This window comes from Henckelia pumila, chromosome 2, assembly GCF_033568475.1.
Source record: "Henckelia pumila isolate YLH828 chromosome 2, ASM3356847v2, whole genome shotgun sequence".
Lineage (NCBI taxonomy): Eukaryota > Viridiplantae > Streptophyta > Magnoliopsida > Lamiales > Gesneriaceae > Henckelia > Henckelia pumila.
The window spans coordinates 138,122,559-138,194,153 of NC_133121.1; the positions used below are offsets into that span (position 1 = coordinate 138,122,559).

The following is a 71,595-nucleotide window of genomic DNA, read 5'->3' on the forward strand; positions in this document are numbered from 1 at the left end:
CGTAAGAACTGCTACCTAACTGAGAGTAGGAATGTCGTAAACTGGATTCTAGCTTGCCATAGGTCCCCTGAAGTTGCTCTCTGTGACCACTGGTGAAGTCCTGCATAACATAAAGATAACGTTCACCTCATTTTTTATCTTTAGATAACAACAAGGCCATTTGTATGTATAGTAACTTCCTTACGTTTACTACTTCAAGGCAATATTTAAACCAAATTGTTATCAAAATCATATCAACTTACTTTATCAGCCCCTGTTTTGGGATTTGAACTTTAAGGCCAAAGCACCAAAGTTTATGATCATGAATTCATGATCAGATTAGGAAAAAAGCCATTAAAAAACCGAAAAGACTTTAACCTGAATAAGTTGTTGGGCTAGTTGAACTTGTGAAGAGGTGTCTTTTATCTCCACGGTGATTTTATCAGGCAGGCCCCTACTCTCTTGCACAGTTAGAATGGCACCACTAGTGCGTCTAATGTAATCAATATTTGCTCCCTGAACTCCAATTATATCCTCTGCATAAGCAAGTGGTACTTGCATTGTCTGTGCAACCTGCCACAAGGAATCAACATGGCATATTTACAGGAAGAAATAGTGCAAGCAGTAACATCCAACTCCTAAATTCAATGAACAGAAGCAATATTCAAAGTACATGCCCAAACCTGAGTGACAATAGGCCCGCCAGAATGTCCTATTGCTGAAGGGCGACTTCCAAGTCCATGATCTGCTCCATACACTGAAATTCTGGACAAACTCAAACGGGATTCTAGCTCTCTTTCACTGTAGTAGCCCGTAACCAAAATCAGTAATTAAGGAATTAATCATAATTACTTGGGAAGAGTTCGGAAGCTCCGAAAGTGAGTTCTAAAGCTCCGAACAGGATCGGAAGCTCCGATGCAGGATCGGAAGCTCCGATGGTATTACGTCAGACATGACGTGTGGTTGGATCGGAAGCTCCGATCACCTCTATCCGAAGTCAACAAGTGATATTTTGACACGTGGCAGATCAGGATCTTCAGAAGCTCCTATGGCAGGATCGGACGTTCCGATCGAGGTTCGGACGTTTCGATCGAGGTTCGGAGGCTCCGATCGTTGTCTATAAATAGAAGGCCGAGAATTCATTTTCAATTGCCAATTCCGGATTTCCTCTCTACTCAAGTCGTATTCGAGTTGTTCTAGCCTTCTTAGGCTTGACCTTCAATCGACTAAAAAATTGTACCTACAACAAATAATACATCAATTGGTTTACTGCATATCATCAAATTTTGCTAGCAAATTATATATTGGAACATGGTGTATATAAAGTTTGATGCTTCCTCTATGTATATGAACATTTCTGGAAGTCTGAAATCTAAATTCCATTATAGTCTTGCGAAACGATACCTAGTGATGTGGAAATATTGAAAAACTTCAGCACCATCGCTTGATCCCATGTATAAAGCTGATATGGGTAAAGATAAGGCGTAATCCTTGAAGCCATCGTCCTGCATTATGGTTCCGGTAGTGTTTGCGCCTGCTGCTGGTTCCGAATCATTCAAAACATCGCAAAGGACGACAGTACCTTGCACTGCTTTGGGGTGCTAATGGGTACGGGCTGCCCTCGATGTCAAATGTGTTTACACTCACTCCCTTTACATGCATACATACATAAGAGAAGTTGTATATTAAAAATTGATTAATATTTTATATAGTATGGCAAATTTATAAATATTTTATACACAAAATCTACTTACCTCATAAGTTTTACCATTTCACAACTGAACCTTAGCCAAGAACTTCCTGTCTATGACATTTGCAGCAACTGAGAGTGACCAAGGGGAGAAGTTAACAATGGATTCAGGACCAGGTCAGGAATTGCCCGCAGAATTTGATGTGAACACTCCATTTTTCATTGCATGGTATGCCCCAATGGCGATGGGATCTTTGAAGTAATTAGAAGGGAATAACCCTCAGCTTTCTGCTGTAGTAGTTGAATCCAAAGGGCTCACCAACTCTTCTATCGACCTCGTTGAGTGCTCCAAAGACACATTGTCGGCATTGGAATCCCTGTTTCATCATATTCAAGAGGAAATACAACGCTTTAATAGGAGTCAAACAAGAGCCACTGCCCACAGGCCTAATCAAGAAATTGAAACACCATATATCAGTAAACTACAGAGGATGCAAGGAGGTTGGCATTCTCCAAGAGCCAGCCTTTCTTTCCGGTACCAAAATCAGATAAATCTTCGATGCGATGCACACAAGATCTAAAAATTGGGAAAATGGTGGGGCTCCACTGGAAGTTGTCTTATACTTCGAATACAGACTAAAGATGGTCTGAAACACCAAAATCAAAGCTGGAATCATCGAAAAATCGCAGGTGAAACAACGTGAAGGAAACAGCTCGCAAAAAGGCTCGGTGTCGGCACTAACAAGCATAAAAAAACAGTGATTCATACGAAGCTACTGATGTAAGGAAGAAAACCGATCAAACCGTTTGAAATTTCGTCGCCGGATGAAAGAGATACGAGCCGAATACGGTGGCTGCTCGGGTACTAGCGAGAAATACAGAAAATGAAAAACAAGAAATAGATCTCTCGCTATGGACATCAAACTTGGAGGAACCGGCCAGTGCTGCTAGGATTCAGACCTTGGGCTTTCCAATTACGGCATTGACGAGTAGTTCCCAGCATTGGTGGATGGCTGGAGATGCAAAGCGGCGGCCGCTAGGGTTGAAGAAGAAATAAGATCGATGGCGATGGGTTTTTTTTCACTGTACGTACGAGAGAAAATATATAAGAAAGTTAAAAGGTGAATGGGAGATTAAGGATCTGTTCATCTTTTTACTTCAGCAAATATTATTATATTTTTATTTTTTAACCTTTTTACTTCATCAAATATAATATGCCGAAGTAAAATATGACACAAAATTATTAGTGAAGCCCGGGTTTTTTAAAATTCGAAGTAAAATGTGTGTTTTTACTTCGGCAGTCTAATTACTGAAGTGTATTGTTACATATTACTTCGTAATTATTAATTGACGAAGTAAATGATGGCGAAGTAAAAGATGAAAATTCTACTAGTGACTCTCCAAAATGGAGAATGCTTTTGGAGATGGGTTGGAGAGACAACCTTCTTTTATATTAGAGGAATCCTCAATTATAAAAGAGGATTGGAGATGCCCTTGTTGTTGTTGTTGTTGTATAAAAACCTTGGATAGTTTCTTAATTGTTTTAAAAATTTGAAACGATGGTTAATTTTGTATTTTTTTTTAAAAAAACTATATTTTTCATTAAATTGCTCCACTCAGGTGAGTTATTAGATTGTTCAAATTTGATCAACTATTTGTCATTTTTTTAAAATTGAAACATGATTTTATTGTCCAGTTATGTATTGTGGTTGGTATATTTTTAATAATTGATTTGGTTTTTAGTCTCTCAGAGTCAAGAATCTTGTGACTGACTTACTCGAGATTCTTAGACTTATTTTTACTTCAATCCATTCACTTATAATTATTCCTTGTAGTTGTTAGTATTTAAATTATAATTTGTATATTTTTTTAGAATTGTTTTGACAAAAATAATTTATGCTTCCATAGTTTGATTAATTATTATTAATCTATTTGTATTATGCATTGATTCATCTATGAATGATGAGATAAGGATTTCATTGAGTTTTTTTCCTTCTTTTAAAACAATATTTTATGTCATTATTTTTAGTTGCAAGAATTTATAATTTTGATTATTATTTGAAGTAAACGTATTGATATTTAATTAAAAAAATCATATAGGACCTTCCCTGAAAAGTTGTATAAGGCCTCCAATTTTATGGAGATTGTCCCGCTGTTCATGAACTTGAGCTCGGTTCGTTTAACATTAGTTTATAGAGATACATTATATTGTACATGCAGACTCGATTATATTTTTTAATTAGCTCGAATTAAGCCCGAACTCGAGCTTTAATTTATTGTATGCTTAACGAGCTCAAAAGGAGCTTGTTTGACAAGCTCGAAAACGAGCCAAACCCGATTCAGGCTCGTTAAACCTAATAAACGACCTATTAACGAGACAAGGTTCGAGCTATTCGTAAGCCTAGTAATTTCAAAACGAACTAAGCTCGAACTTTGTTAGAAATTGACTTGGACCTAATTCACCTCAAAAGCTAGCTCATGAGGTGAGGATTGCCCTTGTCTATATAAAGAGCTCACATGTTATTTAATCAACTGATGTGGGACAAACTAAACATACCAACACACCCCTCGCACGTCCAGGAATGAAACAATTAAAACGTGGAGAAATTAATGGATGATTCAATTATGGGACGAGCGAGGCCAACTTATTCTTTACCGATATAGCAATCTTCATCGCCCGACTCCATGAGAAATTGTCACCAGTGAGCTGCTGCAAGACAAGAAGAAGCCCAGGACTATCAGAATGATGTAAATAATAAGGGCTCGAGGGATCGTCAATGACTGATCTGCCGATTGGCAAGTTCCATGCTGGTGGATTCGAAGTCGCCATGAATGCAATTGGATAGAACGCAAGAAACCTCGATCAATGCTGGAAATCAGAAACTCCGATCAACAAAAGAACGAAGAAGATTGCCGATGATCGGAGGAGTACGTGCGGAAACGGTTTTCTGATCTGATACCATGTTAAAAATTGACTTGAACCTAACTCACATCAAAAGCTAGCTCATGAGGTGAGGATTGCCCTTGTCTATATAAAAGGCTCTCAGGTTATTTAACCAACCGATGTGGACACAAACTAAGACACTTTAAGGTAAGTTAGATCCAATTTAATTTCTAACAAACTTTATGATAAAAGATTGAATCGAGCTCGGGGCTCATATTGTTTGGCTTGGCTTAGTTCGTTTACAATATCTATAGATAAATAAAAACTTCTATATCCCTAGCAATATTGAGCTCATGAACCTTCGTATATAATCCAAAGCTTCAGGATGAATTTAAAGTTATTATAAGATGAATACTCTATATACATAAATATCAAATTAGTTATTATATATAAGATGGATACCAAACGTACGATAACGATAATGGGTATACGTTCCATTAAAGTGCTAACAATTATTCCTCCTCTTGCAATTCATGTGTATACAACCTTGAATTGAAAATGAATGTTTGTTCTCAAATCTCATGAGAGTGAGCCGATAAGATCCTCTTGTAGTTTTTGGACCGCACCATCTCTTCGCATTTAATTCAATGCAATACCCAGAGGACAACTCAAAATGGTCCTAACTTGGCGTTTTCATCGGAAAATTGGCCCCCATCTGTTTTCATTTGTTGTTAGATTTATCACATTTTGTAATGTTTATGTTGTTATTCGGCTTGATACGTTTAATAATAGATTCGTGTTATATATACAATGAATGTTACGTATAAACGATTACACATTTTTTTTTAAATTACAAAAATATCTCACATGCACTAAATGGAAAGATTTTTTCATTGAGATAGTCATGTAATTTTAAAGATAAATGTAACTGTGTGTACATAAATCATTTTTCTTAATAAAATGCACAATATGTTTTTGACTTGAAATACGTTTGAATCTGATTAATTTCATATATATATTTTTTATTTATATTAAGTATCCAGACTGTTGAAATGAATGTTGACGAAGATGTATCTTGATTCAATCAAACATTATTATTAGAGTTGAAAATGAATGTTGATTTTTATATACACTTTATCGATCAAAGCATTATTGAGATGTCACACCAATTTTCCTTGTGACTTTTAGATTAATTCTTCCCAAATTCATAGCCACACAAACACACATATACATATATATATACATATATATATATATATAGATATAGATATAGGATAATTCCCAATTTGGTCCCTCGTTTTAGACCACATTCCTGATTTGGTCCTCCGTTCTTACATCGACCCAATTTAGTCCCTCGATTTTCGTCGTTTTTTCGCAATTGGTCTATCCGTTTAATTAAACGTCAAAACGAACGGAATGACCTGCTAAGACGAGGGACTAAATTGGGTCGATGTAAGAACGGAGGGCCAAATCAGGAATAAAGTCTAAAATGAGAGACCAAATTGAGAATTATCCCACATTCTAGCATTACTTTTGACTAAATGATTTTTTTATCAGTTATATTTATAAAAATATTGTTTACCTAAATAAAAATATTTTAAAAGAATTCAACACATACCATATTAATATTATTTTTTAAAATTTAAACACATAATAAAAAGTCTCGTTTATATATAATTAAAATGTGAAAGTTTAATTTTAAAAATTTAAAGTATACTTAGTAAAAATAAATAAATATTTGTTAACAAAAATCAAAATTAAATAAATATTAATGATGACAATATGTTTTAAATATACATTTTTTTTTCAAACATAAAATATTTTTCGAATGAACTCATCTAGGTTTGTTAATATAATTGAAAAACCTTCATAAATCCAAACAAATTAAAATAAGTCAACAAATGATATAAAAACTTTGTAATTAAAAAATAAAATTTATAATAAATAAAATAAAAAATAATAAAAATATATTTTTATTTATGTTAAGCAATATTTTTATAAATATTTATATAACTGATCAAAAAAATTTTATTTAATGACTCTACTTTTCTTATTTTCATCTCCTTAATAATTTTTAAAATGGACATCAAAATCGAAATTTAAAATTAAAATTTATCAATTTTGAGATAAAAAATCCACAAAAATATTTTTATAAACTTATAATTTATTTATTATAAATGTGGAACTTTGTTTCTCAAAATTGATAAATTTTAATTTTAAATTTCGTTTTTGATGTCCATCAAAAAAATTATTAAGTAGACGAAAATAAAAAGTAAAGTCATTAAATGAAATTTTTTTGATCGGTTATATTTATAAAAATATTGTTTTAACATAAATAAAAATATCTTTTTATTATTTTTTATGAAGGTTTTTTAATTATATTAACAAACTTAGATGAGTTCATTCCGAAAATATTTTATGTTTGAAAAAAATGTATATTTAAAACATATTGTCATCATTAATATTTATTTTGTAAAATTTTGATTTTTGTTAACAAATATTTATTTATTTTTACTAAGTATACTTTAAATTTTAAATTAAACTTTCGCATTTTAATTATATATAAACGAGAATTTTTATTATTTGTTTAAATTTTTAAAAATAATATTAATATGACATGTGTTGAATTTTTATAAAATATTTTTATTTAGGTAAACAATATTTTTATAAATATAACTGATAAAAAATCATTTAGTCAAAAGTAATGCTAGAATGGGGGGATAATTCCCAATTTGGTCCCTCATTTTAGACCTCATTCCTGATTTGGTCCTCCGTTCTTACATCGACCCAATTTAGTCCATCGGCTTAGCAGGTCATTCCGTTCGTTTGACGTTTAATTAAACGGATGGACCAATTGCGGAAAAACGACAAAAATCGAGGAACTAAATTGGGTCGATGTAAAAATGGAGGACCAAATTAGGAACGAGGTCTAAAATGAGGGACCAAATTGAAATTATCCCATATATATATATATATAGACAATATATGTAATGTATTATATATTAATGTTATTATTATGGAAAGTAACTCGATCAGTAATCGCATATATGTTTTATATAAATATTTTTTAATTGATATAGTTTTTTTTAACAAAAAAAAAAAAACTAAATTTTTTTGTTCCATAGAATATTGAAACATTATCTTTTCAATCAACACAATGGCAACCTGCTACCCCGGTTCAGACAGTAAACTTAGAAAACCTTAACGTTATAAAATAGTCATAGGAAATCATACTATAAAGTACACTACATTAGTAGTACCTCCCATTTCTTGTACTTTAACATATCCTCTCTCTCTCTCTCTCTCTCTCTCTCTCTCTCTCTCTCTCTCTCTCTCTCTCTCTCTCAGCATACACATATATAATATACATACATATTCATATTTGTGTGTGTGTGTTTATGTGCTTTTGTTTAAGCTCAAATATATATCTGTGGAGCAAAGAGTTCATCAATTGGAAATACATGTATTTGTGTGTGTGTGTTTATGTGCTTTTGTTTAATTCTTGCAGTTGGATCTCCATTGATAATTACAAGATATTAATGATTCTGGAGTCTGCATGTTAATTTGTTGATCCTTTTGCTTTTCGGATCCAAGAAATTCAAAACCTTAAACGGCGATTTAATATTGTTTGAGATCATATATTCAGGTCTTCAATCCCATCATATATATATAATATTTTTTCTCAAGAGTTTCAGAGAAACATTAATAAGAAAGAAGGAAACATGTTCGATCTCAATCTCAGCTTCGATAACAGCAATGTAAAGGCCAAACTTGCGAGGGGAACACGCTCGACCATTTCTTCAGACGGAGAAACGGCCAGCTCCAGCAACGGAGAAGCGTGCTCCTCACGTGCCTCCGCCGCCGCCGCCGCCTCCTCCTCCTTCACCTTCACTTTCGACATCCTAAACAACGTCGGGGCGGGCATCGGAAACAACGATCCAGCTGATGGTGATGATCGGGGGTTGACTTTTACCGGGTCAGGCTTGGTGACTCGTGAGCTTTTTCCGGTGGGTGGGATCGGAGAGTTGAGGTTGGAGGGGTGGAGCAACAGCGGCGACACGGCAGATCTCCGCCGTCATCTGCCCGCTGTACAAGAACAGAAGCTCCAGGTACAACAGGTGAAAGCTAGGAAGAGCCGGAGAGGGCCCAGGTCCCGAAGTTCACAGTATAGAGGGGTTACTTTTTATCGGAGAACTGGAAGATGGGAATCACATATTTGGTAATTTATTATTATTATTATTATTATTATTATTAAACTTTTTAAATTAAATAAATCCTTAATTTCTTGAATTACGATATTCATTTTTCCCATATAAAAATTTATTTTTTTGTTATTAATATTATGACGATGATTTTTGGGTGTAGGGACTGCGGGAAACAAGTTTACTTGGGTATGGAATATTTTATTTCCATATTTGCACACAGTACTATTTGGATTCTGTTATTTTGCCCTTTTTCCTATTTTGGTAAAAATAATTTGATGGGGTGTTTGGTCTTGATTTGTGTTAGGTGGATTTGACACCGCTCTATCTGCTGCTAGGTAAATCAATGTTATTTATTTTTCTTCATTAATGTATACGTATAACATTAATTAGGATTAACACTTTATTTGATTAAAAATTCTTGATAAATTTTGTTAATTCTTATTTCATCAGAGCATATGATCGAGCTGCGATTAAATTCCGCGGTGCCGATGCCGATATTAATTTTAACCTCGTTGATTATGAAGAGGATATGAATCAGGTGGGACTTGGGAGATCGAACTATATATTCCTTAATTTGATTTTTTGCAAACATATAAGTAATTAAATAGTAGGTTAATTGATTGATTTGTAAATCGAAATTAGATACAAATCCCTTTTTTAATTGAGTTTTGATTTTCCCTAAATTAACACATTCACAAGATCATCAGTTTAGACGCAACTTAAGAACTCTAAATTACTATAATTTATTTTTTAATGATGATGTAATTGTATAATATGGATATAGATGAAGAATTTGTCCAAGGAAGAATTTGTACATATTTTACGTCGACAAAGCACAGGATTTTCCCGAGGGAGTTCTAAATATCGAGGAGTGACGCTACACAAGTGTGGTCGATGGGAAGCTCGAATGGGCCAGTTGGTAGGCAAGAAGTAAGTGATTATATATATCTATATATATATATATATATGTTTACTTTTTTTTAAATATAATTCTTAACTAAAGTATGGTGTCATTGTGTCAAGAAAAATCGACTTTTAGATATTGCTTGGCGCAGATGATAGTCATTTTTTTTTATGGGGAAGAAGATTTGTGACCTCGTACCAAATTTGGATCTTGATGTCAGATGAGCTAGTTACACATTATCGGCATGCAAATGATACATATTGAAATATTAATTATCCTTATTTTATTAAGTGTATGACGGATCAAGTCATATAAATGATTATTGTCATACACCATTGTCATTTCTACGCATGTTAATATATCATGCATCGTGTATCATTCATCTATGAACCAATCTGTGTCTTAAGGAATATAGTGATACCGAAAGTTCATGAGTGATTTGAAAAATATATTCTTTGATTGTGGATCGAAAGGGTTTGTCTGGAGTCATTTGCAAGAATAGGCGTGTAACAAATGTAATTTTATTTTTATTATGGGAGTGATCATGGTATAAATGCAGGTATATATATCTTGGACTATACGACACTGAAGTAGAGGCTGCAAGGTCGTTTAGTGATCATCATAATCGCCAAAATTTCTTGATTGGTTTATTACATCGAAGCATCTTAAATTCACTCAACAAAGTTTTATTCAAATTCCATTCTCCCTTGCTAGGGCCTATGACAAGGCTGCCATAAAAAACAATGGAAGAGATGTAGTCACCAACTTTGAACCGAGCTCGTACGATATCGAATCGAAGCCCTGTCAAGAAGGTGATGAATTCGTGTTCTCCATTGCTTTATTTCTATACAGAACTAGGATTTGGCAGAAAATGGTACCAGACCCCCCCATTTTTTATTATGATGTCATGAGTTGAAGTTTTGGACCAAAACATGTATAGGAAATGAATGTGAAATATGTGAATTCTATTGCATATGGGTCAGTTGCCCTGTGCTGATGATGCTTTGGTGCAACGTAAATGCAGATAGCCAACACAATCTTGATTTGAACTTGGGGATTTCAACCTCTTCCTCGAAGGAGAGTGGAAATTTGGGTTCATTTGAATTCCGTCACGGCGCGACAAGATCAGTGGGGAATCAGCTTCTCAATGGAGTGCCAGTATCAATGGAGCATCCTATTACATGGAATGCTGTGAATCCTAAATCTGTTCCAAGTTATAAGGTAAATCAAACACCTTCATCACCTTCTTCTTCTCTATTGCTAGTAAACTTTCCATGGCAAGTTTCACAATCAAGGTTTGCTCCTTGATGTATGGATTTGGTTGACACTGCTAATTTCATTCTGGTAATGAAGATCATGTGATGGGAAATACAACACAAGATCGAATTTTTTTTACTTATCATGCTATTTGAAATACATGATTTAGATGCGTGCATGCATTTTTATGTTTGGAAGCATTAAATTTTAAGAACACAACAAAATTTGCAGGAAAGGGCAGCTGGACAAGGAATGGAATTCAAACCGCAAGGGCTGGCAAATCAGGCGTGGCAAGTGCACGAGCAAGTTCGTAACCTCCCGATATCAACTTCGTCTAGTACTGCAGCATCATCAGGATTCTCACAATTGACGACTACTACTTTGTATCCAACAGCACTCAATCCCTCCACCTATCTTAATATAGATACACGTGCTTCTCAGTATCATTCTCACATTAGGCCATTTTTGCCACCACCTTAGTGAGTTTCTTGGTTAGTTCATGTGGATCACATGTCGGTTATGGACTCCCTTTATCCCATTCTTTTAAGTGGATATACAGGGGAACCAACTTTGTTGTGTTGCTGTTGGACGTAACATCAAAGGGTCGCGGCTGCGGTTCTCGAAGTCATCAAAGTTCTCTGTGAAAATGCTCGTCGGGAATGAAAGCTTTGGAATGTACATGTGCTTGTATGCGTTAATACAATGTCATATCATCATCCCATTACGTGGGAATGAAACAGATTTTTTCAAAGGTGTTATGTGAATATTGCAAATATCAAGCGGTACCACCTATATACATCGAGTTTCAAAATTCTGTATCCAGATTCATCTCGTAGTACTGTACTCATTTTATTTATTGAAAATTGAAGATTGAAAATTGGTGCCTCTTCATTTATCTAGAGCATTAAAAGCCATGCCCACACACTAAACATAATGTATTGCAAAAAGTGGCTGAATTGATTTAGTTTTCTACGAATGGATTTCCTCATACTAGTATTATGTAGGTAGTGCCTTGACTCTCGATCCAAGTGTTGCAAACTGCAAAGTTGTTTGTTTTTTGTTTTTGTTTTTTATATATAAAGAAATACGTGGTTATGTGGAAAAAAAAAAAAAAAATCTTAGGTTCAATCATAAACGAATAAGGGGCAATATGTGTTGTTGCAATTCAAGTGGGGTTCGGGTTTGATACCCGATGATCCGGGTTAAATGAAGATAACTCTCCAAACCAATTGGGAATCCAAGGAGACGGGGCTAGGCCTGCCTACCTTTTTTATGTGTTCCATTGGGGGCACAATTAAATTTGAGTAGGTCTTGGACCAGCAATAGGCCATAACTACACAATTTTAAATGGAAAAGTGGGCAACTAATTATCATTATCAACAGTAAAACAACGTGAGCAAAGGAGGGTTGATTCTACGTTATAGCATTCATCATTGGATCTAGAGCTCGGATATCGACCAAAATATTTACTTTTCGGGATATCGTATCGAAATTTTTTCAATATATAGACATTTTTTTGGTATATTGAATTTTTTTTGGGTATCTATACGGTATTAGTGTGGATTTTTTCCACACCAAAATTTCGAAATTTCGATATCGGTATCGATATGAATTTTTTTTATACCAATATTTTTGATATGGTATACCGAAAACCCACCCCTAATTAGATCACATGTATTTGTTGTGTCCGATTTAATTTTGACAGTGCAAACAGTCACAGAGCCACATACTGATTTGAGCTATGTTGGACTATGTGTAGGAGATTAAATCAATGATATCCGAATCACCTTTTATTTCTTTAACTCATGCTAAGAGAACGACCAATGAAGCGACCAACTCCATCGCAAAGTTTGCTTGTTCTTTCTCTGCATCTTTTTATCGGATGCCGGGGAATTTTCCATTTTGGCTAGTCAACATTGTAACAAAGGACATTGATTTTCAGCAATAAAATGTTATGTACGTTACTCGTTAAAAAAAAACTGATAAGTGCTTCCTATAAATTTTTTGAAATACTACCTTCAAGAGGCATAACAGAAACATAACATATACTGAAAAGAATGAGAGAGGGGATAAATGAGGAATCATCAATCATTCGGTGAACAATAATCTCAGCATCAGCTAATATTTTTTCTAGGTTCTAACTAAGCAAAAATTAATACGGCCAAACAACTATTTTTTTTCTTTGAAGAGACCGGACAACTGTTGTATACATAATATTATTAAGCAAAAAATAATTAGTTAGATATCATTTTTTATTATTTGGATACTCATTCTCCATATTACTCATGTTTTTCAAATTAAAACTCAAACATAAAATTAGATAAATTTCTCAAGCAAGTAACAATCTAACTATATGCTCTTTAATTAAGAGTTTTCCCATTAATTGATAAAGATTCAAGGATTAGTTATTTTATATGATGATCTCCTCTTTTGTTAGCCATTAGATATTTTTTTTTATTTACCAAATGACACCCAATTTGTATCATTTGCTGTTTTTTTTTTACATAATCATTTGGTGTTTTTTTTATATTTATTTATGATAATGTTTCACCTTGCATTTTTAAAATTTTACCATTTATTTGTTCTTTCTTTTTAAATATTTTTATTTTAAAAAAATAGAATTTACAAGCACACAATACGTGCACTAAGTACCAGTATTAGAGTTGTTTATCGGCCGGTTTGGTTCGGTTCGGTTTTCAGTTTTTTATTTCGGTTTTTCGGTTTTGGTTTTTGAAATATATAATCCGATATCCGAACCATTTTATTTCGGTTCGGTTTCTACTAAATTGGTTGATAAACCTTTAAATTCAAAGTCTAAATTACTTAAATAAACAACAATCAACTAAAAATGATTAAAAATGATTCTTTATTCACTAGATATCATCTCATAAAATATCTAATATAAAATATATATAAATAAAATTATTAATTTAATAAAATTTCGATTTTTTCGATCGTTTCGATTTTGAGATATATAATCCGAAATCGAACCAAATAAATTTCGATTTTAACATTTATATCCGAATTTCAAATTTTGGTTTTCTGTTCAATTCGATGTTTAATTTTTTCAGTTTAAATTTACAATTTTTTCGATTTTATTCGAAGTTTGAACATCCTAACCAGTATAATACTAATTTGCGGCACGAGTATTATAGAAAATTTTATTAATTGGATGGTAAGTGCTAACAAATCCACCCGATTATACGGATCACTATCCAATAAATTCTACCACCCAGCAAGTATATCAGATTCCACGCCAATCCAGCCGTCCATCCCCATAATCAATTCCAGCCTTACGATGATCGACATCAACGGTTGTAATTTAACCTACTAGAAACTTCTCACTCTTCTTTACTCTCGTAATAAATACCAAACGTTTTCAGTGTAATTTCCAATCCGTTACTTGTGCTCTCCACACTCGCATTATAAGCTTTCAGGGGTTTTTTACGTCTTCGATCTAGCTCTCTATTCAAGGTTAGACGATTTTTCTGATTCTTCGTTTTCGTTTTCGTTTTCACGATCAGTATAGATTTTAATGTTTTTTTGAATTGTTCCTATAATTTTTTTTGGTATTTATATGCGCATTTTGAATCATGGCTTACGATTTAAATTTTTATTTTCTATGTGTGTTGCTCTAATTGAATCCGATCGTAGAAACCGGTGAAAATGGTGAAGAATTATCCGAGTGTGAGTGATGAATACCTGAAGGCGATTGATAAATGCAAAAGGAAGCTCAGAGGCTTCATCGCCGAGAAGAACTGTGCTCCTCTCATGCTTCGCATTGCGTGAGTTTACGTTTTTTGGTTTTGTTTTGTTTTTTGTTTTTGTTTTTGTTTTTTTTTTTACTTAACATGTTGTGGCTTAGAGGATGCGTTATATTTCTAATTCTTATGATTCCATGGATAGATTCGGATCCCTTGATGTGCTATCCGTATATCTGTTTATAATTTGAAAAACGTGGTATGGAATTGTATTGCGACGTACTGATTGATTTAACTTGTATAATGACTCAGGATTGAAACCGAGATTGAAATATCAAACCGATACCGATCCAAGAAATATTTGAAAATTTTAAGGTCTTATTTATTGTTTGAAAATTGCAATAAAATAGAATAAAATGCACATGAAAGCGACAATTTATTATTGCTTAATAGATAACCCAGTAAGTGTCTCAATGTTTCGCCTCAATCGATTTTATTTCAACTTGCCTGTTTGAAAACAATACAAACTCAGTATGAAAATTGGTTCCCTGAGTATTGGAAAGATTTATCTATAAATACATTTAATAGTTAAGGTATGTTGGATTGTTTAACTAATTTGAAAAGTCACTTTGTTGATTGTGTCACCAGTTTTTCCTAATAATGGAAATGTGTTGTAGATGGCACTCTGCGGGTACTTATGATAAGTGCAGCAAGACTGGAGGTCCTTTTGGAACCATGAGGTTCAAGGCTGAACAGGGACATGGTGCTAACAATGGTCTTGACATTGCTGTCAGGCTCTTGGAGCCCATTAAGGAGCAATTCCCCATCATTTCTCATGCTGACTTCTATCAGGTGCTTTCCGCGTCGAGTCTACTTACTATTAGATCTGGACAGCATTATTGATTTGATAATCGAACCTTTTATGGCTTTTAATTTCTCCTAGTTAGCTGGAGTTGTTGCTGTTGAAATAACAGGAGGACCTGATGTTCCATTTCACCCTGGAAGGCAGGTTGGTAATGTTTTACTTGTTTTGATTCCATATAATTTTCTCATTTCATTAGGTTCGTTCTGTATAAGGTAGACATGAACTCGGCATGCCTAAAATCAAAGGGCACTTTGATATTCCATAAATTCTCTGTAGGATCTATATTTTTATTAAGTTGAAAATTAATGTTATAACTGTATTTTTATCCCGTCATGATGATATGGATTATTATGTGAACTTGATAGCCTCTTTGTTCTCAACGTTTGTGGGTACAAATATGTACTTCCATGTTTATTTCCGTTTAATATGATTGTGAAAAGTTTATGGATGCAACTAATTGAAGGATGATTTATAATCTCAGGACAAGAAGGAACCTCCAATTGAAGGTCGCTTGCCTGATGCTACCAAGGGTGCGTAAAAAATGACTTGTTAATTTTTTCTTTGGTCATTTGAAACAAAAATGAAGTAATAAATCAATTGTTCAATATTAGTCAGATTTTTTCTTCTCAAGAGTTGATCTTTATTTTGTTTTGTTTTTGTTATAATTTTTTCTTTCATACTCCAGGATGTGACCACTTGAGGGATGTTTTTGGCAAACAAATGGGTCTGAGTGACAAGGATATTGCTGCACTCTCTGGAGGCCACACTCTGGTATATATTCCCTCAAAGTCTCTTAGTTTTATATATAAATTCTACCTGGAAAATATAACGTCAACATACCAATAATATATGATGATTTTGCTTTAACATAGGGAAGATGCCACAAGGAACGTTCCGGATTTGAAGGACCCTGGACTGCTAACCCTCTCATATTTGATAATTCTTATTTCACGTGAGCCAAAATACCCATCAAACTCATTCCTACTGTTTCACAACTGGCGGTCTTGCTTTGTTGTCTGATTTGTTTTTTTGTCTCTGTAAACAGGGAACTTCTGACTGGAGAGAAAGAAGGGCTTTTGCAATTGCCATCAGACAAAGCTCTACTTGCTGATCCCGTCTTCCGCCCATTTGTCGAGAAATATGCTGCGGTTTTTATCGCCCCTCCACACCAGTTTCCGGTACTATGAATTGCACTATTTTTTTTACTAATATAGTATGCTGTCTTTTGCTAGGATGAGGATGCCTTCTTTGCAGACTATGCTGAGGCTCACATGAGGCTTTCTGAGTTGGGGTAAGACAGTTTTATTCCTGGTTGTGAGAAAGTATTTATACAAATCACGAGTGATTTAAATTTCTTATTTTATCTTTGCAGATTTGCTGAAGCTTAAGCAGTTGGTTCTTGCACTGAACTTTGAAGCGATGACCTATTCTTGTCTGCCATTTAAGTTCTAATTTCTGGGATTTAAACTCATTTATGTTTCTTTTGATGGATGTGTTGGATTTTGACTAATTTTAGCAGCATTCAGTGACTCTTGGTCATCTTTTTCCTTAAAAAAGAAAAAACAAGTTTGCCGTTTTTCTCTGCCTACTATTAGTACCGAAAATAGGAAAAAATGAAATATAAATCATGGGGTGGGTCGTCTAAGTCATTTCGAAGGTTTTCATAAAAAAAGAACCTAATTTGAGTGCCATATGTGGAATAAACTTTATGGTAATGTGTAATGTTTTACAAACGCAAGCAAGTTGTAGGAAAAACATTCTCGACAATTATGATGATATACGTCGCAAAGTAACATTTTCTTTTAGATATAGAATTGTAAATTTTCTTATAAAATATATATATATTTTATAAAATAGTGACTAATAAAGATCAGCGTAATAAGGATTCCTTGAGATAATTTTCAAAAAGCAATGCTTTCTTTTAGATAAATGAAATAGAATTGTTGATTTCTTCTTAAAAAAATAATTAATAGTGATCATTAAATTCCTTGTGCAACGAAAGGGAATTAGATGTCAATGGCTACGAGTTCGCTAAAAAGGGAATTTTATTCCCTTTTAACAAACCACATGTCTCGAGTTTGAGATTCGCTTATACATACAATTAATTTTTAAAACTAGAATTTAATTTCAAAAGTTATGCAATAATATTTACTAGTCATGTACATCCTATTTTGGGGTCTGTGACTATGAGTGTGTAGGGAGATATGGGTTTTATTTTCTTAAAAGGTGATACGGATGTTATTATTATTAGTGAAAAAATGCACACGTTTTACATGTGTAAAATAAAAGTTTTTTTATATGTATTTTTTTTTTGAAAGCAAAATATGTAATGAATGTGAGGTTTAGTGGGATAGTAGATAGGAAGAGATAATTATAAAATAATATATTTTGGTGTCCTCAAAGATAATTAGGTAATGTTTGGGAGAGCAAGGGCGGAGGTAGGTAATAAGCCACCCGGGCCCAAATTTTTTTAAAAATTGTTATATTGCCCAAAAATTTTAAAAAGGAATTTTAAGTGTTATTTTTGGGGGCTAATGTTATACTAGCCCGGATAACTCAATTAAAAAAATAAAATAACCCACCTTTTTGTTCTCAAAATTAGTCCCAAAAAAAAGAATAAAACAAAAAATGGTTTGTTTTTCATGTCTTTTCTTGTCTTAGTGTCATATTCTTCGCTCTTTATCTTTTAAAATTTCTGACATTATAATGCTCTCACTTTTATAAAGTATATATTGACCAAACAATGATGAAATTTGTATATTCGCTGAGAAATATTTAATCTTTTTGTGATTAATTTTGAGGCGATTTTTTCTGGTTTTTTTAATAAAAAAATTTACTGTTTTTTCTGCAAAAACCGGTGTTTTCAGCTTCCATGATTTTTGGATTTCTCGTTAAAAAATTTTAGCACGGGCGGTGCTGAAATCCTGGCTCCGCCATTGTGGGTTAAAAACTGAAAAATGCTTCCTAAAAGCTCTCCCAAACACTACCTTAATATAGTATGCTAATATTTTATATAATAGAATAGATATTATTATTAATATTAATAATATTATTATTATTATTATTTAAAGTTATATTTTACCTACATCACATAATCTTGCTAATTTCATTTGGAAAACAATTTATGACACATTCTGGCGTCGCGCCCCGCTTTTGAATTGGAAAAGGCCGAACACTACACCTACTTTCGCACTCACAGTCACAGATACAAGCGATGCGCTACAACCATACAATAATATATATATATTTTTTGAAGGAACAATAATATTATTTTTTACTAAAGTAGAAAAGGGATAAAATTGTATGTATCACTTAATTTTAAATAGATATTTATTTGTTTTTCTAAGATGATTTGTTCAATTTTTAATGTATTAAAAAAATCTAAAATATTGAGACCGCCTATCATCAATTTTTTCAAGGGATGCCTATAATCAATATTTTTTTTAAATATATATAACCTAATCAATTTATACCAATATTCTTAGTGGTGTGAACTAAGTAAACCCTCGAACTAACGAAAATACAGAATAGTTAGTAAATCATGTTAGTAAGATAAACCACGCGTGGAAATCATATGCGACCTAATCATCCAGAAAGTATCGATGGTGAAAATCAACGTCGTGAATGTTAATGATTTACCTCTCATATATATGTTCCACCAACTGAATACAATGATCAGTTTATATACCACATTATATAAGGATAACCATAGGATAGAATGAGGAACATTGACATGGCTGCTGCTCTAGGAGACAATAGTACATTAACCGGAGATGGAGAAGCACCGTCGCCATCCACCGCCTATGGCCGCAAACGAGGCGGCTGGAAAAGTACCCTCTTCATCCTAGGTTATAAATTTATTCATCATGATCTCCATACATACACGCCATTTAATTTGATCATGTATCGAAAATATATATATACTTATTTCGCCTCGTGTTGAAATAATTAAACAGCTGCGTTGGCGGGATCGGCACTGGCCTCATCCGGTTGGCTAAGCAACCTCATCGTATTCTTGATCGAAGAATTCAACATAAAAAGCATCGATGCTGCCCAGATATCCAACGTGATCGCTGGCTCCACTTGTTTCTTCCCCGTAATCGCAGCCATTGTTGCTGATTCGTTTCTTGGTTGCTTCACAGTCATTTGGATCTCTTCTCTCATCTCTGTCACGGTAATTAATTAAGTAACACACCAATCTCCGCCTATACCGATATTAGTGTTTGAGAGAGTTTCTAGAAAGAACTTCTCAGCTTTTCTTCACAAAACTGAATAGTGCTTCTTAGAATATCTTCCAAACACTATCATAATATATGTTAATTAATTTGTATCACAGTCATGAATACTATATATATATAATTACTGCAGGGTTTAATCCTTATGGTGCTTACTGCGAAACTGGACGTGTTGCGACCCCAGCCATGCGAACACACAAGAAGCATTTGCCCCACACCAACAACAACCCAATATGCAGTGCTTTATTCGGCCTTAGCTCTTTTATCCATCGGCCTGGGCGGAACCCGCTTCACCATGGCATCGATGGGAGCTAACCAGTTCACTGAACCCAAGAATCAGGCCGTGTATTTCAACTGGTACTTTGTCACTTTATACATTTCTTCAGTCATAGCCAGTACAGGCATCGTTTATGTCGAAGATAGAGTGAGTTGGGCGTGGGGATTTTGCATTTGTCTCGTCGCAAATGTGTTTGGATTAGCCATGTTCTTGCTCGGAAGTCGGTATTATTACGAGGACAAGCCTGAGGGAAGCCCATTCACGAGCTTGGCTCGAGTTATTGTGGCAAGTGTTAGGAAGATCAAGAAGAGTGTGGCATCATTTGAAACTGAAGATTATTACTGTGGAGATGGAGGAGTTGAAGGAATGGTGCCTTCTAAGAGCTTCAGGTAAAACAAAACATTTTAGTATACCATTATATTCAAGAAAGTCACGTTAAATATATATTTTTCGATTACATATATTTATAGCCCCCATGTTCACATAAATACTAAGTCACACTAAATATACATTTTTCGATTACATATATGTATAGTCTCCAACTCAGTCGATGCTCACATAAGTATTCATAATTGGTGTTCAACATATATATATATATTTATATATATATATATATATATATATATATATATATATATATATATATATATATATATATATATGACATGCGTGTTTGATCCACCTTCTTAATTAATATTCCATAATTTTGACTTTCATGACATGCAAAGATCATATATTATTCTTTTTAGGAATTATTTCATGATTTTGACGACAACAATATCCCATATTTGTATTCTAGTGAAATTTTCCAATACACAATATATATATATATATATATATATATATATATATATATATATATATATATATTCCATAATTTTGACTTTCATGACATGCAAAGATCATATATTATTCTTTTTAGGAATTATTTCATGATTTTGACGACAACAATATCCCATATTTGTATTCTAGTGAAAATTTCCAATTTATACAGTATATATATATATATATATATTCAAAAAGTCCTTAAACGGTCTCAAGGGTCATTTTTTTGAGACGGATCTTTTATATGGATTATCCATTAAAAAGTATTATATTTTATGCCAAAAGTATTACTTATCATTATAAATATGCGTAGGATTGACCCGTCTCACAGATGAGACCGTCTCACAGATGAGACCGTCTCACAGGAGTGTTACTTATATATATATATATATATATATATATATATATATATAGTGCTATGCAATAGCATCCTTATCAATAACTTGTTGGTCATGAGTAAGCTAGATAGGCATGTCAAATTGAAATTGAGTTTAAAGTTTATGTTGCGGTGCACTACGGCCTGATATGTTGATGTTCTTATGAATCCCACGATATTTTTATTTGAATTCGGAAGATGATTGTGTATTAAAAATATACTACCACATGTACACCAATTGTAGCATATACCGGACCTAAATGGGCCCAACATGGGCCCAAGCCCGTAGGGTAAATGTAAACAATTTGGTCAACTATCCACAGTTGTTTCCACCGGTAATGTGAATGTCACTGTCAAGTGTGCCGCTTTCAGCGCCCAGATTTGACCCATTTTCATTTGGAAAAATTACTTATCCCATCAATTCAAATGTCAAATCAGATATGAAATCTCATGTTTGAAATCAATTATATTTGGTAGTAAACTATGCTGCAAGAGATTTTCGCACATAACGGTGTATATTTATACATAGACGTGACATCCATTGATTATCTAATTATTATATCTCATATTTATTTATTTATTTTTGAGTTGGGGGAGATTGTATTAATTTGATATATTCAAAAAATTAAACAAATTTAGAATTTAAAATTTTAGCTCGGATAGATTACTACTGTAGTGAATGTGAGAGTTTAAAACAAATTAAGAAAATAGATTCTGAGTTGAAAATATTGATTGATTCTGTGAAGATTATTCCAGGATACTGAATCGTGCAGCAATTAAAACCGAAGGAGACATACTACCAAACGGCAGAGTCGCAAAACCCTGGAAGATATGCACAGTGCAAGAGCTTGAAGACCTGAAATGCATAATAAGAATCATCCCACTATGGTCCACCAGCATTTTTCTGGGCACCCCAATCGGAATTCAAGCCAGCCTTTCGGTTCTTCAGGCTTTAAACATGGACAGAAACTTGTCCCGCCATTTCCAAGTTCCTGCAGGATCCATCATGGTCGTTCCTTTCGTCTCCACTGCCATATGCTTAAGTGTGTTTGATCGTTATATTTCGCCTCTGTGGAAGAAGATACGGGGCAAGAATTTGACCCCGCTTCAACAAATCGGTCTCGGACACGTGATCAATACCGCCAGCATGGCAGTTTCCGCCCTTGTCGAGTCAAAGAGACGCCATGTGGCCGCCCATTCTCTCCAACCACAAGGTTAGTGTGTGATAGGTTTGAAGTAATAACCTGCAAACTGCGATAGCCGGTTATTGGTAGGTTATCCACGGTGGTAGACCATGCACTCATTAGTGTTCAGGCATTCCAACCATATTAAAAAAAAAATTTAATTCAGCCTCAATTAAACTGAGGCCCACCTTTTTGTGTAGCTTTTTTTTAAAAAAAAAAAATTAAAATATATAAATTGTACAATTTATTTTCTAAAAAAATTAATATTTTATTAAAATAAATTTAGTCAATTAAATTAATTGTACTCTTCGTTATAATATGAAATTTGTAAACTATTTTATTTAAAAGTAAAATATCACAAATATTTGGTTCGTGGGATATTTAATTTGATCGTGAAATATGAAATATGCCAAATGTGAAATATTTGATAGATGATATATGTAACTGGCTATGACCCACAAATGTTTGAGAGAAATAATTGTCATAGTGCGCGCGGATGCCCACTGCTGCAGGTTCAAACATAGTAGTGGCGCTGTCAGTTGTTTGGTTGGTTCCACAACTAGCAACAGTTGGCATCGGGGAGGCCTTTCATTTTCCAGGACAAGTTGCATTGTACTATCAAGAATTCCCCGATTCCCTCAAAAACATGAGCTCTGCAATGAGTGCGATGCTTATTGGGATTGCCTTTTATTTGAGCACTGCTGTCATCGATTTCCTGAGAAGAGTGACACCATGGTTGCCAGACAATATTAATGATGGGAGACTAGACAATGTGTATTGGGTGCTGGTGGTGCTTGGAGTTATCAACTTCGCCTATTATCTCCTCTGTTCTTGGTTCCATAAGTATAAAATTGTTGAAAAAGAAGATTATGATCATAAATGAAAAGAGTTTCGTGTGTGTGTGTGAGATCCTTTTATCAAGTCGTAATGAATGAGTTAGGGTTGAATATTGGTGTTGTGGTCTGATGAGTGTGAGTAATGAATCCACTGATGGAGGGATTCATGAACTTGAATGAGTGTTTGTATATCCGATTCTAATTAAATAATAATAACAACAATCAATATTAAAACAAAATTAATACTCGTGCAGTCGTGCCCTGATAGAATATGCACTACCTTCAAAAGTCTCGGGTTCTGGAGATTCCACTGGGCACTGGCTCACCATCAATTCCATACATGCCATGGAAAGCTCCCCTCCCGGTGTTCTTAAAGTTAAAGTGGACGCAGCAGTTCTAGACTCGGTGTGTCCATGAACTCAACCAAAAAGAGCAGACACATATTGATCACTAGCTGAGAGCATATAGCAACAAGACATTGCGCATATGTCCTTTTGAGTTTAACAATGGAATTGAACATCATTCTTAATTGTTGAACCAAAGAATAGAAATATTTACAATTCAAGGTAGCAAATGGCGGTTGTAAATCATAATTAATTGCCCTACGGAGTCAGTCTAGATTAGAACAGTAGTTACAATGAAGAACAAGGATAAACCTTGTTGATTATCTAGAGTCACTGCAGATTGTTGCTGAATTTTGTGCAGTCAAATGGTCCGATGTGATTGTTTTTCTTTTTGACCTGAAAATCCGAAGAAGATGATTCTAGATTATGGAACATCAAGATCATAGCATGTTGGGACCAAGACACAATCAATTGCTATGTATCTCATTTTCACCGCTTTTTTTATTTGTACACGGAAAACTCTCCCATCACTAAAGAGTGTTCCCTTTACAAATGCCATCCAAAACAAGCTAAACTTGAGTAGTGCTCTTTGGTTTTAAACAAAAATAAAGAATTTCACCACTAGTCAAGCTAGGAAAAGGGGAACAAGTAAAGATTAAAGGGAATCAAGTACAAAGCACAACTAATAATATGACTGAGAATCCAGTACAATATCTCCGATTATGATAAAGTTTCTGGCGATATTTACTGCAGCAGGAGGAAGGCTCTCCACTCACTTAAGTTTTTTTAAAAAAAAAATAATGGGAAAATGGTAGCCTTGGAACATAAGCAGTAATGCTATCGCAAACATAAATAATTATGGCATTTATATCAAACTTGAGAAAAGAACTGTCAAAATTAGACATTCTATCATAGTTGCCTTGCTCAAGGAATGGAGACTCTAAGATAGAAAAGGAGAGGCAAATGGAAAGGCTAAGAAAGTGTGGATACCTTTTCTAAAAAGTGTGACAAGGATATATGAGTACACTGAGCCAATAAAGAAACGCAATGTGCCATACAAATGTAATATATGGGAGAAAGCTCTGAGCTGATTCATGATTAACCACACTAGGCTGATAAGAATCAAGAGCACTAGATTTGCACAGTAAGCAAAGCAAATTCGACGAACAAATATGAAAACCTTTTAGTTCAGAGAGTAAAGGGGAAACGGAAACTGTAAAAAAATTCCTTTTTTTTAACACACTATTATAAGGCTTTAGATCCATAAGATGCGTTTATCGCCTAAATTTCCTAATCAACTACACTCACTGAGAGAGATAAAGTGATAAGCAAAAGAAAGAGAGCTAACTTCCAAATTATGATTTGTACAGAAGCAGCATATATAAAAGTAGCACAACATGATATGCACATTGAAAATTGAGAATATAAAGTTCAAGGCATACCGGAGACCATGGACTTGGCTCAGGTAGAAGTTTATCGGGGGGTGAATTTTGTACAGCCCCACCCTTCCTGGTGAGGATTTGCTGTAGAAAACTTCCATTTTTAGTCGATCGATAATGTCCCTCGTGAATGAACAGAAATGTATATCAAAGGAGCATCAATACAATTTTTCAGCAAACCTATGTTGAGCACCGACATTGCTCAAGTGTTTCATGATAATATATTTGATGAGTTAGTAATTAAAACCAATACAGGTGCATTTTGTTTATGTTCATATTTTCATATGCCATTCCAAAGAACATAGTAGTCAATTGACTTAAAATCTAACTTAGAATTCAGAAAAATAAATAATAACGCAAGCAGGTGAAAAAAATGGTATAAACCAATCAGACAGACATAGACCAGAAATTTAGTTAATAATAAGAACGTAGAAACCCACGAAGCCCCAAAGGCAAAGTGCTCCCCATTAAGAATGAATTTGCCACGGAGTGAATAATCATGGAAAATAAAACAAACACCAACATTTTTGGCATCCTACAACCCTCGATATCTAGGAAGACTAACTAAGTCCGCCGAAAACTTCACACCCATCTACAAGTACAATTTTGACCACCCATGATACTGACTTTTGGGGCCTGAAGTTTTGATGACCTACTTAACACCCAGCAAATGCCAGCTTTATAGAAATGGCACCGATTCCAAACCGTGTGCATTACATTTTGACAAAACAATTTTTTTAATTGTCAATAAATTTTAGCAAATGGATTATCTCAATGATAAAGAAGAAAGTAGAACTTAATAATTCTGGCCCAGTATATGCAGATGATAACTTATATCGACTTTGAATGTATCTTAGGCCGATAATAGTATCCTTTAGACAATAACATGCTCCTTCCAAGGCTCCATTCAACAAAATAAGTTTGGGTTTTATTTTTGTTTGTCGAAAAGTCAGCATAACCTCTTTATTTACTTATTACAACTCTCGCCGAAGCTTGGCGCCAGAGTTAAACATTCAGTGATGAGAAGAGAACAAAACCAGAAAGGAAAAAGGAGCTACTATATACAAGGATAAGATAAATCATACAATATGAATAAAAATGTGAAATTTGTATAGGGTACATGAGTTGTGCTAAAAGATCTGAAGTCCAACGCACTAAAAACAACACCAAGGATTAAGACGTAACATGGATTTTCTCTCTTAAAACGAAAACTGGATCAGGATTAAAAAAACAATCCGATGAATGTGGTAGACAAGATTATGAAGCATTTAGCACAACGGTTGTTAAATTTTGGACTTGGAACTCAACCCCAAAAGCTAGCTCAAGGGGTGAGGGTTGTCCTTGTCTATATATGGAACTCTCAGAACTCTCAGAAACTCTATCCAACCGACGTGGACATATTTCAACACACCTCAGAGTTGTCCTTGTCTATATAAAGAACCCACGAACTTTATCCAACCGATGTAAACATATTTCAACACACCCCCAGGAATTAACATCTGGAGCATTGAAATATTAAGGGTGGTCCAACTATTTCACACATAACGGTGGGTCTAGGCTCTGATATCATGTTAAAATTTGGACTTGGACCTAACTCAACCCCAAAAACTAGCTCAAGGGGTGAGAGTTGTCCTTGTCTATATAAGGAACTCCCAGAAACTCTATCCAACCGACCTTGGACATATTTCAATAACCGTTAATAAAAGTTGCATCTAAAAACCTTTTTCTCCGGCAGAAGGAAAAGTTCATAACGATTTGGAGCCAAAGTGCATCTACTTAATGTATATCAGAAATGTCAGAAAAAACAAACGACGGCATGAATTTACCTCTCCTGCAGCTTCAATGGCAGCCAACCATTCGTCAGAAAATGGAATAGTACTTGGTGGAAGAATACATGGATGACTTTTTTCGTTACGGCCAACCCCATGCTTATTGTTGCTGTGAATGAGACACCATGAAAACATTTAATAGTGCAAAGAAGACGAATTTAATGAAAAGAATTGGCTATTAATGTTTACTTTGTTGCTAATGCAGATGTAGCCTTATCATGGTCCAAGTTAGGATGTAATTCACGAATAGAATTAATAGTTTCTTGGTGAATTTCAACGGTATTGTCATCTGAAAAAGGTTTGATGCTTGCAGGATCTGTTATTGCATCCACAAAACATGACTGACCATCAGTTCCTTCAGAAATATTGCAACATCCAGATTTTAAGGATAATTCATTAGCAGAAATACTGGTGTTTTTCACAGCACCAGAATGCATGACATTTGACCCAGCAACAGTCGCAAATATACTGCTCAATGAATCATCTTCAAGGGACTCATCAGAAGCAGTTCTTTGATTTTGCAAGCGATTTTTTACATGCAATCCATCATTAGTACAGAATATTTTTTCCTCTTCACTTCTAGCACTTGGCAATTCAAAATGCTCGCAACGTTCAATGCAGCATTCATTTAACTGATTTGTCTCTGGTGGCTGCGCAAGCATATTCCTTGAATCAGAGATATTTCTATGGTTATCTATGTGAAATCCACCTTCCTGTGGTGACAAGCTGGAACCTTCCCGATTCATTGGACAATCATCTTTGATCAATGGCATTGGCTTTGTCACCTCATTATACATATTTTGGGACACTTCATGATCTTTGGTTTTAGGAAATGAACTGCAATGGTCTATATCCATGGTCCCATTCTCCAGGTAAAGAACCTCTGATGTGTTTCCATTCGCAGGATCACGCAACAAAACTTTTTCTGATTCATCATCCCTCAAATAGTTGCCATCATCCCCTGACCCAATAACAGAAACCTCTGATTGCATTCTTTCCCTAGAAGGAATGTCAAGTTCAAAGCAGCTAGCTTTACACACATATATACCATCCGGATTGTAAGTTTTGTGGATTAATCTTGAGGAATTGTCAACAAAATCTACCTCCCTATCTGTAAGTGTTTGTTCGATCACTTCAACTTTATCAGAATTGCAATCATGCTTTTCAACCAGAGTTTGATGGCTGTCCATATTAGTGTCATTTAGTTTGTTTCTATCATTTCTGTCCAGGCCAACTGATGGATGTGTCTCAACAATTTCTTCTTGCTGAGACTTTCGAAAACTTGTTCCCTTCTCAGAAAACAATCTATCACTTGTATGATATTCATCAGTTCTTAGTGAGTCCAGTTCAACTCTAAGACTGACATCTTGAGTCAACAAAGTTTTTCCACTCTCTTTGATGTCATCACCAACCTCAGGAACAAGATTGACCTTATTCTTGGAATCTGGAATAGGTAATGCAAATGTAGCGTCCTGCATATGAGCCTCTCCGGCTTGTAATTTATCATCTGTTACATCTATAGAACCAGCTTTTTCATCCTGTTGGTCAGACCCAAAAGCTGAACTTCTGACATTGGCTGGTCTCTGTCCCAAAGCTTCAGAGATTGCCCCTTCATCACAGCTAGAGCTCTGTGATTGCAACAATCCAACAAGCTCAATAGCTCTTTCCATGGTCTCACCACATCTCTTATCAATCTCACTGGGAGGATACTTAAGCTCATCAGTTAGTGTCATAAATGACTTAGAACAATCGGGCTTACAGGTATCTTTACAGCCCCCTTGCAACATCTTAGAACTTTGCCCTTTGTAATCAGTTTCATCATCAAGATGTGTTCCAAAATCGGCATTATAATTTGTGATGGAAACATTGAATATATTTCGTCCTTCACATGGTTCATCAACAGCCTTTTCTGCATCAAATTTGTGGATCTCATTGTTATCTTCTGCTGTTGTTTCTAGATTTCTCCATCCACTTCCGCGCGATTGACTTTCTACCTTGCAACTGTGGTTAGCCACCTGAAAATTCTCACCTTCTATCTCCAGTTCACAATTGTCAATTTGTGGGCGAATTTCATAATCAACCTTCAGGAAATCCACATTCTCCACGGAGAGAGTTCTTTCATTTCTTTTTTTGTCGAAAAGATCATCACTTTGTCCATCAACAAACTTATTATCTTCAGCGAGAGTATCGCAAGTTTCTTCGATATTCAAAGCATCACCTAAATCATCGGCAGTGGATGGCATAAACCATCGCGATCTGGGGCATATGGATTTGCTATTGCTCTTTATGCTCTCTGTGGTGTTATTAACAATTTCCGGTGTTCTCATCATTTTGTCTTGCAACCTTGAATTTCCAGGTTTTTGAGACCCACAAGCATCAATGTCTGCATCTCTTGAAGACAAGCTGTTCGACACAGAAGCTTTACGCTGCACCAGAATCAGAGCATTTAAATATTAGAAATGTGGAGTCCTTCTGTATTCAACTTATAAAAGTCTACTTGATGAATCAAAATTGAGTTACCTGACTAAAGAAAGATAATGATGGTGATGGCATTCGCAAACCTGATGGTTTCATGTTTTGATTCTGGGAAAGATGTGTAATCCCACTATTTTGAGCAATTTCACAGAAGGGAGCAGAAAAAGTTGCAGATTGATCTTGACTCTCAGATGAATGAGACAGGCTGGATGAATTCACGTTAGCTGCAATGTTTTTTGAACCAGAATTATAAGCATTGTCACCCAGTTGTAGACTCGTATTGGTTGATGAACATCTATTGGCTGATGAGGTATCCTGTGAAATCACCAGTTAGTTATGTGTAAACAAACTAGACAGAACCACAGAGCTGTAAGAAGCAGTTAGGTTCTTACAGAATTTTGTCCTGGATCGTAAGTTGGTCGGAACGAACTTTGTTTTGTTGCAGTTTTTTTCTTTTGACTTTTCAAGGATATCTTTGATTCTGCATTCATTTAGATGTTTAAAACTGGCAAGATTATTGCAAATATGATGCAAACTAGAAAAATATCTCAACATCATGATATTACTAAGAGTCCACTAATCGAAAACAAAAAATATTACCAGAAAGAACAATCAATATCACGTGATCCTAACTAATTTAAGGTGAGAGTGAACAAATATAGCTGGGCGCAATTAACTATCAGACTATCAGTTAACAATTACCTGGTTGAGTAATCTGGTTGTGCTTCAGATGATTCACTCTGAGCATGGAACTCTTAGTTGCACGAATTGAACTAAAGCCTGTCACTGAACCAGGAACTTTTGGCAGCTTTAATTCCTTGGCTGCAGCTTTGCCAGCATTCACAGTTGCTGGCCTTTTTAATGTTTTATTTAGTTAAGGATCGTGTATCTTCAAACTACCAATTAAAAATTATACCAAAGTCCAAACCGAGAAAGATCTAAAACATACTCAGATCAAACCCACACTTCAATATATACAAGTACTTGTAACTTTATGTATTTAAAGATTTAAAGAAAGACAAGGATATGATGATGAAGGTACAGGCTGAGGAGATTCACCGTATCTGGACACAGATTTGCGGCCAAAGTGAGATGAAACTTTGTGTGAAGCCTGAAAAATCAGATGCGTTCTAATATAATTAGGCCAAACACAGCCTACACTCTTCAATAGAACGGGGCTGTGACCGAGGAAACATAGGTTCAGAAAAACAAACAAACCATAGAAGTTGATATCACATGTTTAGAGGAAGACAAATGGGCCTTTGCTGAAAAGCAATCTCTTCTTCTCTCTTCACTCAAATCTTCATTTTTAAGTAATTTTAATTGATAATTTTCAAGTTGTTGCAGATCAAGAGGTTCAGTTGTGGACTGGGAACCACCTGGAGCGCCTTCATCAATGACTGGCAATTGTCTACAAGATGCACCAGTAATCATTGAGAGCTCCAGAGGATCCAAAACACCTGAAGAGAGAAAAAAATCAGTAAACTTTAAACTCCAGTTGCCGGTGAAATTACGAGTTCATAATAGTCAATTAAACAAAAACAGAGAAACACGGTCACCTTCCTCAGTGAAGAAAGCTCTATCCCATGCCAGGCTCTTCCGTAAGTTATAACCCCCTCCCCTTTTTTTCCTCTTCATCTGCAAGGGCTCTATATTGAGCTTCGAGGTTTCGGATTTGTTTATATTGATGTTCTCTTTGCAGCAGCTACCTTCATTAGATGCAGGACTTGCGCTTGCTAAACCCGCAACAATTTCCGAGGCCTCTACAAGTAAAGAGAGTAGGGAATAGAATAGTTTCACCATCGTATTTTCTTCCAGTTTTTATTTTGACATTTGGTATTTTTACAGCAGTATTAATTTAAGATGGAATCAATAGAATCAAGCACCAATAATAATAAATACTAAAGGTGTCAAATTTTAACCACTAGCAAGACACAAATGTGATGTCAAACAAACTAATAGTTTCAAAACCCATGGAATTACATCAGCACGCGCAATATCGACACCGAGTCCCAAATGCTTACTTTATTACTGGGACTTGGAGATGTAATTAATGCAAGACCAGGGTTAGGCCCATCTAGCGCAACCGCAAACAAAAGAGGAGAAAGTTTATTCTCTTATTTTTTACTTCAAATGCTATTTTCGTAAGCTAATTTTATCTCGAATGGATGACTATACATCCTTGAAGTAGTAAACATGCAGTATGAGCACCAATTCAAAATATTAGTACACACATAATACATTTACATAACATTTCCAACCACGCAAATGTCTTGACACTTCCATAAGTTGTGAATTTTCACTCAAACTCTCTAACGTGGATATCACAATCAAATTGAAAGGTCATTGTGAGTCCAACTTAAATCACTACACATACATGTGCATAAACCACGAGTACAGACAAAAAATGCGAAGGTGTGATATTGAAACCATATTGGTTTGAAATCTTTACATCTCTCTAGATTATCGAACGGAAAAAAAAAATGTCCTAGTGTGAGACGCTTTGGAATCACGAAAAAACACAGTAAAGGGATAAGAAATGTAAACTGACTGCTTGATGGCGTGCGATTCTTCAATTCGAACGGCATTGTTTCCCTCTTTCTATGCGAAATGAAAATGGGAACTTCATGCAAATTTGCTCGATGATGTTTGGATCTGAAAATGAAAATGAGGGTTTCTAACTGGATTCGTTATTACCTCATCCGAATCGGAATTCCATTTGAAGGGGTGTGAGCGGGAGTTTAACAGGTGAAAGCGCGTTTTCCAAGTGGCCATAATTTGATATAAAAAACGCGACTTTGTCGTCATTTTACAAAAAGCGCTATGTCGTGGTCCATATGAGTTTCTAAAGGAATTACAAGAGCAGTACGTTCATTTTTTTAATTAAAGAAAAAACCACAAATTATTAAATTGTAAGAAAGAAAAATCGTATTATAATCAAATATTTTACACAAAATATAATATTTGTGTATAACATTACACAAGCACAATGGTGTGAATTGCAAATTTTTTTAAAGAAGTGTTTGGTAGGTTTAAAAAAATGTTTGGTAAAAAATTATAATAATTTATAACATTTTTAAAAATAAATTGTTTAACATAGCATAATCTATACAGTTGCATACTCGCATCCAAGATTTCACTGGGGTAAAAAAAAAAAAAAGGAATTCAATGGGAGAATAGCGATAAAGGGCTTTGTAATTTCTATTTTCTTCATTTCCTCTACCTACATTGTTTTATCTTATTAGAATGTGATTCCATTTACTCATCAAATATTTCCTATAAATTTTTATTAACCACCACTTCTCCCATTTCAACTGTAAGAAGAAAATAATTTCATTTGCAATGTAAAATGGTGTATTCCATTTGATATTTCTTCTTCGTTACTACCATCTGTGTATTTTCTCATAAAACTCGCTCTTATACTTTAATTTAGTTCACAAACATTGGAAGGTGAAACTATAGCACAGCACCCTCAAAATTTTCTCTCACCAAGAAACTCCAAACTACTTTACAAATTCATTTTCCTCAATAGTCTGTCTATTTGGCAAGTCCTGTGTGCTCAGAACAACAGTACAAGCAAACAAAGACATTTGGTTTTACTGGTGTGTATAGATGGATGACTCTAACTAATGCTACATTCCCTGGAGTACGGTTCCCCATCAGAAGGATCATTGTACGGTTCCCCGTCATCTTCATCACTTTCGTTGTCCCCTCTGTTATGGCTTCTTTCAATATATACCTCTGCTTGCCTCCTATGCGCACGCAAAAGACGCATTAGCACATCTGGAGTGAGTGTCACCCGTGAATTGTGATCTCGGCCTCGCCTATTTGCCTCCATTATCTATCCATACATACAAAATAAATAATCAGGATTTTGATTACGGATAGATCCATTTTAAAAGTGTAGACGACCATAGTGTCACATTTCGATCGCTGCATCACATTGCCATCGACACGTGACAACTCAGCAAATTGCCCAACAATAATAGCCGAGAATAGGGTGGGTGGGGTGGCTTTGGAGGTGAAAGTCTTGGTGTTAAGTATTACCTCATTAACATTATCTGGAAGAGGGCTAATAGCATTTGAAGAAGGAGCCCAAATCTTTATGTTCTTTTCTATTCCACAAGTAGCAAGAACCGGGATTTGAGGATGAGGTTCGAGTTGATTTAGAATATGTCTATCACCAGACATCAAACGAACAAGTTGCCCTCCCTTCTTCTTCCAGATAAACAAATGACCGCAATCTGATCCACTCACGACATAATCATCATTGGGACCGAAGAAATTCACCCCCTTGACAGTTTGTGAGTTTCTGTGACCCGAATAAACCTGCGCATCCGCTAATCCTTGCAAGCGATCAGATGCTGAAGGCATAGGATTCTGACCAAAACCCATGTTTTTTTGAAACAAATATATGAGCTCATCATTGTACGAGACAAGTAGTTCACTTGTGTTTGAGTAAGCTAAAGCTGTAATATGAACATCATCCTTCTGAACAAGGTGGTGGCCACAAAAGGAGTTGACGGGATTTCCAGCTTCCGTCCCGGTGTTAACTTGATATTTTCTGATGTCGTAAACACGTGCATAAGAATCAGAACCTCCTACAGCTAAGTAATTAGGATTTCTTGGGTCGATAACAATGGCATTCAGCCCAATAGGACCACACGAATTCAAGATGTTTTCTGCGAAACTGGAGCAGTAGAAAAGCTTGGTAGAGGAATTGCTTCTTAGATCATACTGAAAAGGAAATAAAGAGCATTGACTGATACAGAATGAAGCAAAGACAATTTTTAGTTTTGGTCATGTATTTATGGGGGTGAGATTTAGTCATTTTCGCATCAAGTTTATGATATTTTCACAAAAATACACCAACTAATAGAATTTTGACAAGAATAATTAAACATTATACCTGAGTAACAACACCTCGGTTAAAATTGATGTAAAATTTAAAAACATTTCATGTTAAAAATTGTAGTAAACAATGATGAATTGGGGATTGTGATACAATTTCTGAAAGAATATTTAAACTGTGTTCCTATTATTATAGGATGATCAATTTAAGTTTTTAACTTTTTATGGACCACACATTGTAAATTAGGAAATTTTGCTCGAAATTTTAAAACATTCAAGACCACAGAAGAGCAAATATATGGCTAGAATTAATGATCGGTTATACAAAGAACAAAAAAATCTCTCAGCTCAATTTATAGGATTGAAAAAGAAATTCTCCCAAAAGGAAAAATTTTGAAAAAGATTAAAAATAGAAAGCTTACATGTCGGACGAAAGCATCCTCTCCACAGCTATAAAATATATAAGGGCTTCCTGGTTCCACAGCAAGCTTGTGAACACGACCCTGGTGTTTTGACAACCTTCGTGTTTCCACCGAACCATTCTCCAACAACTGGCTGAGCATGACCTGAAGCAAAAATGCATGTTGTATATAATAAGGAATACTGATCCTGATTAGGGGTGCAAATGAAATGAACCTGTTCGTGAGCTTTACGAGCCCGCTCGATAAATATTTGATTCGTATTCGAGCTTATCGAACTCGAACCGAATTCGAACATAATCGAACTTTTTTTCGAGCCAAGCTCGAGCCGAAATTACTCTGTTCGCGAATAGTTCGCGAGCCTTAATATTTAATTAATATAATATAATTATATAATAATATATATACAATTCGAGCTTTCGAACCATAATATCCGAATAGTTCACGAATAGGTTCGAATATTTCGAACCGAACTCGAACTCGAACTTTATTTTGAGCCGAACTCGAGCCAAAATATTTGAAATTATCGAACTTCGAATCGAGCTCGAGCTCGAACTCGAATATACTTTTATCGAGCCGAATTCGAACCTTAAAATTTTACCATTATTCGGCTCGATTCGGTTCGTTTGCACCCCTAATCCTGATACCGAAGACAGTGGAAGCAGAATTTATTATTACCGGGATCATTAAAAGACGATTTGCTCAGAACAGGTGCAGTGGGCTCAATATTTGACATAATCTACTATTTATGAATGATGTCACTGAGGTTTTCAGGAAATTCCGACATTTATTCATAAGTTTTAACGTTCTAGAATTCAAATTCAGACACTTTAAATAACCACATTACCTGGCAATCAGCAGATGAAGTTACAATTTGGCGATCATCACTGAATGGCATGATTCTGGCCTGGAATATGTTGTCCAAATGGCCAGATGGAAATGAAAATTTCAATTTTTGCTTTGCCCAGTCCCAGAGCATTACCTGTCTATCATCAGAACCGGACACAAGCAGCTCACCAGTAGAGTTGAACTCAATTGTATTTACGCATCCACGATGACCAGTTAGTTTGCCATACAAATCAATCTTCTCGATGAGGGTCTGTATGAAGAAAGGAAAAAGGCTCTCTTTGCATTATTCACTATCTGAAGCATAAAAGATATCAAAAAATCAAATTCGAGATTCTAATAATTGGAAGGCATTTACTCAGTCAGAAAGATATTGATTAAAAATGAAAAACAATGAAAACTGTGAACATATCATGCTGTTATCACAAGACTATACGACAAATGCAACAAAGATATAGAAATTAAAAGATGTCAGACATCTAATCCTAAAGATGGACATGCAGAAAATTTCTTTGCAATATTGCAATCACGTGCAGTTGTCTTGCAGATCTTCATTAGCCGCTCAAGACTAGCATCTTGGTGCTATAACATATCACATGATTATTTGAAATAAATTAAACCAAACATTTTCCCATAAGTACTTTTATCCTTTTGTTCAAGTAAGCACTTTACTTCTTTGGGTTCAATCCTTGGAGAGATGAAATATCTAAAATTTAAGCTTGCTGGATGAAATAGAGGATAGCTTCTGGGAGAAATAGTACAGAGAAAACACGAGTTTCAAAAGAAAATTCAACAGGACTGTTATTGAACACCACCACCTAACTGGATCTCAATATGTGGCAACTGGCAACAAAAAAGATATACACAAATAATTTTTTTGTGCAAGACAGGAGTTAGAAAATAACATATTTTTGCACTGTACAGAAACCATATGTCGCCAAAAAGTGGATTCATCTAGCAAAATCCAAATAATTACAGTGCAGGGATTTTTTCATTCCAGACACTAATCATTTCAAAAATTATAATGTGTAAAATAGAATGCAAAAGCTCATGACTGTCGTTGAGAAATTTTCAGGTAGGGTGATTCTGCAAAGGGGTGACCCACGACGTATCACTGGGTCAATCATTTACCTACACTTGTCAAAAGTGGCATACCACTTATCGCCCAGTGAAATGATACCGATGGCCAAAGTGATTAGTCAATTTTGCAAAATGTCAATGGTTTATTTTGTTATATTTGTATAAAATTGGATTGCTCTAGGTAAAATCGCTGTCTGAAAATTACTCAGCAGCATTATGCTACTCCTAAAGAATCAGCTAGGATGACACTTGTTAACCTCCAGAGCGCTCGACGTACTAGCCACTGTAATGACCTTAAATGTTGAAATCCTTGATGACTCATTCTTTCACTGTGATTTTACAATCAACTGAAAAATCAATTCGATTTCAATGATAAATGCTACTAATGCAGCACCACATCACTTGGGAAAGTGATCAACTATAATTGCTGGATTCCCCTTCTAAATGTAGAACCAGAAATAGCTGGCTTAATAAATATGTCTGTCATTACTGCCCTTCAAAATAGTTTCATAAGATTAGGTCTACGTATTGTTTTCAATCAAACCCTCAATCTATGGTTGGCGAAAAATAAATAAAATATGGTTGATCCACTAACTTAAGTGGTGCATTTCTTTATGAGGGAAAGGCTTAACGCCACTTCAAACTCCAAGTGTGTTGAAGCACAAGCAAGATTGATCCAACTCCGTAGCCGGGGAAGGTAAGAGGAAAAACTGCTACGGGAACCAATCTATCTTGCTCCTTAAAGAAAACAGCATATAAATTACCCTATAAAACTCTTCCTCGAGCTCGATATTAATGTAAGACATCTACTTCCCTGATAAAGCCTAATGTTACATGCATAAAAACAAGGTCATGTATAAGTTTTGTTTGTTCAAAAGGTAAGAGCATTGCCCTTTGTCTGGTAGAGAAGGAGCAATGAATACAGTCTCAAGAGCATCAAGAATTAAGAAAAATACCCCAATCAGCCAACTCAATCAATTTAATACAATATCAAACTTCACAACTTGGTGCATCTATTCAAAACAAATCTTAAACACTCTAAGAACATTCATTTTTCATACGGTAAATAAAAACCTATTAACTGACCACAACCAAAGATCAAAAGCCTCATACGTAGATAGGTAATGAAAAAAGTTATGAAAAACCAATTGTGAAAAGCAGCAAACAGAGGAATTCAAAACACACATACAGACACGCAGAATTCATCAATACAAAAGTTCCCAACACCGCACAACCACTTATCTAGAGGGAAGCACCTGTGAGGCCGAGATGCGGCGCGGGAAATCCCTCGGAGGGAATATACTCAGCTCTCTTTTAAAGAATTCGAGCAACCCATTTTCAGAATTCTTATAGACTCCCGCCATATCACCTGAAATTCACATAACAGGGTCGGGAAGAAAAATAAGAACAAGAACAAGAACGAAAGAAAACCGGAGAAAGATATCATTTTGGGTTCTCTCTGTTACCTATTTGCTACACGCAGTACAGGGACGGCAGAATTGAGATGAATAACGAAAAGGGCAAGGGAATTTTGTCCGGAGCGCGTGGCATTTGTCGAAGAAGCACAAAGGCATGCCACCAAAGAAGAAGATTCACTGCACTGTACAAGATGATCCCTCATTCTGTGTAATTTAGTTGCTTTAGAGAGCATTGAAAAACTACTTTGAACATGGGTAAATCATAAACTACCCGAATCACAAAAAACTGGGCCTTTTTATTTGGGCTTTAACGTAAGCCCGTTCCCAACGCAATTTGTGTTGGGCTTAAATGCAGAAAACCAACATTTTATTTTTACGGGAAGAACTCATAATAATATGACGTAAATGATAAGTTATTCGTGATAAGATTTACCAATTTATTTGGTCTGTTCGTTGCAAAAATTTATTGATTTTTTTTAAATGATAGATTTTTATGTAGTTGATAAATTTTTATAAACTTTTAATTTTGATTTTTTTTTTATGAATTTTATTGACATTTGCAAAAAATTTTTAGAACCCTATGAATTTTGTAATTCATGATTGTGATTTTTATTTATTTCTTAGAATTATTAATCGAATGTCAATTACTACTATTTATATTTATTTAAAATAATTTTATTTCTTTAAAATATTTTTATCTACCACCGTAAATAATTTTTACTTATCGATTTGATTTACAAAAATCGATAAGTAGTATTAAATTTATTACAAGATTTTGGTTAGCGTACAGTACGGTCCCTTCATCCATATATCCTGATCGAATCAACAACCATTGGTAAATCGAGAGTCGTTCGAGATTCGATAACTATGCAATGCATCTTGAAGATCAAATAGTGACATCGCATGTGTTACTAAGAAACCATTTCTTAAAACACATCATGTACTCTGGCCAGAGATTCGTTACACTAATATCTTCTCAGATTGCATAGGATATCCACACTAGCAAGTATGTGGTGAATCCTTGACAACAAAGCATCGACTCCTATATGTGTCGTAACTGTACCCAATCCCGACACCTGATGACCCCAATAGAGTCGGTAAATGAGTTAAAGTACAGTACTAGCATATAGAGTCTCAATGATGTTTCAAGTAGTAAGGACTAATGGTGTACAACCAAAACCGCGGACTTTATCCACTCGATAAGTGATAACCACTTGGAAAGTCCGGATAGGGTAGTTCGATCATTCATCGTATGAATATCCATTTGCATGCTTTGAACATCTCTATGTTCCATACCAATGAAACGTGGTACTCGGCATCGCAAATGCTAGTCTCAATCTCGAGCGATCCTTATCCTTATTAACGGACGGCTCAATCGACTAGGAACTGTTTAGAATATACAGTGACTATAAGATGTGTTTCATGATAGCCATCCCCATGTGCCACCACATCTTACATACACTATAGTATATTCAAGGTCTTCATCTAAACATCTTATAGTATGTCACAACATAATAATATGATAAAAGATAAAGTAAATGCCATTATAAAAGGCTCACCGGGCACCCACTCTTTCACTGTCAGCAGGTGAAATCCGAGAGAAAGAGACCGGGTGGTCTTCTGCAAAGTTTATTTGTTCCGAAATGGAAATGAGATCATATCTTTATGGATTTTGTCACAAAGTTACCGCGTTCAGTTCGAGGTTGTGAAGCAATTTGTGTAGTGATTGACCGTTTGACAAATTCTGCCTGTTTCATCCCGTATAGGATGACATATCGTCACGATCAGATGAACGAGTTGTATGTCAGAGATATTTTCAGATTGCACGGTGTGCCGAGATCGATGTTTCAGACCAAGATTCTTGATTTACTTCTCACTTATGGCATAGTCTACAAGAGGCTTTTGGTACTCATTTGCACTCAAGTACAACATACCATCCTAGACTGATGGTCAATCAGAGTGGACGATTCAAACTTTGGAGGATATGCTACGAGCAGTGGTTCTTGATTTTGGCACTAGTTGGCAGGATTTGTTGCCTCTTGTGGAGTTTTTGTGCAACAACAGCTTCCAGACGAGTATAGGTATGGCACCATTCAAAGAGTTGTACGGAAAGAAGTGCAGATCTCCTCTGTACCGGGATGAGATGTCTGAGTTCCAGGACTTGGGACCAGATATGATTCATGACATTGCTGAGCAGGTGAAGAATATTCGATTGAGAATGAAGACTACTCAGGACAGAAAGGGGAATTATGCGAATATCAGACATAGACCTCTGAGCTTCGATCAGGAAGACCAAGTATTCTTGAAGATTTATCCTTTCAGAGGCACAGTTAGATTTGGAAAGAGAGGAAAGTTGTCTCCTAGATTCATCGGTCCATACGAGATTCTGGAGAAGTTAGGCGATATTGCCTACAAATTAGCTCATCCTCCTCCTTTATCTGGTATTTACGACGTTTCCCACGTCTCTATGCTGCAAAAGTATCATCCGAATCATGCTCATGTTCTTCAACCTGATGAAGCCGAACTTGATGAAACTCTGAGCTACTTTGAGAGACCGATTCAGATCCTTGACAGAAAGGAGAAGCAACTTAGAACCAAATCGATTCCTTTGGTGAAAGTTTAGTGTAGTCATCACGAAGTCGAAAAAGCAACTTGGAAGACAGAATCTGACATGAGACAGATATTTCCAGACTTGTTTATTTGACGCGAGTCCTTAATTCTGTTCCTGATTCTGTATTCTTTCTTATGAGTTGATATTATTGATTTCGAGGACGAAATTTATTCTTAGAGGGGGAGAATTGTAACGCCCCAAATTATCTTAATTAACTTTAATTGAGATTATCAGTGATTTCAGAATTCGAGAGCTGACTTTTTATTGATCAGGGACCATTTTGCAATTTTCCAAAATTTCAGGGATTAAAATGCAAATATGGAGTTTATTAGATATTTATACATGGTTTTGACTTTTTGACTCCGTTATCATATTCATAAACATGCCTCCTGTAGTAACCCGTAATTAATCAAGGTAATTAAGGTAATTAATTACTAAATTATGCCTAAATAGTTCAAGATAAATCGGACGGTCCGAAGTGGATCGGAAGCTCCGTGCCAAGATCGGAGGCTCCGATCGAGATCGGAAGCTCCGTCGGCAAGATCGGAAGCTCCGATCTGGACCAGGGCACACGTCATCGTTTACGCCAGCAAGGTGACATCATGGCTGACGTAATATTGAGCGATCGGACACTCCGAAGGTGCGATCGGAGGTTTCGATCGAGTTCGGATGGTCTGAACCGGGTTCGGAGGTTCCGATCGCCGTCTATAAATAAGGGGTCCCAGCCCTCATTCTGTGCACCAATTTCCCTCATCTCCTCTGGTTTTTGAACCTTCTTACTTAGATCTACGGAGTTCTAAGCATCCTATTCGGAATCCAGAAGTTGCCTAGCGATCCCGACGTCGTAGCGGAGGTGTGCCTAAGTTTTGAGGAGATTCTACACCAGCGGGCTGACGACGGACGAAGGTATAATTTGGCTTTCTAAAAATATTTAAGAGTATGAAATAGCTTAGTTAAGGCTTTTAGAGCGTTTATAGTGATGCATGGACTTTTGCAAGTGTAGATGCAGTAGAGCAGACCTGTAGGCTTTGGACCTAGACGGGTGTGCTAGGAGTTGACCTGCAGTGCTAGAGGTACGTAAGTACTGACCGAGATAGCCGACATGATATTTATACATATGTGTGTGATGCATGATGTATGTGCTGTATTGGCTATGTTTTACTGTTTTTAGCATATGCACATGTTTTTACGGAGACTGCATCGGGATGATGTGAGTCATGACAGTTTCCATCAGTCGAGGCGATTCTTTCTGAGGATTCGTGTCTTGGGAATATACGAGTACCACGCGGAGTCGCTCTCTTGCCCGATACTGTGTATTCCAGGCGCCATGAGTAAAGTGATTTAACCCTGATTTTTAAAGTCATGTGCATGCTCATATTTGTATTTATATCATTTCTTCCGTATTGAGCATTCTAGCTCACGCCCCTGTGTTTGGGTATTGTGTACCTTGTGGAGGGGCAGGTCTGAGGCTGGACGGTCCCGGTGGTTCCCAGCAGGGTTGAGGTTGCTACTGTGCAGAGGTAGTTTGTTAGGGATTCTGATACACTAATTTTGATTTGGTTGTATAAAGAATTACACACTGTTTCTATCGTCGGTTGTATTCTGCCGATTGGATTTTTTGTACTTTAGAATTATCCGCTATTTAACACTTTAATTATTGTTTCTTGCGCTAATCACTCTGATTAGTTAGTGTATCCGGGTAGGGTCGCTACATTTATTGGTATCAGAGCGCATTGCAATTGGGAATTAGTAAAGCGGATTTTAAGAGTTGTCTGTTATTATTGACAGATGGCAGATGATGATTACGAGAGTCAGGCTAGCGGTGGTCGTTGGGGTGATCCACCAAGGAGACATCACCATAGACATCATCATGAGGATCATAGGCGTTTTAGTATGAACCATTTTCTTCAGATGGCTCCTAAGACATTGGTAGGTGGTGAGGCTCCTGCAGTTGCTGAGGACTAGTTGGAGCGTATGGAGAGTTGTTTTTGGGAGTATCAGTGTACTGAAGCCCAGAAGATGGAGACTCTAGCTTTTGTTCTAGAGGGAAATGCGAAGAGGTGGTGGAGAGCTACTTCTACTCCGTTTATTGCCGCCAGGGGTACCGCTTCTTGGGCTGAGTTTAAGTCTTCCTTCGAGAAGCATTACTTTCCTCTAGCTTTGCGTTAGACGAAGGCGAGCGAGTTACTGAGTTTGCGACAGGGTACTATGACCATTGATGAGTACCAGCAAAAATTCTTTGAGCTTCTTTCTTTCAGTCTCCATATTGCAAGTAGCTCAGAGACGATGCACGATCTATTTCTTCAGGGCCTTAACCCTGATATTCATCAGTTGGTTGTCGTGGGCAGAGAGAGGAACTTCGAGAATTTAGTGAACAATTGTCACCAGGCAGAGGACAGTCTGCAGAGAAACAGGACTTTCGGATCTTCTGCATCCAGACCATCTAGTTCTTTGGGTCCAAGGGCCCAGTCTTTTAAGAGATAGGGTAGTACTTCTTCTTCTCTTCCGGATCTGGCGGTGTTCATCGTTTTGGTGATTCACGACGTTGTCGTCAGTGCAAACGGAGGCATCACCCAGGACCGTGTCCTCATATCACTGGTGTTTGTTTTTAGTGCGGCCAGGAGGGTCACATGAAGAGAGATTGTCCCACTTTGACCGGTACAGTGAGTGGTTCGGGGAGTGTTGGTGGTTCTCAGACCACTATCTATCAGCCACCGCAGTATCAGCAGCAGCCTTTGCAGCAGCAGCGTCAGCAGTCGCAGCCATCGCAGCGACATCATTCTCCGTCTTCTTCGAGAGGACAGTCATCGCGCCCGCGTGCTCAGGGGCAGGTGTTTGCGCTGAAACAGGAGCAGGCTCAGGCAGACAGTGAGAACATGATTGCAGGTACTTTTAGTTTGTGCGGTTTTCCTGCTTATCTTTTGATCGATACCGGTGCTTCGCATTCATTCATATCAGCTCGGTTTGTTAATAAGCATAGATTACCTTTTGTTTCCTTAGACGTCTTGTTAGCGGTTTCGACTCCGATGGGTCAGGAAGTCTTAGCTAAGCGTCTTGTTTTGGGTTGTATTTTGGGATTTGAGGGACAGAGCGCTAACCTGATGGTTTTAGCTATGGATGACTTTGATGGTATCATCGGGATTGATCTTCTGACTTCATATCGAGCGGTAGTGGATTGCTACCAGAGATTTGTCCAGTTTTGCCCCGAGGCTGAGGATGCTTGGTATTTCTATGGTGAGGGAGCGCGACCCCCGATGCCAGTGGTTTCTGCTCTGAAAGCCCGACGTGCTTTAGAGTCTGGGAGGGGGGGGGGGGGGAAGGCTACCTGATCTATGCGATTGATGCATCCTTAGAGGGTCCGGACATGGAGGAGATACCAGTAGTCAGTGAGTTCCCGGATGTGTTTCCTGACGAGATTCCAGGGTTACCACCTGTGCGAGAGATCGAGTTTGGCATTGACTTGTTGCCAGGGACAACACCGATTTCCCGAGCACCGTACCGATTAGCTCCATCTGAGATGCGAGAGTTGCAGCAGCAGTTGCAGGATCTTCTTGATAAGGGCTACATTCAACCCAGTGTTTCACCTTGGGAAGCCCCGGTTCTATTCGTCAAGAAGAAGGATGGTTCGATGCGTTTGTGCATTGACTATCGTCAGTTGAAAAAAGTGACAGTAAAGAACAAGTATCCTCTCCCGTGGATTGACGACCTGTTTGATCAATTGCAGGGTACTTCTGTCTATTCCAAGATCGGCTTGCGTTCTGGGTATCATCAGTTGCAAGTTAGAGACGAGGATGTTTCGAAGACAGCATTTCATACTCGATATGGGCACTATGAGTTCTTAGTGATGCCATTTGGTCTGAAGAATGCTCCAGCTATTTTCATGGATTTGATGAACAGGGTTTTCCGAGAGCTCTTGGATAAGTTCGTTGTAGTGTTCATCGGTGACATCCTTGTGTATTCTCGTAGCATGGATGAGCATGCCTTTCATCTTCGTACTATTTTACAGACCTTGCGAGAGCATCAGTTGTATGCTAAGCTCAGCAAGTGTGACTTCTGGATTGACCGAGTTGTGTTCCTTGGTCATGTCATTTCTAGAGATGGAGTATCAGTGGATCCTAGCAAGACAAAGGCTATTCTTAATTGGTCGCGCCCGATGACAGCATCTGAGATTCGTAGTTTCTTGGGTTTGTCTGGATACTACCGTCGATTCGTGGAGAATTTCTCTCAGATAGACAGGCCTTTAACACAGTTGATGCGAAAGGATGTTTCTTTTGAGTGGTCTTTCGCATGCGAAGACAGTTTTCGTGAGTTGAGACATCGATTGACGACTGCTCCAGTACTATCTTTGCCGACTGGATCTGGTGGTTTCGTAGTCCACACCGATACTTCTCTTCAGGGTTTGGGGTGTGTGTTGACTCAAAATGGGCATGTGATTGCCTATGCCTCCAGTAAACTAAAGACTCACGAGGGGAATTATCCCGTACATGATCTAGAGCTTGCAGCCATTGTCTTTGCTCTGAAGATATGGCGTCATTATTTGTACGGTGAACGATTCCAAATTTTTACTGATCATAAGAGTTTGAAGTACCTGTTCACTCAGGCAGAGTTGAACATGCGACAGCATCGTTGGATGGACTTGCTGAAGGACTATGATTGCAAAATCAATTACCATCTAGGATCTTCTAATCCGGTTGCTGATGCGCTTAGTCGCAAGATTTATTTGAGTTCCCTTCGTACCAGTGCAGTGTCACGAATGGTCGAAGAGTGTTGTTCCTTGGGTTTCACTTTCCTTCATAAGAAGGAACAACAGGGAGTTCGTGTTGCGTCTGTGCTTGCCAAGACAGCCTTGTATAGACGTATTCGTAAGGCACAGGGTATTGATCCCAAGATGCAGAGATTAGACCGATTCACTGAGGGTGAGAATTCAGCTGGTTTCCATTTTTAGGCGGATGGTTTGTTGTGTCTTTCTGGCCGTGTGGTTGTGCCTGACGATTCCACACTTAGAGACGAGATCTTATCGCAAGCTCATCATAGTAGGTTCTCAGTACATCCTGGCAGCATGAAGATGTACAAGGATCTACGTACTCGATTTTGGTGGAAAGGAATGAAGCGCAACGTTTATCAGTTCGTGTCCCAATGCCTTGTGTGTCAACAGGTCAAGGCAGAGTATCGTCGACCCGGAGGTCTACTTCACAATTGAAAGAGTGGGTGCCCGGTGAGCCAACTTGTGGCTAAGGGCTTTGATGACTCTTTGTATAAACAATCTTTTGTTTAATATAATTTACACTTTTATTAATGACAATGACTTTATCTTTCTTCATATTGTTATATTGTGATATACTATTGTTGTTTTGATAAAGACCTTGAATATACTGTAGTGTATGTAAGATGTGGTAGAACATGGGGATGTCTATCATGAAACACATTTTATAGTCACTGTATATTCTAAACTGTTCCTAGTCGATTGAGCCGTCCGATAATAAGGATAAGGATCGCTCGAGTTTGAGAGTAGCATTTGCGATGCAGAGTACCAAGTTTCATTGGTAGGGAACATAGAGATGTTCGAAGCATGCAAATGGATATTCATATGATGAATGATCGAACTACCCTATCCGGACTTTCCAAGTGGTTATCACTTATCGAGTGGATAAAGTCCGCGGTTTTGGTTGTACACCATTAGTCCTTACTACTTGAAACATCATTGAGACTCTATATGCTAGTACTGTGCTTTGACTCATTTACCGACTCTATTGGGGTCATCAGGTGTCGGGATTGGGTACAGTTACAACACATATAGGAGTCGATGCTTTGTTGTCAAGGATTCACCACATACTTGCGAGTGTGGATATCCTATGCGATCTGAGGAGATATTAGTGTGACGAATCTCTGGCCAGAGTACATGATGTGATTTAAGAAATGGTTTCTTAGTAGCACATGCGATGTCACTATTTGATCATCAAGATGTATTGCATAGTTATCGAATCTCAAACGACTCTCGATTTACCAATGGTTGTTGATTCGATCGGGATATATGGATGAAGGGACCGTACTGTACGCTAACCAAAATCTATTGGTTCTTGCAGACACTATCAGTGATACCTAGGGAATCATGGGGCGATGTTGCTAGGCGCTCTTACCATGATTCGATGGGCAAGTCGGAAATTGTTGTTCCGAGTCACAAGGAGTTGTGAGCCCACGGCTAGCTGTATCCCTGAACCATTGAGGGTCACACAGAGTAATGGATTTTTAATCCCCGTTGAGATAGTTAAATTTAAAGAGTTAAATTTAATGAACAAAGAAGTTGGACTTCTTATTTAAGAGTAGATGAGTAAGATTTCCTAAAATGACATAGGGATGGGCAATTTTGAAAACCACTGAATTCGGATTCGGAAAAATTTATCTTGACTTTAAAAGGTGCAGAAATGGTTTCTGTGCACATTGGTGAAATCGGTTTATCAATCAGAGTCACGATGAATTTTATATTAATTTTTGAACATGCGGGTTTTGCTTGTCGGGCTTGAACTTATGACTAATGGGCCCTAAGCTGTTAGCGGCCTGCATTATAAATAAGTTATTGCAGTACAGAAATTACACACAACAGGTCACAAATTTTCGAAAACCCTAGTATTTTTCTCTAACAGTGGTCGCCCTCCTCCCCTCTGCTCAGGAAAATCCAGCCTGTGAATTTTGAATTACAGTCTGGTTTAACGGATCAAATTCGTTAATTCTCTTCGTAGAAATTTTTGATAGATTTTCTAGTGCAATCTATCAGAGGGATTAAATATCCGTTCGTGGACCTGATTGAAGAACAGTTCGTCCATCAGTTCCAGGGATATACAACAAGAGCAGAGCAATCTGTTGGTGTCCATAATCTCGATTCGAGATTGGAGGTAAAAATTTATAATTGTTATTTAATTTTTACACACACAATTTAATCGTAAAAGTTTTGATACCCATTATGGAATCGTTCCATATAAAATTTTAAACTTCCGCTGAACCGGGGATCAATTCTGATTGATCTGATCGCCGCGTTCTCCAACAGTGGTATCAGAGCCAGGTTGCTCAGATCAAGCGATTAAATTAATCGATTGTACAAAAAAAATTTTAAGCCTCGGTTTTTTGAAACAAAATAAATTTTTAAAATTAAAAAAAAAAAATTTTTGGGCAAAACCCGGGCAGTGATTGGATCGCTGCCCGGGGGGGCAATGATGGTCGCTGCCCCGGGGGGCAGTGATGGTCGCTGCCCCGGGCAGCGCACGGCGCAGCGCCGCGCAGCGCTGGGCGCTGCCCATGGGCAGTGATGTGATCGCTGCCCAGGGCAGCGCACGGCAATGCCCAGGGCAGCGATCGTCGCTGCCCTAGGGGCAGCCGGGCTGCCCGGCCCGAGCCCTTTGGGGCGCGGGCAGCCCGGGAGTGTCCCGGGCGGCCCGCGAAAAATTAATTTTTTAATTTTAAAATTAAATTTTAATATGTTAAAATTCTATTTTTGGTCCAATCAAAAATTGTTTTTGATTAGTCCACGAGGCGTCGGATCGAATTGTTCGAGTCCGAAAATTTTAAAATTGATTTTTGGATAAATTTGAATTTTTGGAAAATTTATATATTTTATCCGTTAAATCAGATTTTATGAAATTAATTATTTTTGGTAAAATTGATGATAAGATATGATCTTACGGATATATTGAGTGAAATATTATTTTATGTATAAAATTGGATTTTATAGATAAAATATGATTTTATTTGATAAAAAGATAAAATATGATTTTGTATGTAAAATAAGATTTTATATATGGAATATGATTTTATCCTTTTAAATTTAAATTTCCATTGCATGTTATCCAATAAATTAATTTTGAATTAAATGTTATTGGATAAGGATGATCGATTGCCATGACCAATTTTGTAGGTGTATGTTAGGAATTTACATTTGTTTTATTGTTGTTGGATTTATTAATGGGCCTGGTTTATGGCCCAATATGAATTGTCATATGTAATAAAAGTGGGCTTGGTTTATGGCCCGTTCCCACCTCTTAAAAATGTATCCCCTACTTGTCATTGTTATTTATTGTAAATACATTAGATTTAGTGGGAGATGAAGATTTGAAGATAGAGGTGGGCCCAGCAGACAATAAAGACAGAAGAAATGTAAATTGGAAGCTCAATGTAATAGGATTGCATTGCATACTGCATATTACCTAGGATTGGACTAAGACTCGTGATTGGCAACCACGGGTCGATTAGAAATGGAATCGATCATCCTATATAATATGTGATATTATTGTTGTATGCATGTTTTAGACAAAATTGTGTGAATCCGGCAAACATACAAAATTTTAAAATGATGAGACAAATTTTCAAAAATAAAATCCCTCATTTTAAATATGATTTAAAATTGATATCAAGATAAATAAAGTAAATTTAAAATTGTTTAAATGTTCCTACCTTCCATCAACGATCAATGTATGAGATGCTACCCGCGGATACGGTCCGGCTCATATTATTGGGGGGGCCCGTTCGTCGGAAAGCTGTACATTGGATCGACACATGTTGTAAGTTGGGTGGAACTCCCATGGGATCGGCTCATATTATTGGGGGATCCACATGGCGACCGTCCATCACAACTTAATATTGATGGGTCATCTTGACATGTCACAATAAACGACGTCATATTATTGGGCCCTTATTGGACATGAGGTAAAAACGTGAAGGTTGGAAGCAATTGGGCTCTACCTTTTGAAAATTATGGTTGGCTGATATTATTCGGGACCATAGTTTGTCAATTGGACTCCATGTTCTCACTAAGGAAAACAGTTTCCCGTTTTCACTAGAGGGTAGTGAAATCGTTAAAATAGTGGGAGTGAGATTCATAAAATAAATTTTGCCTATTTTATGTCTTAGTAAATTAATTAAACAATCACTGATATTTGTATGTTTCTTTTCAGTATTTCATAAAGATGAATTTGCGTAATCCACTTTTCTCGATCCTCGAACAAAATAAATTGACTGGCGCAAACTATACGGAATGGTTCCGTAAGTTGAAGATTGTCTTGACTTCGGAGAAGATGCTCTACGTGTTAGAAAAATCTCCTCCGAAGGAAGCACCAGCTGACATAAGTCCGGAAGAGTTAGCCAAACTTGATACATGGTGGGATTATGATATCAAGGCCAAATGTTATATGCAAGCCTCGATGTCTGATGAACTCTAGAGGCGATTTGAGTACACCGTGAATGCTGCTGACATTCACGTACAACTCAAGGAACTTTTTGGGGCTCAATCGAGAGCTGAAAGGTTCGCTACTGTAAAGGAGCTAATGACGTGTCGCATGCGTGAAGGGACTTCGGTCCGTGATCATGGGGTACGAGTGATTTGGCTCATACAGAAGTTGGTAACGCTTGATTTGGTGTTGGAGCATGAACTCAACGTGGACTTACTACTTCTATCTCTTCCTTCTTCGTTTGACGGATTTGTGGTGAATTTCAATATGAACAAGATAGAGGCCTCCCTTGAAGAGATGGTCAATATGCTTGTGACATATGAATCCACTTTAAAGAAGGATAAACCGGCTTTCTTGGTGGGCTCCTCTTCTTCTGCTAAGAAGGGGCCAAGTACAAAGGGTAAGAAACGTTCTGCCCCACCCAAGAAAATCGAATCCGAGAAGAAGTACAAGACAAAGGCTTCAAACATGGAAAAATCCAAGGATGTTTGCCATCACTGCAAGAAGCCCGGTCATTGGAAGCGTAACTGCAAGGAATATCTAGAGCAGTTGCGAACTGCGAAGGGTATGTTCTATATTGAAATAAATGTTTCACTTAATACTACTTCTTGGGTATTGGATACCGGATGTGGATCTCACATTTGCAATGATTTGCAGGTGATGACAAGAAGTCGCAGGCTTAGAATGGGTGAGACCCAGCTGAGGCTCGGAAATGGTTCCAGAGTTGAAGCTAAAGCTGTGAGAGATATTTATTTAATTTTGCAGAACGGTTTTAAGTTACTTTTGAGAGATGTTTTATTTGTTCCAGATTTGATTAAAAACATTATTTCTGTTTCTATGCTTGATAGAGATGGTTATTCTTGCAATTTTGTGAATGAGATTTGCAATATTTACAAGAATGAATGTTTGATTGGAAATGGACAACTTGAAAATGATCTATATAACTTAAAACTAAAAGATGTTCTAATAAATTATGTTGATAAACCGGCAACAACAAACAAAAAGAAAATCGATAGTCAAAACCCGGCAAACATTTGGCATGCTAGGCTAGGTCATATTTCCTCAAGGAGGATGAACAAGCTAGTGGGAGAGGGCATGTTTGATATGTCTGATATTAACTCTCTACCTACTTGTGAATCCTGCCTGAAAGGAAAAATGACTAAATCTCCTATTAATGAGAAACCTGAGCGTAGTCAAAATCTGTTGGATTTGATCCATACAGACGTTTGTGGTCCATTTAGAATTGGTACTCAATATGGCCACACCTACTTCATTACCTTTACTGATGATTATTCAAGGTATAGATATTTATATTTAATAAAATATAAGTCTGAAGCATTTGAAAAGTTCAAAGAATTCAAGACTAAAGTAGAAAACAAGTTAGGTAAAAGTATTAAAGCACTTCGATCGGATCGAGGTAGAGAATACTTAAGTACCGAGTTTTTGGACTATCTAAAAGAGAATGGGATTCTCTCTCAGTGGACTCCTCCTATGACACCACAGCTGAATGGTGTATCGGAGCGTCGTAATCGAACTTTGTTGGACATGGTTTGATCCATGATGAGCTTCACTGAGCTTCCACCTTCGTTTTGGGGCTACGCGCTTGAAACGGCGGTATTGTTGTTGAACAACGTCCACACTAAAGCAGTGGACAAAACACCATACGAGTTATGGAATGGAAAAGCTCCTAAGTATTCGTACTTGAGGATTTGGGGATGTCCTGCTTACGTGAAGCAGACAGTGGGAGATAAGTTGGATAGTCGATCCACCTTATGTTATTTTGTTGGGTATCCGAAGAATTCAATCGGATATTATTTCTATCATCCTGCTGAAACAAAGGTGTTTGTTTCGAGGAATGCCACCTTCTTGGAGAAGGAGTTCTTATCGGATAAGAAAGGCAAGATGATGGAACTCGAAGAAATTTGAGAAGAACCCGAAATACAAAATAATGATCCTACACCTCAGGAACCATTGATGGACACGCCTATACCTAGAAGATCCGAGAGGACTTCTAGACCTCCTATTCGATATGGTCTTCTTCTTGAAGGGGATCAAGATGAACCCGATGTTGGATGTGATCCAAGAAACTTCAAGGAATCAATTTCTGATGCGGATTCAAATTTATGGCTTGAAGCTATGTAGTCGGAAATAGATTCGATGCATACAAACCAAGTATGGTCTTTAGTAGATTCTCCTGATGGAATTGTTCCAATAGGGTGTAAATGGATCTACAAGAGAAAGCTTGGGCCTGATGGTAAGGTATTGACCTACAAGGCGCGATTGGTGGCGAAAGGTTATACTCAAAGACAAGGAGTTGACTATGATAAAACCTTTTCACCAGTTGCAATGTTCAAGTCCATAAGAATCCTTATTTCCATAGCTGCTTGGTATGACTATGAGATATGGCAAATGGATGTGAAGACTGCTTTTCTTAATGGAGACATTAAGGAAGAAATCTATATGACGCAGCCTGAGGGATACACATCCATGGGAAGCGAGCATAAGGTATGCAAGCTTCAGAGATCAATCTATGGTCTAAAACAAGCATCAAAAAGTTGGAACCAGAAATTTGATGAAACAATAAAGGATTTTGGTTTCATCAAGAACCCGAAGGAACCATGCATGTACAAGAAATTAGTTAAGGATGCTGTGACATTCTTAGTACTTTATGTTGATGACATCCTACTCATTGGGAATGACGTAGGGATGTTGCAGTCAACAAAGATATGGTTATCAGGTAGATTCTCGATGAAGGATTTGGGTGAGGCATCCTATATTCTAGGGATATAGATCTATAGTGATAGATATAAGAGAATGATAGGACTCACTCAATCAACCTACATCGACACCATATTGAAACGGTTTTCAATGGATGGGTCCAAGAGAGGATATCTACCCATGTGTCATGGAGTTTCTCTATCCAAGTCTATGTGTCCCAAGACTGATGAAGAGATAGAGAAAATGACACATGTACCATATGCGTCAGCCATAGGTAGTATCATGTATGGGATGATATCTACCAGACCGGATGTAGCATTTGCTCTGAGTGTCACGAGCAGATATCAAGCTAATCCCGGTCAAATGCATTGAAAAGCCGTGAAGGACATTCTTAAGTACTTACGAAGGACTAAGAATATGTTCATGGTATATGGAGGAAGAGAACTAAAATTGGAAGGCTATACCGACTCTAGCTTCCAAAGTGACGTGGATGACTCGAAGTCAACCTCTGAATTTGTGTTCATGCTCAATGACGGTGCTGTCTCTTGGAAGAGTTCCAAGCAGGACACCACAGCAGATTCCACCACTGAGGCAGAATACATTGCAGCATCAGCTGCTGCTAAAGAGGCCGTTTGGATGAGGAATTTCGTCCAAGAGTTGGGCGTTATTCCGGAAGTTGTTGGTCCAGTCCCGGTGTACTGTGAAAACACGGGTGCCGTTGCTTAGGCAAAGGAACCAAGGTCTCATCAAAGATCCAAACACGTACTGAGGAAATACCACATCATCCGGGAGATTGTGAAAAGAGGAGACATCACTATCAAAAGAGTGGCCTCTGCAGACAATATCGCTGATCCACTTACTAAGCCCTTGCCAGGACCATTATTTGACAAACATCGCGAAGCAATGGGTCTACGTAGTATGACTAGTTGGCTATAGGGCAAGTGGGAGATTGAAAGAGTTGGTGCCCGGTGAGCCAACTTGTGGCTAAGCTTTGATGACTCTTTGTATAAACAATCTTTTGTTTAATATAATTTACACTTTTATTAATGACAATGACTTTATCTTTCTTCATATTGTTATATTGTGATATACTATTGTTGTTTTGATAAAGACCTTGAATATACTATAGTGTATGTAAGATGTGGTAGAACATAGGGATGTCTATCATGAAACACATTTTATAGTCACTGTATATTCTAAACTGTTCCTAGTCGATTGAGCCGTCCGATAATAAGGATAAGGATCGCTCGAGTTTGAGAGTAGCATTTGCGATGCAGAGTACCACGTTTCATTGGTAGGGAACATAGAGATGTTCGAAGCATGCAAATGGATATTCATATGATGAATGATCGAACTACCCTATCCGGACTTTCCAAGTGGTTATCACTTATCGAGTGGATAAAGTCCGCGGTTTTGATTGTACACCATTAGTCCTTACTACTTGAAACATCATTGAGACTCTATATGCTAGTAGTGTGCTTTGACTCGTTTATCGACTCTATTGGGGTCATCAGGTGTCGGTATTGGGTACAGTTACAACACATATAGGAGTCGATGCTTTGTTGTCAAGGATTCACCACATACTTGTGAGTGTGGATATCCTATGCGATCTGAGGAGATATTAGTGTGACGAATCTCTGGCCAGAGTACGTGATGTGATTTAAGAAATGGTTTCTTAGTAGCACATGCGATGTCACTATTTGATCTTCAAGATGTATTGCATAGTTATCGAATCTCGAACGACTCTCGATTTACCAATGGTTGTTGATTCGATCGGGATATATGGATGAAGGGACCGTACTGTACGCTAACAAAAATCTATTGGTTCTTGCAGGCACTATTAGTGATACCTAGGGAATCATGGGGCGATGTTGCTAGGCGCTCTTACCATGATTCGATGGGCAAGTCGGAAATTGTTGTTCCGAGTCACAAGGAGTTGTGAGCCCACGGCTAGCTGTATCCGTGAACCATTGAGGGTCACACAGAGTAATGGATTTTTAATCCCCGTTGAGATAGTTAAATTTAAAGAGTTAAATTTAATGAACAAAGAAGTTGGACTTCTTATTTAAGAGTAGAGGAGTAAGATTTCCTAAAATGACATAGGGATGGGCATTTTTGGAAATCACTGAATTCGAATTCAGAAAAATTTATCTTGACTTTAAAAGGTGCAGAAATGGTTTTTGTGCACATTGGTGAAATCGGTTTATCAATCAGAGTCACGATGAATTTTATATTAATTTCTGAACATGCGGGCTTTGCTTGTCGGGCTTGAACTTATGACTAATGGGCCCTAAGCTGTTAGCGGCCTGCATTATAAATAAGTTATTGCAGTACAGAAATTATACACAACAGGTCACAAATTTTCGAAAACCCTAGTATTTTTCTCTAACAGTGGCCGCCCCCCTCCCCTCTGCTCAGGAAAATCCAGCCTGTGAATTTTGAATTACAGTCTGGTTTAACGGATCAAATTCGTTAATTCTCTTCGTAGAAACTTCTGATAGATTTTCTAGTGCAATCTATCAGAGGGATTAAATATCCGTTCGTGGACCTGATTGAAGAACAGTTCGTCCATCAGTTCCAGGGATATACAACAAGAGCAGAGCAATCTGTTGGTGTCCATAATCTCGATTCAAGATTGGAGGTAAAAATTTATAATTGTTATTTAATTTTTACACACACAATTTAATCGTAAAAGTTTTGATACCCATTATGGAATCGTTCCATATAAAATTTTAAACTTCCGCTGCATCGGGTATCAATTCTGATTGATCTGATCGCCGCGTTCTCCAACAACAATCTCGATATTCCTGAGTGGAAGTGGGAGCATGTGACGATGGACTTTGTCACCCACTTGCCTATGTCTTCCAGGAATTGCGACGCGATTTGGGTTGTTGTTGATCGATTGTCGAAATCCGCGCATTTCTTACCATATAATCGGGATTTTACCTTCGACAGGATGGCACGGCTATATGTGCAAGAAATTGTCTGTTTGCATGGTATTCCACTGAGTATTGTGAGCGACAGAGATCCTCGTTTCACCTCAAGATTTTGGGGGAGTTTTCAGCATGCTCTTGGTACCAATTTTGTATAACTGATGCATGGTCTATTTGGAGGAATTGTATAACTCTAGACTTGTATACTTTTGTATCTTGTTGAATGAAATTATTATGTTTTTGTTGAATTCGTTGAGTTGGATATTGAGTTTTTTTTTTTGTAAGAACACCAGAATTTTTGGTATAGAGCAGTCTCGCTCGATCGGTTGAATATTACCGATCGAGCGAGCACCCCCTGAGCTGAGGCAGTAAGTTCGGGAATTTGTGTCCGCTCGATCGATAAGATTTTAGCGATCGAGCGGGGGCATTTGTTAAGTCTCGGCAGAGACTTTGAGTAGATGGCCCGCTCGATCGGTAATATTTTACCGATCGAGAGAGCACCGTTCTAATTTTTTTCTTATTCTTTAATTCATATTATTTGATTGCGTTATACTAAGATTATATGATTAGAATCGAGGCCTCAATATTTGGTATTTCTATATGCATTAATATTGAGCCTAAATCTTTGCTTTCAGTGGGCAGAACGATCTTTTTTGTTTAGACGTTTTGGGGGCTATATTGCGAGTGACCTAGGTTGTAGAATTCTACCTAGTGTCAGCATAATCTTTGTAGTCGCACCAAAGTCTAGGGTATAGAGATACGTGGCACCACCTCGATCGGGAGAGTTGGTGAGTTTTTACGTGATCTCATCCTCAGGATCCCAAAAGAATAGCAGCAATTCCTTGATTATCATAGTTGATATCCCTGTTTTAAAGACATGCATTACATTTGTATTAATATTAAATATGTTGTCTTTATAACATGTTATTGATATATTACTTGTTATTGCATGTCATGTTGCTTTTATTGGGAATATTATTCTCATCAGAGTTATCCGGTTGTTGCTTTGTTTTTTATGTGTACTTGGCAATAGGTGGGGAAGGATCGAGTCAAAGAAGACTTGGTTAGCATCGAGATAAAGGAATAGAAGTGAGACTCGGTTTAGAAGTTGAATCAGCATGCCAATCTAGTTTATGTTTTGAAGCATGTTTAGAACTCAAACTTGGTTGATGTTTGTAGTTTATAATATTTGAATATTGTTTATTGAGTGTTGTTGTTTTATGTAATATGCACCTCGCTATGTATTGAATGTTTATTGAAGTTGAGTTGGTAAGTTTATTTCTGGAATTTTTGTTCAGAGCTGCCATCGCTCGATCGGTATAGTTTGACCGATCGAGCGAGGGAGTTGTAGCTGAATTTATATTTTGCAAAAACTTTGCCCCATCGATCGGTTGAATTGTACCAATCGAGCGGAGCTGGTCTTGAGGCGGACAAAAGCAGGGTAGAACCTTGCCTGCTCGATCGGTTGAGTTTTACCGATCGAGCGAGACACATTCACCTGATTTTTTTTTCAATTCTTTTAATCTTGGATCTTGTATGATTAGTTATTTTTTAACCCGAGATTAGATGTCTAGAACCGATGTCTCACATTAAGTGGTATCAGAGCGATAAGTTCTTGGTTGAACTTGAAGTGAGCGGGTATATCGAGTCCGTGTCTATTGGCTCCTCGCATGTGATTGTGTTATTTATTTGATTATTTAAATACCATGAGAGCATGCTTTATTATTTAAGAATTATTTGAATTACATGATGTTACGCCTTAAACGCATACAAATCTCGTGTTATTAGATTAATGTTTTTAATGCATTAACAAATCTCATATTATTATGTTTTGATGATTACAAAACTTGGTTAATTGTTACTAACCATTTAAAGTGAGACTTTGCAGATTAGATCATATTAACAATCAAATTCTTGGAAGTTACTTTGAAGTTGTAAAAGAAATGGACAAGGACAAGCCAATATTATAAAGCAGAAACTTTCAAAATTCACCGGGCACTTTCCGGTCATCCAAATCAGATCTCCAACAATGAAAATCAAGATCAGGATGTTCTCAAGCTTCTCTCCAAATTTCATAGCAATCCAACGGCTGGATATGGAGATATGAGTTTTTTTAACAAAGCTGCACAGTACTTACTTCTGCAAGGAATGAACTATGAAGACTCAACTTCAGAAAATAACTGGGAATGCTTCGGTTATTAAAATCCGATCTTCACTAATCACATGGATTTCTATGATGTTTTAAAGTTTGTATCCAAATTTCAAATCAATCCAACGGCTGGATATGGAGTTATGATTTTTGCAAATATGTTGAACAGTAGCTATTTCTGCAAGGAGCTAACTGCTGAAGTATCGGATTCAGAAGACTACTGGAATCGATGGAGGCATCCAAATCCAATCTCCACCAATCACGATCAATATCAGGATGTTACAAAGATTGTGTGTTAATTTCAGGCCAATCCAACGGATGGATTGTGAGATTCGAATTTTTGAAAAGTAATGCTCAGATCAAAAGCGAGAACGTGATTTTGCGACTTTCGAGATTTACTGGAAATGTTTGACTCGTTAGAATCAAATCTCCACCGTTCATATTGAATATCCAGATGTTTTAAAGCTTCAGTTTAAATTTCAGATCAATCCAACGGTTAGATTGGAAGATCTGTTTTTTCCACAAAAGCTGCTCAGTGCTGGAAAAAGAAGGCAGCGGCGCCTACACTTTGTCTCTACTCCTTGGCTTCCCAATAAACGCTCCAAGCACACAAATTCAAATTCAAATCTTTGCCAACTATAAATAGAGGCTTGCCAAGACCATTTAGAGACATCCCAACTCATCTCTTCTCTCATTTGCAAGCAATTTCTCACTATCAAAGTGTTTGTGTGATATATTTGAGAGTGTTTGTAAAAATAGTTTGTGAGTTGGTTGTGCTATTGTTGTAAACACTTGAGTGTGAAGCCAAGTGTGTTGTGCTATCGTTGTAAGAACTTGAGTGTGAAGCCAAGTGTTGTGTTGAGGCTATCCTTGGAGCCCTTAAGGCCAAGAGTGTTGAGTTGTATCGGCGCGGTGATCGTGTCAAGTTGTAAGGCTATCCTTGGAGCCATCAAGGCCAAGACGTTCAAGTGCTAGTGGATCCTTGGTTAATCGACTTAACCAAGAAGGGGAGACGTAGACGATTTATCGTCGAACTTCCATAAACATCTCTTATCCCTTTTACTGCTTTATTTACATTACGTATTTATTTATTTGATTGCTTAAGTCTTCCGCTTGCGTACTTGCATAATCACTTTAAATTGCTAAAGTTGCCAATAGAACCTAAATCCCCCCCCCCCCATTAGGTTCTAACAAGTGGTATCAGAGCCATTTGAAAATACTTTTCAAATCCTTTTTATGGCAAACCTAGCGAGTGATTATGCTCAAGGGCAATCTACTAATCGTCCTCCTCTTTTTAATGGCATAAACTACGGGTATTGGAAAAATCGTATGTTCCTATATATCCAATCCGTAGACTATGACCTATGGAAAGTGACGGTGAAAGGTCCCTATACACCTATGAAAATAGTTGATGGGGTTAAAATTCCTAAGGGAATGGATGACTTTTCAAAAGAGGACATGAAATTAATTTCGCAAAATGCTAAAGCTATGAATATCTTGCATTGTTCCTTAGATATGAACGAGTACAACCGGATATCGATGTGCTCATCTGCTAAAGAGATATGGGACAAGCTAGAGATATGTCACGAAGGCACCAACCAAGTGAAAGAAACAAAGATCGACTTACTCCAACTCAAATACGAAACATTTGAGATGGAATCCAACGAAGATGTTGACACCATGTTCCGAAGGCTTACTCAAATCATCAATGAGTTAGCACAATTGGGAGAACAATATCCTACCAAGCAAGTTTGGAGGAGAGCTCTTCGTGCCCTACCAAAAGAATGGGATGCAAAGAGAACCGCCATCATCGAATCCAACAAAGGGGACACTACCGCCTATGATCTTGATCAACTACATGGGACCCTAAAAACCCATGAGTTAGAAGTGTCCACAAGAAAAGAATCAAAGAAAGAAGATGTCAAGCACAAAGGGATAGCCTTGACTACACAAGTCGAAGAAGATGACGATGATGACATGGCTCTCTTCGCAAGAAAATTCAAGAAATTCATGCGAGGAAACAAATTCAAAAAGGACAAGAAACCTAAGAAAGAAGTGACCTGCTACAACTGTCAACAACAAGGTCACTACGCCAATGAATGCCCACTCAAGAAGAAAGTGGACAAAGGAAAGAAGAAAGCCCTACTAGCTACCTGGAGTGATAGCGACGACGACGAGGAAGCAAACTTCTGCTTAATGGCTAAAAGTGATGACATCGTCTCTGACGACGATGACGAGGTACCTACTTACGATGAACTCTTACATGCTTATAAAGATATGTTTGATATGGTTAAGGTTCTTAGAAAAGAGAATAGAAATCTTAAAAAGGAATTAGAAACTAAGGAGCATGATAACCTTAGACTTAAGGATGACTTAGATCACTTAGAAAAATCTTTCGATAAATTCAATGTGAATAGCAATAAATTGAACAACCTACTTAGCATGCAGAAATGTAGCTTTGATAAGGGAGGAATAGGCTATGGTAAAAAGTCTATAGACTTTGCTAGTCTAATAGCTAAAGCTAAAATGAGATCAACCCCTACTTGTTCTTATTGTTGCAAATCTGGTCATGTTAGACATAAATGCAGATCATTGAAATATCAATATGTTCAAAAGAGCTATATGAAATGGAGGCTTAAGAGTACTTAACAACTCATTAGTCGGCATTATGAGATCAAAATCTAAGGGAGTTCAATATAGACCGGCTTAAAAATGCCTTGACTTGCGGCTGGTCTCCCTGTTGAACGTTGCTCTGTCCAAGGAAATAGGTTTTTAAAGTGGCCATATGCCCTACCTACTACTGGGAGCACTCTTGGAAAGTGGCGATGATGTTGCTATGAGAGACTGAACTCTTAGAAGTCTATTTTGTATCTCTCTTTTCTAACATTGTGGACCCAAAAGAACTAAAGGGTACCAAAATCAATTATTTTCAGGGAAACAAGAAAAATGCTCTCCCTAGCATATGGTATCTAGACAGTGGATGTTCTAGACATATGACGGGGAACAAGGATCTTCTTCAATCAATCAAACCAAAGGAGAAGGGGACTGTCACCTTTGGAGACAACAGCAAAGGAGTAATTGAAGGCATCGGCTCAATAGGTATATCTAATTCTTGTCTAATTGATGATGTACTCCTAGTGAAAGGACTTAAGCATAATCTACTAAGCATAAGTCAATTGTGCGATAGAGGTTATGAAGTCAAATTCACTCCCCAACACTGCACTGTATCATTTATTAGTGACAAATCCATAAATTTCAAAGGATATAGAAGTGAGAACGTTTACAAGGTCTCTTTAAATAATTTATCTTTATCAAATATAAAAAGCCTTGTATCCGTGAATGTTGATGACAACATTCTTTGGCATAGACGATTGGGTCATGTTGGTCCTAGTACCATCGAAAAACTTTTAAAACTTGACTTAGTCGTTGGTATGCCAAAACTTGATTTGAAACTTGATTCTGTTTGTGATGCGTGTCAATTTGGCAAACATACAAGGGAATCTTTTAAAAGCAAAAATTTTGTATCCACTTCTATGCCCCTTGAACTTCTCCACCTAGATCTATGTGGTCCCTCGAGGAACGCTAGTTTAGGAGGAAAGCTTTATGCGTTTGTCATTGTAGACGATTTTTCACGTTACACGTGGACATTGTTTTTAGCTCACAAAAATGATGCCTTTGAGTATTTTAAAACTTTTGCTAAACGAGTTGAGAATGAGAAAAATCTTTCAATAAAACAGATCCGTAGTGACCACGGAACTGAATTTTAAAATGAGAATTTTTCAAACTTTTGTATAGAAAAAGGCATCGGTCACAATTTTTCTTGTCCTAGGACTCCTCAACAAAACGGGGTCGTTGAGAGGAAAAATAGGACACTAGTAGAGATTGCAAGGACCATGTTATGTGAGCATTCTCTACCAAAATATTTTTGGGCTGAAGCAATGAACACTACCTGTTACATCATCAATCGCGTATCAATAAGGCCAATTCTCAAGAAAACTCCATACGAGTTATGGAGGAAGAGAAAGCCTAACATTTCATTCTTTCGGACTTTTGGATCTAAGTGCTTCATTCACAACAATGGTAAGGACAACCTTGGCAAATTTGATGCCAAATCCGATAAAGGTATTTTTCTTGGGTATTCTACTACAAGTAAGGCTTATAGAGTATTCAATAAGCGCACCTTACTTGTTGAAGAATCAATGCATGTTATATTTGATGAATCTTTGTTAAATATTTCTCGCACTAACAATGATGATATAGAAATACTTGAAGAAGATATGGTTTCCTCAAGCTTAAATGATATAGATGCTACAGTTGAGGAAACACCACTTCCTAAGGAATGGACACATCACAAAGATCATCCTAAAGATCTGATAATTGGAAGTCCATCAAAGGGAGTATCTACTCGCTCTTCTCTCAATAATATTTGTAATCATCTTGCTTTTGTTTCTCATGTTGAGCCAAAATGTGTTGATGATGCTTTACTTGATGATTCCTGGATTATTGCTATGCAAGATGAGTTAAATGAATTTAAACGCAATAATGTTTGGGATCTTGTTTCTAGGCCGCATGATAGACCTGTGATAGGTACTAAATGGGTGTTTAGAAATAAACTTGATGAGCATGGCACCATCACTAGAAACAAGGCTAGGCTCGTAGCTAAAGGATATAGTCAAGAAGAAGGCATTGATTATGATGAGACTTATGCTCCTGTTGCCCGTCTAGAATCCATTCGCATGCTACTTGCTTTTGCTTGCTCTAGAAATTTTAAATTATTTCAGATGAATGTTAAAAGTGCTTTCTTGAATGGTGATTTGAAAGAAGAGGTCTATATTGAACAACCTGATGGCTTTGTTGATAATTTGTTATCTGATCACGTATATAGACTCAACAAAGCTTTGTATGGATTGAAACAAGCTCCTCGAGCTTGGTATGAAAAACTCTCTTCTTTCCTTATTACCAATGGCTTTACTAGAGGAATTGTTGATATTACTTTGTTTACCAAAAATGAAAAAGATGATTTATTAATTGTGCAAATTTATGTTGATGACATAATTTTTGGTTCTACTAATGAAACTCTTTGTCAAGAATTCTCTAAGTTGATGCAGGAACACTTCGAGATGAGTATGATGGGGGAACTTAACTATTTCCTCGGATTACAAATCAAACAGTGCAAGGATGGGTTCTTTGTGAACCAAAGCAAATACATCAAGGAGATTCTAAAGAAGTTTGGAATGGAGAACACAAAATCATCATCCACACCGATGAGCACAGCAATCAGACTCGACAAGGATGAAAATGGTAAAACTGTAGATCAATCTTCCTTTCGTAGTATGATTGGCTCCTTATTATATGCTACTGCTAGTAGACCGGACATTATGTTTAGTGTTTGCTTGTGTGCACGATTTCAATCATGTCCAAAGGAATCACATTTGTTCGCCTTAAAACGCATTTTCAAATATCTTTCAAATACTCCAAATCTCGGCTTGTGGTATTCGAAAAATTCTTTCTTTGATTTAAAAGCTTATTGCGATGCCGACTTTGGTGGATATAAGGTGGACCGGAAAAGCACTAGTGGAACCTGTTTCTTTTTAGGAAACTGTTTGGTTTCTTGGTTTTCCAAAAAGCAAAACTGTGTTGCGTTATCAACGACCGAAGCCGAATATATGGCTGCCGGTAGTTGTTGTGCGCAAATTCTTTGGATGAAGCATCAATTGCTCGACTATGGCGTCTCTTTTTCAAAAATCCCTATTTTCTGTGACAACACTAGCGCCATATGTCTTACAAAGAATCCGATTCAACATTCGCGCACCAAACATATTGACATTCGTCATCATTTTATTCGTGACCACATCGAACGAAATGAAGTTGAACTTCAATATGTTGACACTAAAAATCAAATTGCCGATATTTTTACAAAACCACTAGATGAAAATACTTTTATTCGTTTGCGTGGTGAACTTGGCATGATTGAGTTGTAATCACTTGTGGACATAAATAAATTTAATGTCATATTAAGGGGGAGCTTAATATAAAATTTGAGCAACTTAATTTTGGATAATACAAATTAATTGTATTTATTCAAAGTTATAAAGCTCACATTTTATGTGAAATTTATGTGTTGCTTTTTAGAAATCATATTTAATTATCATGTTTTGCATTTATTTTTCCAGTCTTTTTGATTATCACAAAAAGGGGGAGAATTAGTTTGGTTAAATACTTTAACTAAGGGGGAGAGTTAGTTTGCTTAAATGCATAGAGAATAAAAAAATTGGTTATTTGATAAACAAACTCTTCTTAACTAATTGTTTAATTTAGGAGGAGTTTTATTCATGCAATTATATTGTGCAAATTTAAATTATTTATTTAATATTGTACATTTATTTCTCCTATTTAACCAAGTTTTGTGATCATCAAAAAGGGGGAGATTGTTACGCCTTAAACGCATACAAATCTCGTGTTATGAGATTAATGTTTTTAATGCATTAACAAATCTCATATTATTATGTTTTGATGATTACAAAACTCGGTTAATTGTTACTAACCATTTAAAGTGAGACTTTGCAGATTAGATCATATTAACAATCAAATTCTTGGAAGTTACTTTGAAGTTGTAAAAGAAATGGACAAGGACAAGCCAATATTATAAAGCAGAAACTTGCAAAATTCACCGGGCACTTTCCGGTCATCCAAATCAGATCTCCAACAATGAAAATCAAGATCAGGATGTTCTCAAGCTTCTCTCCAAATTTCATAGCAATCCAACGGCTGGATATGGAGATATGAGTTTTTTTAACAAAGCTGCACAGTACTTACTTCTGCAAGGAATGAACTATGAAGACTCAACTTCAGAAAATAACTGGGAATGCTTCGGTTATTAAAATCCGATCTTCACTAATCACATGGATTTCTATGATGTTTTAAAGTTTGTATCCAAATTTCAAATCAATCCAACGGCTGGATATGGAGTTATGATTTTTGCAAATATGTTGAACAGTAGCTATTTCTGCAAGGAGCTAACTGCTGAAGTATCGGATTCAGAAGACTACTGGAATCGATGGAGGCATTCAAATCCAATCTCCACCAATCACGATCAATATCAGGATGTTACAAAGATTGTGTGTTAATTTCAGGCCAATCCAACGGATGGATTGTGAGATTCGAATTTTTGAAAAGTAATGCTCAGAACAAAAGCGAGAACGTGATTTTGCGAATTTCGAGATTTACTGGAAATGTTTGACTCGTTAGAATCAAATCTCCACCGTTCATATTGAAGATCCAGATGTTTTAAAGCTTCAGTTTAAATTTCAGATCAATCCAACGGTTAGATTGGAAGATATGATTTTTCCACAAAAGCTGCTCAGTGCTGGAAAAAGAAGGCAGCGGCGCCTACACTTTGTCTCTACTCCTTGGCTTCTCAATAAACGCTCCAAGCACACAAATTCAAATTCAAATCTTTGCCAACTATAAATAGAGGCTTGCCAAGACCATTTAGAGACATCCCAACTCATCTCTTCTCTCATTTGCAAGCAATTTCTCACTATCAAAGTGTTTGTGTGATATATTTGAGAGTGTTTGTAAAAATAGTTTGTGAGTTGGTTGTGCTATTGTTGTAAACACTTGAGTGTGAAGCCAAGTGTGTTGTGCTATCGTTGTAAGCACTTGAGTGTGAAGCCAAGTGTTGTGTTGAGGCTATCCTTGGAGCCCTTAAGGCCAAGAGTGTTGAGTTGTATCGGCGCGGTGATCGTGTCAAGTTGTAAGGCTATCCTTGGAGCCATCTAGGCCAAGACGTTCAAGTGCTAGTGGATCCTTGGTTAATCGACTTAACCAAGAAGGGGAGACGTAGACGATTTATCGTCGAACTTCCATAAACATCTCTTATCCCTTTTACTGCTTTATTTACATTACGTATTTATTTATTTGATTGCTTAAGTCTTCCGCTTGCGTACTTGCATAATCACTTTAAATTGCTAAAGTTGCCAATAGAACCTAAATCCCCCCCCATTAGGTTCTAACACATGATTATGTGATTTAATTTTTAAAGCATGGACTACTTGAGATATAACTGTATTTTTCTATCGACTGGTATCCAAAAATTCTTAGAGGTTGAAGGGCACCGAATTGCAGAGATTGAGATATCTTGTGTCTTAACCCTTTGATTATCAGATGGGTACTCGTCGAGTTATTAACAAAAATCCTCCGCCAGTTACTCCTCCGAATGAGCATGGTAGTAATTTCACTGATCATATGGATATTGGAAAACGGTGTTCAGATCAATCAGAATTGATACCCGGTGCAGCGGAAGTTTTAAAATTTTATATGGAACGATTCCATAACATGGGTATCAAAACTTTACGATTAAATTGTGCGTGTAAAAATTAAATAACAATTAAATTTTTACCTTGAATCTCGAAACGAGATTATGGACACCAACAGATAACTCTGCTCTTGTTGTATATCCCAGGAACTGATGGACGAACAATTCTTCAATCAGTTCCACGAACAGAATTCGAATCCCTCTGATAGATTGCACTAGAAAATCTATCAGAAGTTTCTACGAAGAGAATTAACGAATTTGATCCGTTAAACCAGACTGCAAATTTGAAATTCACAGACTGGATTTCAGAGAGAAAAACACAGAGAGGGGGGCGACCACTCTAGGTCTCAAAACCCTAGTGTTCGAAAATTATGAGACTTGCGTCTAATTTCTGCACTGCAATAACTTATTTATAATGTGGGCTGCTAACAGCTTAGGGCTCATTAGTCATAAGTTAAAGCCTGACAAGCAAAGCCTGCATATTCAGAAATTAATATAAAATTTATCGTGACTCAGATTGATAAACCAATTTCACCAATGTGCACAGAAACCATTTCTGCATCTTTTAAAGTCAAGATAAATTTTCTGAATCCGAATTCAGTGATTTCCAAAAATGCCCATCCCTATGTCATTTTATGAAATCTTACTCTTCTACTCTGATATAAGAAGTCCCACTTCTTTATTCACTAAATTTACTCTTTAAATTTAATTATCTCAATGGGGATTAAAAATCCATTACTTGTGTGACCCTCAATGGTTCAGGGATACAGCTAGCCGTGGGCTCACAACTCCTTGTGACTCGGAACACAATTTCCGACTTGCCCATCAAATCATGGTAAGAGCGCCTTGCAACATCGCCCCATGATTCCATAGGTATCACTGATAGTGCCTGCAAGAACCAATAGATTTTGGTTAGCGTACAGTACGGTCCCTTCATCCATATATCCCGATCGAATCAACAACCATTGGTAAATCGAGAGTCGTTCGAGATTCGATAACTATGCAATGCATCTTGAAGATCAAATAGTGACATCACATGTGCTACTAAGAAACCATTTCTTAAAACACATCATGTACTCTAGCCAGAGATTCGTCACACTAATATCTCCTCAGATTGCATAGGATATCCACACTCGCAAGTATGTGGTGAATCCTTGACAACAAAGCATCGAATCCTATATGTGTCGTAACTGTACCCAATCCCGACACCTGATGACCCCAATAGAGTCGGTAAACGAGTCAAAGTACAGTACTAGCATATAGAGTCTCAATGATGTTTCAAGTAGTAAGGACTAATGGTGTACAACCAAAACCGCGGACTTTATCCACTCGATAAGTGATAACCACTTGGAAAGTCCGGATAGGGTAGTTCGATCATTCATCGTATGAATATCCATTTGCATGCTTTGATTCATCTCTATGTTCCATACCAATGAAACGTGGTACTCGACATCGCAAATACTAGTCTCAATCTCGAGCGATCCTTATCCTTATTAACGGACGGCTCAATCGACTAGGAACTGTTTAGATACAATGACTATAAGATGTGTTTCATGATAGCCATCCCCATGTGCCACCACATCTTACATACACTATAGTATATTCAAGGTCTTCATCTAAACATCTTATAGTATGTCACAACATAATAATATGATAAAAGATAAAGTAAATGCCATTATAAAAGTGTAAATTATATTTAAAAAAAGATTGTTTATACATAGAGTCATAAAAGCCCTTAGCCATAAGTTGGCTCACCGGGCACCCACTCTTTCAATCTCCCACTTGCCCTAAAGCCAACTAGTCATACTACGTAGTCCCATTGCTTTGCGATGTTTGTCAAATAATGGTCCTGGCAAGGGCTTAGTAAGTGGATCAGCGATATTGTCTGCAGAGGCCACTCTCTCGACAGTGATGTCTCCTCTTTCCACGATCTCCCGGATGATGTGGTATTTCCTCAGTACGTGTTTGGATCTTTGATGAGACCTTGGTTCCTTTTCCTGAGAAATGGCACCCGTGTTGTCACAGTACACCGGGACTGGACCAACAGCTTCAGGAATAACGCCCAACTCTTGGACGAAATTCCTCATCCAAACGGCCTCTTTAGCTACAGCTGATGCCGCAATGTATTCTGCCTCAGTGGTGGAATCCGCTGTCGTGTCCTGCTTGGAACTCTTCCAAGAGACAGCACCGCCATTGAGCATGAACACAAATCAAGAGGTTGACTTCGAGTCATCCATGTCACTTTGGAAGCTAGAGTCGGTATAGCCTTCCAATTTCAGTTCTCTTCCTCCATAAATCATGAATACATTCTTAGTTCTTCTCAAGTACTTAAGAATATTCTTCACGACTTTCCAATGCATTTGACCGGGATTGGCTTGATATCTGCTCGTGACACTCAGAGCAAATGCCACATCCGGTCTGGTGGATATCATCCCATACATGATACTCCCTATGGCTGACGCATATGGTATGTGTGTCATTTTCTCTATCTCTTCGTCAGTCTTGGGACACATAGACTTGGATAGAGAGACTCCATGACACATAGGTAGATGTCCTCTCTTGGACTCATCCATTGAAAACTTTTTCAATATAGTGTCGATGTAGGTAGCTTGAGTAAGTCCTATCATTCTCTTAGATCTATCTCTATAGATCTGTATCACTAGAATATAGGATGCCTTACCCAAATCCTTCATCGAGAATCTACCTGATAACCATATCTTTGTTGACTGCAACATCCCTACATCATTCCCAATGAGTAAGATGTCATCAACATAAAGTACTAAGAATGTCACAGCATCCTTAACTACTTTCTTGTACACGCACGGTTCCTCCGGGTTCTTGATGAAACCAAAATCCTTTATTGTTTCATCAAATTTCTGGTTCCAACTTCTTGATGCTTGTTTGAGACCATAGATCGATCTCTGAAGCTTGCATACCTTATGCTCGCTTCCCATGGATGTGAATCCCTCGGGCTGCATCATATAGATTTCTTCCTTAATGTTTCCATTAAGAAATGCAGTCTTCACATCCATTTGCCATATCTCATAGTCATACCATGCTGCTATGGCAATAGAATTCTTATGGACTTGAACATTGCGACTGGTGAAAAAGTTTCATCATAGTCAACTCCTTGTCTTTGAGTATAACCTTTTGCCACCAATCGTGCCTTGTAGGTCAGTACCTTTCCATCAGGCCCAAATTTTCTCTTATAGATCCATTTACACCCTATTGGAACAATTCCATCGGGAGGATCTACTAAAGTCCAAACTTGGTTTGTATGCATCGAATCTATTTCCGACTGCATAGCTTCAAGCCATAAATTTGAATCTGCATCATAAATTGCTTCCTTGAAGTTTCTTGGATCACATCCAATGTCGGGTTCACTTTGATCCCCTTCAAGAAGAAAACCATATCTAATAGGAGGCCTAGAAGTCCTCTCGGATCTTCTAGTAATAGGCGTGTCAATCAATGGTTCCTGAGGTATAGGATCATTATTTTGTATCTTGGGTTCTTCTTGAATTTCTTCGAGTTCCATCATCTTGCCTTTCTTATCCAATAAGAACTCCTTCTCCAAGAAGGTGGCATTCCTTGAAACAAACACTTTTGTTTCAGTAGGATGATAGAAATAATATCCGATTGAATTCTTTGGATACCCTACAAAATAACATAAGGTGGATCGACTATCCAACTTATCTCCCACTGTCTGCTTCACGTAAGCAGGACATCCCCAAATCCTCAAGTACGAATACTTAGGAGCTTTGCCATTCCATAACTCGTATGGTGTTTTTTTCACTGCTTTAGTGTGAACGTTTTTCAACAACAATACCGCCGTTTCAAGAGCATAGCCCCAAAACGAAGGTGGGAGCTCAGTGAAGCTCATCATGGATCGAACCATGTCCAACAAAGTTCGATTGCGACGCTCCGAAACACCATTAAGCTGAGGTGTCATAGGAGGAGTCCACTGAGTGAGAATCCCATTCTCTTTTAGATAGCTCAAAAACTCGGTACTCAAGTATTCTCCACCTCGATCTGATCGAAGTGCTTTAATCCTCTTACCTAGTTTGTTTTCTACTTCAGCCTTGAATTCTTTGAACTTTTCAAATGATTCAGACTTATATTTCATCAAATATAAGTACCCATACCTAGAATAATCATCAGTAAAAGTAATGAAGTAGGTGTGACCAAATTTTGTACTAATACTAAATGGTCCGAAAACATCCGTATGGATCAAATCCAATAGATTTTGACTACGCTCAGGTTTTCCTTTGAAAGGAGATTTAGTCATTTTTCCTTTCAGGTAGGACTCACAAGTAGGTAGAGAGTTAATATCAGACATATCAAACATGCCCTCTCCCACTAGCTTGTTCATCCTCCTTGATGAAATATGACCTAGCCTAGCATGCCAAAGGTTTGCCGAGTTTTGACTATCGATTTTCCTTTTGTTCGTTGTTACCGGTTTATCAACATAATTTATTGGAACGTCTTTTAATTTTAAGTTATATAGATCGTTTTCAAGTTGTCCATTTCCAATCAAACATTCATTCTTGTAAATATTGCAAATCCCATTCACAAAATTGCAAGAAAAACCATCTCTATCAAGCATAGAAACAGAAATAATGTTTTTAATCAAGTCTGGAACAAATAAAACATCTCTCAAAAGTAACTTAAAATCGTTCTGCAAAATTAAATAAACGTCTCCCACAGCTTTGGCTTCAACTCTAGAACCATTTTCGAGCCTCAGTTGGGTCTCACCCATTCTAAGCTTGCGACTTCTTGTCATCACCTGCAAATAATTGCAAATGTGAGATCCACATCCGGTATCCAATACCCAAGAAGTAGTATTAAGTGAAACATTTATTTCAATATAAAACATACCCTTCGCAGTTCGCAACTGCTCTAGATATTCCTTGCAGTTACGTTTCCAATGACCGGGTTTCTTACAGTGATGGCAAACATCCTTGGACTTTTCCATGTTTGAAGCCTTTGTCTTGTTCTTCTTCTCGGGTTCGGTTTTCTTGGATGGGGCAGAACGTTTCTTACCCTTTGTACTTGGCCCCTTCTTAGCAGAAGAAGAGGAGCCCACCAAGAGAACCGGTTTATCCTTCTTTAAAGTGGCTTCATAAGTTACAAGCATATTGACCATCTCTTCAAGGGAGGCCTCTATCTTGTTCATATTGAAATTCACCACAAAACTGTCAAACGATGAAGGAAGAGAGAGAAGTAATAAGTCCACATTGATTTCATGCTCCAATACCAAATCAAGCGTTACCAACTTCTGAATGAGCCAAATCACGCGTACCCCATGATCACGGACCGAAGTCCCTTCACGCATGTGACACGTCATTAACTCTTTTACAGTAGCGAACCTTTCAGCTCTCGATTGTGCCCCAAAAAGTTCCTTGAGTTGTACGTGAATGTCAGCAGCATTCACGGTATCCTCAAATCGCCTCTGGAGTTCATCAGACATCGAAGCTTGCATATAGCATTTGGCCTTGATATCATGGTCCCACCATTTATCAAGTTTGGCCAACTCTTCCGGACTTATATCAGCTGTTGCTTCCTTCGGAGGAGATTTTTCTAACTCGTAGAACATCTTCTCCGAGGTCAAGACAATCTTCAACTTACGGAACCATTCCGTATAGTTTGCGCCAGTCAGTTTATTTTGTTTGAGAATAGAGAATAGTGGATTGCGCGAATTCATCTTAATGAAATACTGAAAAGAAACAGACAATA

General features: G+C 37.1%; 5 protein-coding genes across 9 annotated transcripts; 3 read left to right on the forward strand and 2 right to left on the reverse strand.

The window, feature by feature from the left end:
• Positions 1-7,850: 7,850 nt before the first annotated feature.
• On the forward strand, positions 7,851-11,803 carry LOC140882144 (AP2-like ethylene-responsive transcription factor TOE3). 2 transcript variants are annotated; one of them, XM_073287937.1, is made up of 9 exons: positions 7,851-8,772; positions 8,919-8,944; positions 9,063-9,093; positions 9,209-9,296; positions 9,543-9,688; positions 10,222-10,266; positions 10,377-10,474; positions 10,687-10,883; positions 11,151-11,803. In XM_073287937.1, exons 1-9 carry the CDS (start codon positions 8,276-8,278, stop codon positions 11,397-11,399), a joined length of 1,377 nt encoding a protein of 458 aa, XP_073144038.1. In that variant the 5' UTR covers positions 7,851-8,275; the 3' UTR covers positions 11,400-11,803. The 2 variants fall into 2 exon arrangements, with proteins under 2 accessions (XP_073144038.1, XP_073144039.1); XM_073287938.1 differs by lacking the exon at positions 10,222-10,266 and having other exon boundaries at positions 7,853-8,772; positions 11,151-11,801.
• A 2,490-nt stretch (positions 11,804-14,293) lies between these two features.
• On the forward strand, positions 14,294-17,053 carry LOC140882107 (L-ascorbate peroxidase, cytosolic-like). The gene is made up of 10 exons (XM_073287871.1): positions 14,294-14,393; positions 14,574-14,704; positions 15,298-15,472; positions 15,564-15,629; positions 15,967-16,015; positions 16,171-16,256; positions 16,358-16,437; positions 16,531-16,633; positions 16,718-16,776; positions 16,858-17,053. The coding sequence occupies exons 2-10, from the start codon at positions 14,586-14,588 to the stop codon at positions 16,871-16,873; spliced, it is 753 nt and encodes a 250-aa protein (XP_073143972.1). The 5' UTR covers positions 14,294-14,393; positions 14,574-14,585; the 3' UTR covers positions 16,874-17,053.
• Positions 17,054-19,187: 2,134 nt separating this feature from the next.
• On the forward strand, positions 19,188-23,414 carry LOC140884802 (protein NRT1/ PTR FAMILY 2.7-like). 2 transcript variants are annotated; one of them, XM_073291661.1, is made up of 5 exons: positions 19,188-19,333; positions 19,442-19,659; positions 19,854-20,386; positions 21,955-22,412; positions 22,895-23,414. In XM_073291661.1, the coding sequence occupies exons 1-5, from the start codon at positions 19,204-19,206 to the stop codon at positions 23,263-23,265; spliced, it is 1,710 nt and encodes a 569-aa protein (XP_073147762.1). In that variant the 5' UTR covers positions 19,188-19,203; the 3' UTR covers positions 23,266-23,414. The 2 variants fall into 2 exon arrangements, with proteins under 2 accessions (XP_073147762.1, XP_073147763.1); XM_073291662.1 differs by having other exon boundaries at positions 22,870-23,276.
• A 282-nt stretch (positions 23,415-23,696) lies between these two features.
• Positions 23,697-31,981, reverse strand: LOC140883058 (uncharacterized). 2 transcript variants are annotated; one of them, XM_073289363.1, is made up of 11 exons: positions 31,857-31,981; positions 30,865-31,068; positions 30,542-30,765; positions 30,332-30,416; positions 30,008-30,166; positions 29,698-29,786; positions 29,351-29,620; positions 27,020-29,256; positions 26,828-26,939; positions 25,005-25,085; positions 23,697-23,958 (listed from the first exon to the last, which is right to left on the reverse strand). In XM_073289363.1, the coding sequence occupies exons 1-11, from the start codon at positions 31,891-31,893 to the stop codon at positions 23,893-23,895; spliced, it is 3,564 nt and encodes a 1,187-aa protein (XP_073145464.1). In that variant the 5' UTR covers positions 31,894-31,981; the 3' UTR covers positions 23,697-23,892. The 2 variants fall into 2 exon arrangements, with proteins under 2 accessions (XP_073145464.1, XP_073145463.1); XM_073289362.1 differs by having other exon boundaries at positions 30,524-30,765.
• Positions 31,982-32,679: 698 nt separating this feature from the next.
• Positions 32,680-38,113, reverse strand: LOC140882309 (uncharacterized). Of its 2 annotated transcripts, none has more exons than XM_073288243.1 (6): positions 37,968-38,113; positions 37,758-37,870; positions 35,423-35,674; positions 34,579-34,722; positions 33,353-34,042; positions 32,680-33,146 (listed from the first exon to the last, which is right to left on the reverse strand). In XM_073288243.1, the coding sequence occupies exons 2-6, from the start codon at positions 37,863-37,865 to the stop codon at positions 32,928-32,930; spliced, it is 1,413 nt and encodes a 470-aa protein (XP_073144344.1). In that variant the 5' UTR covers positions 37,866-37,870; positions 37,968-38,113; the 3' UTR covers positions 32,680-32,927. The 2 variants fall into 2 exon arrangements, with proteins under 2 accessions (XP_073144344.1, XP_073144345.1); XM_073288244.1 differs by having other exon boundaries at positions 35,423-35,718.
• Positions 38,114-71,595: the final 33,482 nt, after the last annotated feature.

Excerpts from the sequence above, each read along its gene's own strand:
- LOC140882144 (XM_073287937.1), top strand. The coding sequence starts at position 8,276 with ATGTTCGATCTCAATCTCAGCTTCGATAACAGCAATGTAAAGGCCAAA. Across the intron at positions 9,689-10,221 it reads GGCCAGTTGGTAGGCAAGAA|GTATATATATCTTGGACTAT; the intron begins GTAAGTGATTAT and ends GTATAAATGCAG. Across the intron at positions 10,267-10,376 it reads ACTGAAGTAGAGGCTGCAAG|GGCCTATGACAAGGCTGCCA; the intron begins GTCGTTTAGTGA and ends CTCCCTTGCTAG.
- LOC140882309 (XM_073288243.1), bottom strand. The coding sequence starts at position 37,865 with ATGGCGGGAGTCTATAAGAATTCTGAAAATGGGTTGCTCGAATTCTTT. Across the intron at positions 34,723-35,422 it reads CTTCATCTGCTGATTGCCAG|GTCATGCTCAGCCAGTTGTT; the intron begins GTAATGTGGTTA and ends TTTTTGCTTCAG. Across the intron at positions 34,043-34,578 it reads AGGATGCTTTCGTCCGACAT|TATGATCTAAGAAGCAATTC; the intron begins GTAAGCTTTCTA and ends TTTCCTTTTCAG.
- LOC140882107 (XM_073287871.1), top strand. The coding sequence starts at position 14,586 with ATGGTGAAGAATTATCCGAGTGTGAGTGATGAATACCTGAAGGCGATT. Across the intron at positions 15,473-15,563 it reads CTCATGCTGACTTCTATCAG|TTAGCTGGAGTTGTTGCTGT; the intron begins GTGCTTTCCGCG and ends AATTTCTCCTAG. Across the intron at positions 15,630-15,966 it reads CATTTCACCCTGGAAGGCAG|GACAAGAAGGAACCTCCAAT; the intron begins GTTGGTAATGTT and ends TTATAATCTCAG.
- LOC140884802 (XM_073291661.1), top strand. The coding sequence starts at position 19,204 with ATGAGGAACATTGACATGGCTGCTGCTCTAGGAGACAATAGTACATTA. Across the intron at positions 19,334-19,441 it reads AAGTACCCTCTTCATCCTAG|CTGCGTTGGCGGGATCGGCA; the intron begins GTTATAAATTTA and ends ATAATTAAACAG. Across the intron at positions 22,413-22,894 it reads CCATTCTCTCCAACCACAAG|GTTCAAACATAGTAGTGGCG; the intron begins GTTAGTGTGTGA and ends CCACTGCTGCAG.
- LOC140883058 (XM_073289362.1), bottom strand. The coding sequence starts at position 31,893 with ATGCCGTTCGAATTGAAGAATCGCACGCCATCAAGCA. Across the intron at positions 25,086-26,827 it reads CCATTGAAGCTGCAGGAGAG|CAAATCCTCACCAGGAAGGG; the intron begins GTAAATTCATGC and ends AGTTTTCTACAG. Across the intron at positions 23,959-25,004 it reads AGCCAAGTCCATGGTCTCCG|GTCAAAAAGAAAAACAATCA; the intron begins GTATGCCTTGAA and ends TCGGATTTTCAG.